This window comes from Protopterus annectens, chromosome 16.part0 (genome assembly GCF_019279795.1).
Source record: "Protopterus annectens isolate FY-2018-M chromosome 16.part0, PAN1.0, whole genome shotgun sequence".
NCBI lineage: Eukaryota > Metazoa > Chordata > Ceratodontiformes > Protopteridae > Protopterus > Protopterus annectens.
In genome coordinates this window covers 787,859,998-787,932,086 of record NC_056750.1, presented here as the reverse complement: position 1 = coordinate 787,932,086, position 72,089 = coordinate 787,859,998, and positions in this window count along the sequence as shown.

Sequence of the window (72,089 nt, the reverse complement as noted above, 5' to 3'; positions counted from 1 at the left end):
TGGGGCCTATACAAGCCCAGCCAAAAAGGTACCCTGGCTTTTGCCACCCAAGAAAATTATTTTCCTGTGCCACTGTCGAGCAGAGCCACAGAGGTGATCCCCAGGGTGAATTTCCCATTTCCCATCCAATCATCAAGATTTTTCTTGAAGAGTGCTAATGAGGAGCTTTGTTTGATATAGATAGGTAGTTTATTCCAGAGTATGGGAAGTTTCAGGGACAGGAATCTATCCCTCCGGCATGTTCTGTTTATTGTGGTGACAAGGTTTAGGTCTCTAGAGCGTGTCCCTGTCCAAGTAAAATCTAAGTTGTCTGTGCACATCTAAGGAGTGCAGTATTCATTCCCCCTTTGTTCTGTGGATTAGAAAAGAAGGCTGGCAAATGAATGGACTGATTAAGGACCACACTGGATACCACCTTGGGCATGAAGGAGGGATTGGTCCTGAGGGACACCCTGTCCACATGAAAGATAATGAAAGGCTCCACTGCCATGAGGGCCTATAATTTAGACACCCTTCTTGCTGAAGTGATGGCTAAAAGGAAGACTGTTTTCCAAGAAAGGAATTTCAACTCTGTATTTGCAGCTGGCTCAAAAGGAGGTAGAGGGAGTTTTTCCAATACAAAGTTAAGGTCCCATGCTGGAAAAGGTGCTCTCCTGGGTGGTCTTAAGTTTTTGGCCCCTCTGAGGAACCGCTTCAGTTGTGGATGAGAGAAGAGGGGTGGTTCTGTGTTGTAATGAGCTGAAATGGCTGAGGCATGAATTCTGATAGAGGAAAACGAAAGGCCCTTGTGAAGCATCTCAGTTAAGTATTGAAAAATCTGAAGTAAATTGGGCGCTGCTGTGCCCATCCCCTGAGTTTATTTCCAGGAAAAGAATCTTTTCTATTTTTCAGCATAGGATTTTCTAGTACTAGGCCTCCTTGCCTCCAGAATGACATCCAACTCTTGCTTACTAAGGGATGGTAACGGAGAGTTCAGGTAATTAGCCAGGCTGCCAGGTTCAGGGTTTGAAGCTGTGGATGCAGAATCTGGCCCTCCTGCTGGGACAGCAGGGCAGGGGTCTGAGGCAGGTGCCATGGTGCCAGCAGTGACACACTGCGCAAAAGGGGGTACCAGTGTTGATGTGGCCAGTCTGGTGCAATCAGTATCATCCTTGGTTTGCCCTGTTTGATCTAGTAAAGTACTACTAAAGTAATACCTTGGAGAGGAGAGGCAGAGAGGGAAAGGCATAAACTGATAGGTTTTTCACAGGTGAGGGACAAGGCATCCACTTTCCAAGCTTGTTTGTGGGGAGTCCTTGTGCAGAATTTGTCCAATTGGAAGTTATGTGGGAGGCAAACAGGTCAATCTCTGAGCTCCCCAATTTGTTTCTCAACATGTTGAATATCTTTGGTTCCAGTCTCCACTCATGTGGGTCCATGAGATTTCTGTTTAGTTCTTCTACCAGTGTATTTAGCTTTCCTGGCAGGAAATGAGTGTGTAGGTGCACTTGGTAGCTCAAGGCTGTGTTTCACAGAGCCATGGCTAGTCTGCAGAGAGGGTATGAGTGGGTTCCCCCCTGCTTGTTTATGTACCACATAACAGTGGTGTTGTCCGTCTTTACCATTAACTGTCCTGGAAGAATGTGGTCCTTGAAGGCTGTGAGAGCATTCTGTACAGCTAACATTTCTTTTTGATTGATATGCAGGTGCATTTGACTTGAGTTCCATTTGGCCTGAATGCACTTCCCTGCCAAGTGAGCCCCCCATGCATTGTCTGATGCGTCTGTTGTTAGGGTTTGGGTGGCAGGGGGTAGAGTGAATGGCAGTCCCTTGTTTTGGTGGCAGGCCTCTGCCCACCAAAGGAACTCTATCTGTAGACAAGGTATGATAGGAATCATTGCTTCTCGATCCTGAGAATGTTGACACCATAGGTTTTTTAGATACCATTGTAGTTTCCTCATATGCAGTCTTCTGCAAGATTCCCTTATTGGGATGTGCAGGTAGGCTTCCTTTAAATCCAGTGTTGCCAACCAGGCATCCTTGCCTAGTATAGGAAGCAGCTGGTGAAGAGTTAGCATCTTGAATTTTGGGATCACCAAAAATGTGTTTAGGATAGAGAGGTCCAGGATAGGACACCAGGAGTTGTCTTTTCTGGGCACCAGGAAAAGTCTTGAGTAGAAACCTTGTCCCCTTTCCTCTTCTGGGATAGGTTGAAGAGCCCTGATACTTAAGACAGAGAGAACTTGCTTTTGAGCCTCTGCTCACTGATTTGGGGGTAGATGTGGCCAACCGTTTGGGGTTGGTAAGGAGTGGAAGTGGAATCTGTATCCTTGGGAAACTATATTTAAAGCCCATCTGTCTTGGGTAATGAGTTCCCAATTTTTTGCCTGCAGGGAAATCTTTCCCCCCCCAAAGGAACAGTCAGTTGTGGAGGGCTTGAAATTTTTAAAGTTAAGTCATTGAGACAGTTTAAAATAGGTGGAGTCTTAGTACTTCCTGCTTTGGGAGTGGGAGCCCCCCACTGCTTAGTCCAGTGAGTGCCTTGGGACTGAAGCCTGGGTGTTCTGCTGGTTCTAGGTTTGGACTGAGAAGGCCTGGAAGAGGCAGGAAAGGACCAATTCTTAGAAGGCCAATGCCTACTAAATATGGGAGGCTGTACTTGCAGGAAATCTTTAACAGTTTGCATAGATTTAGCTTTTTCCTCCATCATTTGAAGTACTTCTTCTGCTTTGTTGCCAAACAGGCTGTCTTGGTTTAAGGGAGAATCCATCAATTTAGCTTAAACATGATCTGGCAAAGATTGCTCTTTAAGCCAGGCATGCCTTCTAAGTACATACCCAGTGACAGCAGCCCTGCAAGATGCCTCTAATGAATCAAAACTACATTGCAAAGTATGTTTTCCAACTTGTTCAGCAGAATGCATTAAATCCTGTAAACCTTTATTTTCGGCACGCTCAGGAATCAACATCATTTTCTGTTTAAGCAATCCAATAATATGCTGCTGATACTTTAACATATGAAACTTGCAGTTTAAGGCCTTATGGCCAAGGTTGCAGAAGTTTATATTTTCTTACACCATCTATCCAGCACCCTGAAATCTCTATCAGAGGGGGTAGGATTTTTGCCAGTAGTAGTCTTAATGCCCTTGGGTCCCTGTGAAATGGTCTCAGGACCCGCAGTTGGATTTTTAAAGAGGAACTTGTGAGAGTCAGGAATCCTGTAATACCTATCAGGTTTTCTGGGAGCAGGAAGTAAAGAGTCAGGGGCCAAGCTAGATTCCAAGAAGGCATCATCAACAATGTCCAGTACAGAGGGGATAGCTAAAGACCTGTGTTGGGGCAGGAGTAAGAAATCCCTAAGCCTCATTTAAAGTGTGAGTAATCTTGGTTTTCCCAGTGAAAATTATCCCTAAGAGTATGCAAGGTTTCACCAAAACAGAAATCATCTGGAGGGGAAGCAGAGGGAATGGAGTCCTCTGCATCATAATCCTAAGAGGTAGATAAGGGTAAATCCTGGTCATCAGAGGAAACAGAAATTTTAGAGTCCTGATCAGAAGAATCATAAGGAAACTCAGTCCTAGGTCTCTTAGAGGGGGTCTTCAGCCATTCTTATAATTTTTTTTTTGGCACAGAGGCCTCACAGGTCTTCTAGGCATGGATCGAGTTTTAGGCCTTGAAGAAGAAGATGGTGTCGGTTTAATATGCAAGTCAGTAGGCCTGAATACACCCTCAGAAGCCGGTGCCTACACAGCGGTTCCGGACCCATCCAAGGTAGAGACATCTGCAGGCTCCACAGTTGAAGAAGCATCTCGCGGCATACGGCATGGGTCTCAGTAGAGGCCTGTGAATCTGAGGCAACGGGTATCAGGGCCTGCAAAAGCACTTCACTGAGTACCGGCGAACTGGTAACTAGCTTAGGAGAAGCGTCGTCGGCAGGTTTGGACCTATGCAGTCTGTCTCTGTCTTTATCTTTGCATTTTTTCGGAATGTCAGGATAACTGAATCTAGTACCAAATTATTTAAAACGAAAATAAAATGACAACAAATAGTTTGTTGTTTAAATAAGGCACAAAACCGACAGCGAGGTACGTTGTGGTCTGGGCCTAAGCAAGGAATGCAGTACGAATGAAAATTTTATTAGGTATTTGCTTTCCACAAGAAATACATTTATTAACTTTTAGTGACATCGGTTTAGAGCAAGAAAAAGTTTCCCCAATGGGGTACTTAGCTTAGTTGAAGACTTCTCTTCTGAAACTCGAAAATGAAAATTTCAGGAGTCGGCCGACCAGCACTTGTGAACTGCTTCTGCTTCAGGCACCGCACGGCAAGAAAGACTAATGTAATGGCATCGGTTGCATGCTTTATACCCCTGACTACCAGATGTCATGGAAGATGAGACAGCAACTGACGCAGGACCCAAGACTTTGATAATCAGGCTGACTGAGGGCTACTGCAAGCAGATAACCCAAATGTGATGACTGCAACAGTGAAACATGAAGAACATCAAGGTCTTCCAAGACAGAAATTTCAAGGGAGATGAATGGGCTGGGTCAAGGGGTGGAGACATTAATTTGGACAGAACAAAATTCAAGTCCCATGAAGCAACCGCTTCCTGAAGGGGAGGTCTTAACAAAGTGGCACCTTTAAGGAAGGTCTTGCACAACCTATGTGACATCAGATTAGAATTTTGTTGACCTAGATGAAAGTTAGAAATCGCTGCCAACTGAACCCTGATTGTGGCAGCCGCAGATCCCTGTTGGAAAAGTTCAGACAAGAATTCCAATACTACTGGAATGGATGCAGTATAAGGGTCAACATTCCTTTCCTCAGCCCAGATAGAGAATCTCCTCAATTTACTGGTGTATAATTTCCTAGTGGAGGGTTTATGAGAAGATGTAAGGATATGGTTCATGGAGGGTGAGAAATCATGAAGCTGGACTAGGGATGGAACTGCAGTAGCCAAGCTGTCAAATTGAGGGTGTGTAGGCTGGGGTGAAGAGAGCCTGATATGTGCATCAAGAGATCTGGCACTGGGTCCAGAGTCCATGGATCGTCTAATAGATGAGGCCTGAGAAAGGGGAACCAAACTTGTCAAGGCCAGTAAGGAGTAATGAGGATCAGTTTGCTTCCCAGCAGTTTCGCTTTCTGAATCACCTTGGATATGAGAGGAAAGGGTGGAAAAGCATAAAGGAGACCCAGGGGCTAATCGTGAACAAGTGCGTCTCAGTGACTCCCCCAGAGGGGGGATGAGGGAGAAGTAGCTGCTGCATTTGGCATTGATCGGGCTGGCAAAGAGATCACAGCAAGGCTAATCCCATCTGCGGAAAATCTGCTCTGCTATTTCCTGCTTCAGAGACCACTCGTGAAGCATCAGAATTGCCCGGCTGAGTTTGTTGGCTATTACATTACTTGCCCCCAGGATGTGCATCGCCACCAGAAAGAGCTGGGAAGATATCGCCCATTTCCAAAACTGAATGGCCTCCTGACAGAGTGGATATGATCTGGTCCCGCCTTGTTTGTTGAGATACCATACTACCGACATGTTGTCTGATTGTATTGCAATTGTCCCAAGAGGACAAAGATCATGAAGTGCTTGCAACGCCAGGAGCACTGCCCTCATCTCTAGAACATTGATATGCAGATCAGCCTCATGATCTTGCCATGTGCCTTGGACAGTCCTACATAGATAATGCCCCCCACCCTGTCTGTGAGGCATCCGTGGTCACAGTGGCAACAGGTTGGCAAGGGAGGAATGGAGTGCCCATAGTTAACTGATTGGGATGAATCCACCAACTGAAGTCCTTCTTGCAAGAATCTGTTAACAGAATGTGGTGAGTTAAAGGCAGTTGTTGGAAGGCCCACTTGGATGACAGAAGCCACTGAAGAATCCGCATGTGTAGTCTGGCCAACGGCACTAGTAGTATGGTAGAAGCCATGGTCCCTAGAAGCTTCAGAACAGTCTTGGCCCTGACTTTTCTGAGAGGGAGAAGACAGTGAATTTGTAGTACAAGATTTTGTGCTCTTTCTACTGGAAGGCGAGCCAACATGGTTGCTGTGTCTATTTCTGCACCTATAAAAGTCACAAATTGAGAGGGCGATAAGGCAGATTTTTCCCAATTTACAGTAATCCCCAACTGGGCACAAGTTTGAATAGTAGCGTCCCTGGTCTGAAGAAGTAGATGTGTGGTGGGGGAGGTAAGAAGCCAGTCATCCAGATACAGAAACACCTGGAATCCTAGACATCTCCGATGAGCTGTCACTACTGCCATACTCTTGGTAAACACCCTGGGGGTTGTGGTGAGACCAAAGGGCAGAGCACGAAACTGGTTCTGGCTCCCAGCCGGAAGCATAGATGACTCCTCAATGCACTGTCCATTTTTATGTGGTAGTAAGCGTCTTGGAGGTCTATTGAGCACATCCAAGTGTCTTTCCCTAGTAATGGGAGTATAGACTGCAGTGTCACCATCCAGAACTTGTCCTTCGTTATGGATTCATTTAATTTGCTGAGGTCCAAGATGGGCCTCCAGTCCCCTGTATGTTTTGGCACTAAAAAGAATCTGGAGTAAGTTCTGAATCCTATTTGGTCAGCGGGGATGGTTTGGATGACTCTTTTTGCAAGCAACTTGTTGACTTCCACAGTCGCTTGATCCCTGTGATTGGGTGGAACATCCGGGATCCTCTTGGGGAAATGAGGTGGCAGAGAAAAGGGTATGGAATAATCTTTGGTGATAATTCTTTGTACCCATCTGTCTCGAGTGATACCTAGCCAGGCTTCCAGATACAAAGAAATGTGATCCCTGACTGGCTCCAGAGAAGCACAGTCGGGCCCCACATCAGGAGCGCTGGTAGGGCTGGCCCTGAAACAAATCACGGCCTCCCTGGTTTTGCGGTCCGCCCCTGCCTCTAGGGCGACATCTACCATTTCCTCCTCCTCATCTGCCTCTGAAGGAGGAGTCACCCTGTGCATCCCGGAAAAACTTCTGGGACTTCTTGAACCACATTTTACCACCTCTCTGACCCCTGGGATATGGTCTAGAGGGGACAGTAAAATGTACTCCCATGGCAGAGAGTGTTTTTCCATCTCGCTAGCACCGGGTGAGTGTGTCCTTTAACTTGGGTCCAAACAATGAAGAACCATCAAAGGAGGTGTTGGTAAAGGTAGACTTGAATGGCTCTGCAAAATTACACAAGTGCATCCAGGAGTGCCTCCTTAGGGAAACTCCTGAACCCTCTGCTCTGCTCACTCCATTGGCTGCATAAGAGATCAGCCTCATGGACGAGTTAACAAGAGATTTCAAGGCGGACAACTGAGCAGACACCTTCTTAGGGACTTCCTCAGTGGATGTACCTTGTAGAGTCTATCCTAACTCCTTAAGGAGATCTCTCTGAATCTTCGTAAAGTGCATTAGGTAGTTCAGCGATCTAAGAGTAAATGCCGCTGATGAAAAGATACGCTTCCTATATCTGTCCATCGTTCGAGACTCTTTATTCGGTGGATGGACAGAAGAAGAAGTCTCTGCTAGCTCCTTCTTAGTGGCCGCCGCCACCACCATGGCATCTACGGGAACACCCTTTGACAAAAATTCCTTCTCATTGGGAGCTGACAGAAATTTATTTGGTCTCCTGGGGACTGGGTGCACGGCATCAGGAGTATCCCACACCTTCCGACTAACAAGCTCTAACAGTTCGTCGAAGGGTGGAGACAACCAAGAGGCTGAAGGTTGAGACCCAACAGCCTTCAGGTACACTGACTCCTCATCAGAAGAGGTAACAGTGGGCCAGCCACATCTCTGCTTAAGGATCTCCAAGATGTCTACAAAGGAGACATCATCAGAGGACGACTCGGGGGACCCTTCTGACTCCTCGAGGTCGGTGTCGGCTGTAAGAGACTCATCCTGGGAGTCTACATGCTTCCTCTTGCATGTCCTCTTCCGTGGAGGCTACTCGAAAGGATATTCTGGGAAGGTCTCAGAAGAAAGGGGGCCACCAGCTGGGGGCTCCTGAGGTTGAGGGTCTCTGCTGTCCAGAGAGGGAGTAGATGCTGAGACTGAAGTAGGTGCCTGAGGGGGAAGAATGTCAATATCCCTAGCTGGAGCTGATGATTGGGACAGCACACTCCTCATTATCTCAAATGCCGACCTCTCTGGCTCCAAAGACCTCCCTGGCTCCTAGGAGACATAGGACGGCATTGGCTCCAGAGCCATCATCTCCAAGACAGATGTAGGGTCCAAGCTCACCCTAGCTGACGCACTGAGAGGAAGGCCCAGAACCGATGAGGTCCAGTTCCAGGTGTCCCTGTCGGGGCCCACGGGTGAGCTTCGGCTCCTAGACACCACGGACGGCACCGAAAGTGTCTGAGTGGAACTCGGCTCCGAAACAACCTCAGGGTGAGCTGGAACCGAGGGTTCCACCAGTGGTACCAAGCACTCCGGCTCCGAAAGTCCAGCACGGCTTGGAGGAGGAATCACAGAAGGGATACGGACTCAAGTGGCCCCGGAACTGACAGGGTTGGAGCCAACAACATTTTAGGCAAGGCAGATGACTTCAGGAGTCTCATCACTACTCTCCACATCTTCTTCTGATAAGTTCCTGGAAGATCTGGAAGACAGTGTGGGAGATCGAGATCACTGTAGTATAGGGGACCTTAATGTAGGTGAGACTGGTAAAGGTTCTGTAGACCGGCTCTGATGCATGCTATCAGTGGTTGGCTCCAAACTGCCTGGTGCCGACACTGTAGCTACAGTAGTAGTACCCTGGATCAGCTCTGAACTCAGTGGAGCTGAGGAGTCAGCAGACTTGTCAGTTTTAGAAATTTTGGGAGGCGGCTTTGATGCACCAGCCAGCACCAGGGAATGCCTCTTAGACGGTTTAGATTTTTCCTTTTTAAATCCATGTGACTTAGAAGAGCAGGAAGAGCTAGCCAGATCTTCCTCAAAGGAGGGCTTAAGGAGACCTTTTAATATAATTTATTATTTACTTTTATTTTATTTTACATTTGTTGACCAGGCTAGTCTAACTGGATATATGTCCATTTTCAGTAGAGACCCGGGGAGATAAGCTCCAAGACATACAGATAACACAAAAATTGCAAACAAATATAAGAGAGAAAAAAATAGTTTATTCTTTCTCTCCTGCAATACCCTGGCGCTAAATGAGTGACAAAATAGACATGTTTACTGTAAATGGATGGCCCCAAGACAGTAAACACAATTACTGTGGCCATCCGTTATAGATATCTTCTGTGAACATTTTACACACTTTTTAAAGCCAGAGGGCTTATGATCCTTGACCTCGTTAGACATCTCACAGAAGATTAGCCAATCAGACACACAGAGAGGAGAAAAGGAGAGTGGTAGGACTAAGTCCTCTAACTTAAATGGGCCTAGCCCTTAAAGTACTAGCAGATACACAACCACGAGGACTAGGTCCTCTAACTTAAATGGGCCTAGCCCTGGTTAAAACGGACCTAGAGGAAAGGATTAGAAAAGACAACTTTAAACAGTCACACAAACACAGAAATCTCTAAAAGGTCAGAGATAGAGAACGAAGGTTGGAAACCCCGTTCTAAATGCAAATACAACTATGCAGAGAACTCTGCAAGCAAAAGCTAGTTCTTTTTTAAACTAAGAACACAAAGAAGCTTATCTAAATTTTACAAAGCACTGCACACACAGTCTAAACTACGCACAAAAGCACCTACAACCTCTAATATCAACAGTATCTAACTACTAGGAATATAAATATAAGGCAAAGCCCAGAGATAAACTAGCTGGCACACAGGATACCAATGAGAATGAAAAGGCCAATGGCCAACTGTTCTCAGAAACTTAACACACAAGAAAATTCCCCCGTAAATGCTCAACTATCCAAATACAACAATGACAGTAGTAAAAGCTATATAAAGCTATCTAAATATGAAAAAAAACAGTACAAATTAGCCAAAAAATCAGCAAAATGTGTTAGACTTAGCCATGGCCAAGAGGAACACATCCGAACTCGTCGTCGCGGCAAACGAAATCTGGGGATTGTACTGGTGCACCATGCGATACCTACCTAGCCACGAGCCAACTAGAAGACTTTGAGCTTGTAAAAAGGCCAAGTCAGAGCTGAGGATCGCCCCCAAACCCATGTGTAAGAATGAAGGCGAGGTAGGACTACAGAACATAGTATGCTTCACAGAAAATGGATCTTCAATACAGGGTACATTTTTTATGAATTCCAGTTGCGGAACAACAATCCTTGGGGTTGATATTTTTGGCAAACTGGGAATAGTAATTGATTTCAATAATAACGTTTTATGGTCAGACACAACGGAAGACAGTTGGGATACAGCTCAGCAATTTCCTTGCTTTGTAACTGAAGTAAGTAACTATAAAAAAGACAATACCAAGAGACATTCACAACTGCAGGATAAATGGGAGCAAATCAAATCATGGGCTACATCAAAGATAGACTGTGGCAAATTAGCAGTACCAGTGAGTGTAGGCAATCCTTCTGATTACATTCCTCCTTTTCAGAAGCAATATCCAATTCCCAAAGAGGCGGGAGAGGATATAAAGAAGTGTATAGAACAATGGGAACATGTAAATCATGAATAGAAAAGAGCAAATATGCAAATAACCTGCAAACATCAGGGTACACAGAAAAAGGAGGTGAGCAATAAACAGAAGGAAGGACAAACCCCTTGCCTTACTGAAAAGGGTAATTACAAACAGTAACAGTATAATACAAATGGTAAATTATGACCAGCAGAATATGGGGATAATCCTCCCTATAACCCAAATCATGGCAGGCAACAGGCATTAAAGCAATAAATTAACAAAACACAGGTTATCAGTTGGCAGCAAAATACAAGGATCTTTTAAAGCAATGAAAGACAATGTTAGTACACAAAACTCAATGTTAATTAATTAAACAAAGGGGACAAAAAAAGACAAATAAATAAATATTACTTTACTGGTTTAATAAGCCAGGGCAGATTCAAAATAAACACAGAAATAAACAACAGACATACAGACACAGAGTAAAGTTAATACAGATACAGTGTGAAGTTAAAGTTAATACAGATACAGTGTAAAGTTCATACAGATACAGTAAATACATTTACAGTAATGCAAATGGTATATACAAAACTAAACAATGCAATTAAATGTTGGGTATGTAAGTCCACATCTACGTCTGAAAATGGAGCAACATTTAAGGCAGTACCTATGACAAATCCTAAATGACAAAAGGTTCTATGGTAACAAGAGAGGGTCAACCCCCCCCCCCCACATTAAAAGTACAGTATGTCTCCAAAGGCAGCAAACAGGATCAATACTGGTAAAAAACAGTGACTGTAATGTCATATTTTCAACAGCAAGAACATCACTAGTCAGACTAGTGTAACTGCCATCCTAGCAATAATACACAAAAATACATACAGGTAGTAAAGTACAGAGTCATTAAAAACTTAGGCAAATAGCATTTTTCACATAATAAAAATCCAAACAAAAGCAGCACACCATGTTGGTTCATAAAAATCACTGTAAATTAATAATAGACAAACTGTCAGTACAGTAACAGTCTGTTAACAGTCTTAGAAAAGTTTAAATTTGTTTCTGTAATAGCAATCTATGGAAAGGACAAGGCAATCTAAAAAATGTACATACAAGGGAATGCAAATAAAACAATTACAAATAAAAAATGGGGAGAGATACTCAGATATAATAGATAATGAGAACAGGGACATCATGATCGGATTTCAATATATTTTTGGACATGCAGAATTTGTTTGCAAAGGCACGTAACAAGACAAATTGTTGGGTTTTTAGCCACATTCCTTACAGACGGAAAATGCTATTACATGCAGTCCCTGTAGAGGTTACACATACAGGTTTAATGATTAAAGAATCTTATAAAAATAGAGTTGTAAAACAATCAGCCATAAAAAACATTTACAGTTGATGAAAACAGAAAAAGGGATACTCTGTTTTCAAAAGAAACGGACAGTCATGAATGCTACTGTACACCAACTCTAGTCATGTGAAAAAGCTTGAGTATAAATTAAAAACAGCATGGTAGTTAACACATAATACTTCTTTTAAGGAAGAGATGAAAGAAGAAAAATTCTGTTACATAGAGTATGCAGTTCCAATAATGAGAATCACTCACACATTATCAGAGAACAAGGTAAAAAATCCCCAGAAAAAGAGGGAGGTTCATGATAAAAAAATAGGGAAAGATTTTAAAACAGCTGGACATAGGAAATGGTGTTATTGCAGGAGCTGAATTTTTCACTGGTATGGTGCCACTAAGGCAATATGGAAAGTTACAATGTTGATAGCAAATGCAACGTATGGAGCTATCTCAGATATAACAGAGGAGATGTGTTAAAACTGTCAAACACTTGTTAACAATGAAGAAAGGCTATTAAGTACAGAGGATCACATTTTCAGTAAATTGTTTTTTTAAATATTCTTTTCCCAAAGCAGTAATGAAATTAAACGTATGCTGCAATGCAAAAGAAATATGCTTGTTTCTAATACAAGGTTTTGCCTTGTAAAGCAAGGGTCAACTTGATAAGATTTTGAAATAAATGCTTCTGTGTGACTGCAAGGCTGACAACTTGCTTAGGCAAGAATGAAAGCAGTTAAGAAAAGATAAGTAATAACGGCTATGTGTATGATACCTGCAAAAATAAAGCATGCTTAGTTAGTTTAACTACTGGCTAAGTGGATTATTCTCAGGATGGTGGGGTACTATAATTTCCACATTAATTGCTCTTATTGTCATTATTTGTTTAATTACAACAGTTTGCATGTGTGTTAAGATTTGTGTTAATAAAAGCATTAATCAAGTAACAGCCATTGGTAATGTAACATTGTATGAAGAGATAGCATTGAATGCCAGAGATTCGTATGTTGCAACAGACCAAGGGATTCAAAGTACTGAAGATTGTATCATGTTGCAAATTGTCTTACAATTTTCTTGGTTTTAATTAAAAAGGAGGAATTGATAGAGATTGTATAAATTAAAATGCTTTTCCCCCAAATTATACTGTGTGTGCAGTAAAGAAAAGCAGCAGTTTTCAAAATAATATGGCTTGCTTTGTAAGAACAGTTAAGTGATGACCTTTTATTATTTCTTGTAAATGTTCATCTTAGATATTAATAACATATAACTGTGGGCTTACTGTAAATGGCATCCTGTTATAGAAAAAAAGAAGCTGACTTTCTGTGAGCTTTCAGATGCAGAAATAAATTAAATAAAATACAGACACTTCAAGTGACGCAAAAATGACGTGGAGAGACCTTTTGTGAAGTCTTCAGATAAAATAATCAAAGAAGGACATAAGAAACTGTCCAGGCTAGAAATAACCATGGACTTTTTCACGACTCAAACAGAAACCAGAAGAACAAGTCACAAGGACATTAAAAATAACATTGACATTTAAAGAATATATAAACTGGACAGTAATTTTCACTCTTTAGTGACGTCTATGACTGAGTGTGCATTAGTCTGTCTAGCAATGTTATAATAGAATTGAAATAACTCTAACAGTATTAACTGTTTGGCAAGAATTTGTAATAATACAAATAAATATTAACGGATACAGTAGTACAGTGTCAGCCTAGCTCACTGCTAATAATACTGTACAACTGTGTACAGTAAGGCTGAAGTGCACAAGCCTAGGACAGTTGACTGCGTCTGGCACATCACTGACAAAAGTAACTGTGTATGGACAAAAGAAACTGTATACAGTCAGCCTGAAGTGCACAGCACTGGGAGGACTAACTGCGAATGGCACACCTCGGAGAAAACTAACTGTTAACAGTCAGGCTGAAGAGCACACACACCACTGCCTAAAGTAACAGTGTACAGTCAGGCTGAAGTGCACAGGACTTAGAAAGCAGACTGCATCTGCACAACACTGACTGTGGACAATCAGGCTGAAGTGTATCAGCCCGGGAAAACTACATCTGCCAAACCATTGACAAAAGTAACTCTGTACAGTCAGGATGAAGTGCACAGGCCTGGGAAGACAGACTGTATCTGGGACATGAGTGACAAAAGTAACTGTGTATAATAAGGCTGAACTGCAAAGAACAGAGAAGACTGACTGCAACGACACACCACTGACAAAACTATCTTTACAGTCAGGCTGAAGTACACAGGCCTGGGAAGGCTGACTGTGACTGGCACACCACTGACAAAAGTAACAGTATACATTCAGGCTGAAGTGCACACGATGTGGAAGGCTGACTGCATCTGGCACAACATGGACAAAAGCAAATGTGTACAGTCAGGCAGAATTGCACATGACTGGGAAGGCGGACTGCTTCTGGCACACCACTGAGACAAGTAACTGTACAGTCAGGATGAAGTGCACCGGACTGGGAAGGCTGCCTGTGTTTGGCACACCACTAACAAAAGTAACTGTGTACAGTCAGGCTAAAGCGCAGAGGACTGGGACGGCTGACAGCTTCGGAGACAACACTGACAAAAGTAACTGTGTATGGACAAAAGTAACTGTACAGTCAGGCTGAAGTGCACAGGACTGGGAAGACTGACTGCAACTGGCACACATCTGACAAAAGTAACACTGTACAGTCAGGCTGAAGTGGACAGGACTGGGAAGGCTGACTGTGTCTGGCACAACACTGACAAAAGTAACTGTGTACAGTCAGGCTGAAGTGCATCAGCCCAGGAAAACTGACTACGTTTTCTAAATCACTGACAAAAGTAACTCTGTACAGTCAGGATGAAGTGCACAGGCCTGGGAAGTCTGACTGCATCTGGCACATCACTGACAAAAGTAACTGTGTACGGACAAATGTAACTGTGTACAGTCAGCCTGAAGTGCATAGCACTGGGAAGGCTGATTGTGTCTGGCACACCACTTACAAAAGAAACTGTGTACAGTCAGGCCAAAGTGCACAGGTCTGGGAAGGCTGAATGCGTCTGGCACACCACTGACAAAAGTAACTCTCTACAGTCAGGCTGAAGATCAAAGGACTGGGAAGGCTGAATGCATCTGACACACCAGTGACAAAAGCAACTGTGTACAGTCAGGCTGAAGGGGATATGCCTGGGACGGCTGACTGCGTCTGGCACATCACTGAGAAAAGTAACTATGTACAGACAAAAGAAACTGTGTATGGTTAGCCTAAATTACAAAGCACTGGGAAGGCTGACAGTGACTGGCACACCATTAACAAGAGTAATTGTGTATGGTCAGGCTGAAGTGCATAGGACTGGGAAGGCTGACTGCATCTGGCATACCACTGACAAAAGAAACTGTGCACAGTCAGGCTGAAGTGCACGGGCTTGGGAAGGCTGACTGCGTCTGGTACATCACTGATGAAAGTAATTGTGTACGAACAAAAGTAACTGTGTACAGTCAGGCTGAAGTGCACAGGACTGGGAAGACTTACTGTGGTTGGCACAACATTGAGAAATCTAACTGTGTACAGTCAGGCTGAAGTAAACATGCCTGGGACGGCTGAGTGTATCTGGCATATCATTCACAAAAGTAACTGGGTACAGACAAAATAAACTGTGTACAGTCAGGCTAAACTGCACAGGCTTGGGAAGGCTGACTGCATCTAGCACATCAGTGACAAAAGTAACTGTGTACAGTCAGCCGGAACTGCACAGGCCTTTGAAGGCTGACTGTGTCTGGAACAACAGTGACAAAAATAATTTTGTACCATCAGGCTGAGGTGCATAGCACTGGGAAAGCCGACAATGTCTGGCACACTACTGCCAAAAGTAACTGTGTACACACAAAAGTAACTGTGTACATTCAGACTGAAGTGCAAAGGACTGGGAAAGCTGACTGCGTCCAGCACACCACTAAAAAATGTAACTGTGTACAATCATGCTGAAGTGAGGAGGACTGGGAAGACTGACTGCGTATGGCACACCACTGCCAAAAATAATTGGTACAGTCAGGCTGAAGTGCACAGGACTGGGAAGGCTGACTGTGTCTGGCATACCACTGCCAAAGCTAAGTGTGTATGGTCAAGCTGAAGTGCACAGGACTGGGAAGGCTGACTGCGTCTGCCACACCTCTGACAAAAGTAACTGTTTACAGTCAGGCTGAACAGAGGAGGACTGGGAAGCTGATTGTTCCTGGCACACCACTGACAAACGTAATTGTGTGCAGTCAGGGTGAAGTGCACAGGACTGGAAAAGATGACTGCATCTGGCAAACCACTGACAAAAGTAATTGTGTAGAGTCAGGCTAAAGTGCACAGGCCTGGGAAGGGTGACTCTGTCTGGCACATCACTGACAAAAGTAACTGTGTACAGACAAAAGTAACTGTGTATAGTCAGCCTGAAATGCACATCACTGGGAAGGCTGACTCGTCTGGCACACAACTGACAAAAGTAACTGTGTACAGTCAGGCTGAAGTTCAAAGCACTGGAAAGGCTGACTGCGTCTGGCACACCAGTGACAAAAGTAACTGTGTACAGTCAGGCTGAAGTGCACAAACCTGAAAAGGAGAATGCAACTGGCACACCACTGACAAAAGTAACTGCGTACACTCAGGCTGAAGTGAGGAGGATGGGAAAGGATGACTGTGTCTGGCACATCACTGACAAAAGTAACTGTGTACAGTCAGGCTGAAGTGCACAAGTCTGGGAAGGCTGACGTCATGCGGCACATCACTGACAGAAGTAACTGTGTACAGACAAAAGTAACTGTGTACAGTCAGCCTGAAATGCACAGCACTGGGGGAGACTGACTGCATCTGGCACACTACTGACAAAAGTAACTGTGTACTGTCAGGCTGAAGTGCACACACCTGGGAAGGAGACTGTGACTGGCAGACTACTAACAAAAGTAACTGTGTACAGTCACACTGAACTGCACAGGTCTGGGAAGGCTGACTGCATCTGGCACAACACTGACAAAAGTAACTGTGTACAGTCAGGCTGAAGTACAAAAGACCAGGAAGGCTGACTGCGTTTGGCTCTCCACTGACAAAAGTAATTCTGTACAGTGAGGCTGAAGTGCACAGGCCTGGGAAGGCTGGCTGCGTCTGACACATCATTGATAAAAGAAACTGTGTACAGTCAGGCTGAAGTACAAAAGACCAGGAAGGCGGACTGCATCTGTCTCTCCACTGACAAAAGTAATTCTGTACAGTGAGGCTGAAGTGCACAGGCTTGGGAAGGCTGACTGCGTCTGGTACATCACTGACAAAAGTAATTGTGTACGAACAAAAGTAACTGTGTACAGTCAGGCTGAAGTGCACAGGACTGGGAAGACTTACTGTGGTTGGCACAACATTGAGAAATCTAACTGTGTACAGTCAGGCTGAAGTAAACATGCCTGGGACGGCTGAGTGTATCTGGCATATCATTCACAAAAGTTACTGGGTACAGACAAAAGAAACTGTGTACAGTCAGGCTAAACTGCACAGGCTTGGGAAGGCTGACTGCGTCTAGCACATCAGTGAAAAAAGTAACTGTGTACAGTCAGCCTGAACTGCACAAGCCTTTGAAGGCTGACTGTGTCTGGAACAACAGTGACAAAAATAATTTTGTACCATCAGGCTGAGGTGCACAGCACTGGGAAAGCCGACTATGTCTGGCACACTACTGCCAAAATGCACTGTGTACAGTCAGGCTGAAGTGCACAGGACTGGGAAGGCTGACTGCATCTGGCACACCACTGACAAAAGTAACTGTGTACATACAAAAGTAACTGTGTACATTCAGACTGAAGTGCACAGGACTGGGAAAGCTGACTGCGTCCAGCACACCACTGAAAAATGTAACTGTGTACAATCATGCTGAAGTGAGGAGGACTGGGAAGACTGACTGCGTATGGCACACCACTGCCAAAAAAAATTGGTACAGTCAGGCTGAAGTGCACAGGATTGGGAAGGCTGACTGCGTCTGGCACACCACTGACAAAAGTAACTCTGTACAGCCAGGATGAAGTGTATAGGACTGGGAAGGCTGACTACATCTGGCACACCACCGTCAAAAGTAATTCTGTACAGTCATGCTGAAGTGCAGAGGACAGGGAAGGCTGAGTGCTTGGCACACCATTGACAAAAGTAACTGTGTACAGTCAGGCTGAAGTGCACATCACTGGGTAGGCTGACTGTGTCTGGCACACCACTAACAAAAGTAATGGTGTACAGTCAAGCTGAAGTGCACAGGACTGGGAAGGTTGATTGTATCTGGCACAGCACTGACAAAAGTAACTGTGTACAGTCAGGCTGAAGTGCACAGGACTTGGAAGGCTGACTGCATCCAGCAACCACTGCCATACCTACCTGTGCACAGTCAGGCTGAAGTGCACAGGCCTGGGAAGGCTGACTGCAACTGGCACACAACTGACAAAAGTAATTGTGTACAGTCAGGCTGAAGGGCACAGGCCTAGGAAGGCGAACTGAGTCAGACACAACACTGACAAAAGTAACTATGTACAGTCAGGCTGAAGAGCACAAGTCCAGGAAGGATGACTACATCTGCAAACCATTGACAAACATAATTCTGTACAGTCAGGCTGAAGTGCAGAGGCTTGGGAAGGCTGACTGCGTCTGGCACATAACTGAGAGAAGTAACCGTGTACAGTCAGGCTGAAGTGCACAGGACTGGGAAAGCTGACTGTGGTACACCACTGAAAAACTAACTGTGTACAGTCAGAGTGAAGTGCACAGGACTGGAAAGGCTGACTTCATCTAGCACACCACTGACAAAAGTAACTGCGCACAGCCAGGCTGAAATGCACATGCCTGGGAAGGCTGACTGCATCTGGCACACCACTGACAAAAGCAACTCTGTACAGTCAGGCTGAAGTGCACAGGCCTGGGAAGGCTGACCGTGTATGGCACATCACTGCCAAAAGTAATTGTGTATGAACAAAAGTAATTGTGTACAGTCAAGCTGAAGGGCACACCACTGCGAAGGCTGACTGCGTCTGGCACACCATTGACTAATGTAACTGTGTACGGTCAGGCTGAAGTGCACAGGCCTGGGATGGCTTATTGCAACTGGTACTCCACTGACAAAAGTAACTGCGCACACTCAGGATGAGGTGTACAGGACTGAGAAGGGTGACTGCGTCTGGCACACCACTGAAAAAAGTAACTGTGTACAGTCTGGCTGAACTGCAAAGGACTGGGACGGCTGACTACATCTGGCTCAGCAGTGACAAAAGTAACTGTATAAGGTCAGGCTGAAGTGCACAGGCCAAGAAAGGCTGACTCTGACAGGCACACCACTGACAAAAGTAACTGTGTATGGTCAGGCTGAAGTGCACAGGACTGGGTAAGCCAACTGTGTCTGGCACACCACTGACAAAAGTAACTGTGTACAATCAAGCTGAAGTCAACAGGACTTGGAAGACTGGCTGCGTCTGGCACACTACTGACAAAAGTAATTGTGTATGGTCTAGCTGAAGTGCACATGACTGGGAAGGCTGACTGCATCTGTCACACCACTGGCAAAAGTATCTGTGTACAGTCAAGCTGAAGTGCTCAGGCCTGGTAAGGCTGACTGTGTCTGGTACACCACTGAAAAAAGTAACTGTGTATAGTCAGACTGAATTGCACAGGCCTGGGAAGGATGATCACGACTGGCACACCACTGACAAAAGTAGATCTGTATAGTCAGACTGAAGAGAGGAGGACTGGGAAGGCTGACTGTGTCTGGCAGACCACTGACAAAAGTAACTGTGTACAGTGAGGCTGAAGTACACACGTCTGGGAAGGGTGACTGCATCTGGCACACCACTGGCAAAAGTAACTGTGTACAGTCAGGTTGAAGTGCACAGGACTGGGAAGGTTGACTGTGTCTGGCACACCACTGACAAAAGTAACAGTGTACAGTCAGGCTGAAGAGAGAAGTATTGGGAAGGCTGACTGAGACTGGCACACCAGTGACAAAAGAAACTGTGCACAGTCAGGCTGAAGTGCACGGGCTTGGGAAGGCTGACTGCGTCTGGTACATCACTGATGAAAGTAATTGTGTACGAACAAAAGTAACTGTGTACAGTCAGGCTGAAGTGCACAGGACTGGGAAGACTTACTGTGGTTGGCACAACATTGAGAAATCTAACTGTGTACAGTCAGGCTGAAGTAAACATGCCTGGGACGGCTGAGTGTATCTGGCATATCATTCACAAAAGTAACTGGGTACAGACAAAATAAACTGTGTACAGTCAGGCTAAACTGCACAGGCTTGGGAAGGCTGACTGCATCTAGCACATCAGTGACAAAAGTAACTGTGTACAGTCAGCCGGAACTGCACAGGCCTTTGAAGGCTGACTGTGTCTGGAACAACAGTGACAAAAATAATTTTGTACCATCAGGCTGAGGTGCATAGCACTGGGAAAGCCGACAATGTCTGGCACACTACTGCCAAAAGTAACTGTGTACACACAAAAGTAACTGTGTACATTCAGACTGAAGTGCAAAGGACTGGGAAAGCTGACTGCGTCCAGCACACCACTAAAAAATGTAACTGTGTACAATCATGCTGAAGTGAGGAGGACTGGGAAGACTGACTGCGTATGGCACACCACTGCCAAAAATAATTGGTACAGTCAGGCTGAAGTGCACAGGACTGGGAAGGCTGACGGTGTCTGGCATACCACTGCCAAAGCTAAGTGTGTATGGTCAAGCTGAAGTGCACAGGACTGGGAAGGCTGACTGCGTCTGCCACACCTCTAACAAAAGTAACTGTTTACAGTCAGGCTGAACAGAGGAGGACTGGGAAGCTGATTGTTCCTGGCACACCACTGACAAACGTAATTGTGTGCAGTCAGGGTGAAGTGCACAGGACTGGAAAAGATGACTGCATCTGGCACACCACTGACAAAAGTAATTGTGTAGAGTCAGGCTAAAGTGCACAGGCCTGGGAAGGGTGACTCTGTCTGGCACATCACTGACAAAAGTAACTGTGTACAGACAAAAGTAACTGTGTATAGTCAGCCTGAAATGCACATCACTGGGAAGGCTGACTGCGTCTGGCACACAACTGACAAAAGTAACTGTGTACAGTCAGGCTGAAGTTCAAAGCACTGGAAAGGCTGACTGCGTCTGGCACACCAGTGACAAAAGTAACTGTGTACAGTCAGGCTGAAGTGCACAAACCTGAAAAGGAGAATGCAACTGGCACACCACTGACAAAAGTAACTGCGTACACTCAGGCTGAAGTGAGGAGGATGGGAAAGGATGACTGTGTCTGGCACATCACTGACAAAAGTAACTGTGTACAGTCAGGCTGAAGTGCACAAGTCTGGGAAGGCTGACGTCATGCGGCACATCACTGACAGAAGTAACTGTGTACAGACAAAAGTAACTGTGTACAGTCAGCCTGAAATGCACAGCACTGGGGGAGACTGACTGCATCTGGCACACTACTGACAAAAGTAACTGTGTACTGTCAGGCTGAAGTGCACACACCTGGGAAGGAGACTGTGACTGGCAGACACCTAACAAAAGTAACTGTGTACAGTCACACTGAACTGCACAGGTCTGGGAAGGCTGACTGCATCTGGCACAACACTGACAAAAGTAACTGTGTACAGCCAGGCTGAAGTACAAAAGACCAGGAAGGCTGACTGCGTTTGGCTCTCCACTGACAAAAGTAATGCTCTACAGTGAGGCTGAAGTGCACAGGCCTGGGAAGGCTGGCTGCGTCTGACACATCATTGATAAAAGAAACTGTGTACAGTCAGGCTGAAGTACAAAAGACCAGGAAGGCGGACTGCATCTGTCTCTCCACTGACAAAAGTAATTCTGTACAGTGAGGCTGAAGTGCACAGGCTTGGGAAGGCTGACTGCGTCTGGTACATCACTGACAAAAGTAATTGTGTACGAACAAAAGTAACTGTGTACAGTCAGGCTGAAGTGCACAGGACTGGGAAGACTTACTGTGGTTGGCACAACATTGAGAAATCTAACTGTGTACAGTCAGGCTGAAGTAAACATGCCTGGGACGGCTGAGTGTATCTGGCATATCATTCACAAAAGTTACTGGGTACAGACAAAAGAAACTGTGTACAGTCAGGCTAAACTGCACAGGCTTGGGAAGGCTGACTGCGTCTAGCACATCAGTGAAAAAAGTAACTGTGTACAGTCAGCCTGAACTGCACAAGCCTTTGAAGGCTGACTGTGTCTGGAACAACAGTGACAAAAATAATTTTGTACCATCAGGCTGAGGTGCACAGCACTGGGAAAGCCGACTATGTCTGGCACACTACTGCCAAAATGCACTGTGTACAGTCAGGCTGAAGTGCACAGGACTGGGAAGGCTGACTGCATCTGGCACACCACTGACAAAAGTAACTGTGTACATACAAAAGTAACTGTGTACATTCAGACTGAAGTGCACAGGACTGGGAAAGCTGACTGCGTCCAGCACACCACTGAAAAATGTAACTGTGTACAATCATGCTGAAGTGAGGAGGACTGGGAAGACTGACTGCGTATGGCACACCACTGCCAAAAAAAATTGGTACAGTCAGGCTGAAGTGCACAGGATTGGGAAGGCTGACTGCGTCTGGCACACCACTGACAAAAGTAACTCTGTACAGCCAGGATGAAGTGTATAGGACTGGGAAGGCTGACTACATCTGGCACACCACCGTCAAAAGTAATTCTGTACAGTCATGCTGAAGTGCAGAGGACAGGGAAGGCTGAGTACGTTTGGCACACCATTGACAAAAGTAACTGTGTACAGTCAGGCTGAAGTGCACATCACTGGGTAGGCTGACTGTGTCTGGCACACCACTAACAAAAGTAATGGTGTACAGTCAAGCTGAAGTGCACAGGACTGGGAAGGTTGATTGTATCTGGCACAGCACTGACAAAAGTAACTGTGTACAGTCAGGCTGAAGTGCACAGGACTTGGAAGGCTGACTGCATCCAGCAACCACTGCCATACCTACCTGTGCACAGTCAGGCTGAAGTGCACAGGCCTGGGAAGGCTGACTGCAACTGGCACACCACTGACAAAAGTAATTGTGTACAGTCAGGCTGAAGGGCACAGGCCTAGGAAGGCGAACTGAGTCAGACACAACACTGACAAAAGTAACTATGTACAGTCAGGCTGAAGAGCACAAGTCCAGGAAGGATGACTACATCTGCAAACCATTGACAAACATAATTATGTACAGTCAGGCTGAAGTGCAGAGGCTTGGGAAGGCTGACTGCATCTGGCACATCACTGAGAGAAGTAACCGTGTACAGTCAGGCTGAAGTGCACAGGACTGGGAAAGCTGACTGTGGTACACCACTGAAAAACTAACTGTGTACAGTCAGAGTGAAGTGCACAGGACTGGAAAGGCTGACTTCATCTAGCACACCACTGACAAAAGTAACTGCGCACAGCCAGGCTGAAATGCACATGCCTGGGAAGGCTGACTGCATCTGGCACACCACTGACAAAAGCAACTCTGTACAGTCAGGCTGAAGTGCACAGGCCTGGGAAGGCTGACCGTGTATGGCACATCACTGCCAAAAGTAATTGTGTATGAACAAAAGTAATTGTGTACAGTCAAGCTGAAGGGCACACCACTGCGAAGGCTGACTGCGTCTGGCACACCATTGACTAATGTAACTGTGTACGGTCAGGCTGAAGTGCACAGGCCTGGGATGGCTTATTGCAACTGGTACTCCACTGACAAAGTAACTGTGCACACTCAGGATGAGGTGTACAGGACTGAGAAGGGTGACTGTGTCTGGCACACCACTGAAAAAAGTAACTGTGTACAGTCTGGCTGAACTGCAAAGGACTGGGATGGCTGACTACATCTGGCTCAGCAGTGACAAAAGTAACTGTATAAGGTCAGGCTGAAGTGCACAGGCCAAGAAAGGCTGACTCTGACAGGCACACCACTGACAAAAGTAACTGTGTATGGTCAGGCTGAAGTGCACAGGACTGGGTAAGCCAACTGTGTCTGGCACACCACTGACAAAAGTAACTGTGTACAATCAAGCTGAAGTCAACAGGACTTGGAAGACTGGCTGCGTCTGGCACACTACTGACAAAAGTAATTGTGTATGGTCTAGCTGAAGTGCACATGACTGGGAAGGCTGACTGCATCTGTCACACCACTGGCAAAAGTATCTGTGTACAGTCAAGCTGAAGTGCTCAGGCCTGGTAAGGCTGACTGTGTCTGGTACACCACTGAAAAAAGTAACTGTGTATAGTCAGACTGAATTGCACAGGCCTGGGAAGGATGATCACGACTGGCACACCACTGACAAAAGTAGATCTGTATAGTCAGACTGAAGAGAGGAGGACTGGGAAGGCTGACTGTGTCTGGCAGACCACTGACAAAAGTAACTGTGTACAGTGAGGCTGAAGTACACACGTCTGGGAAGGGTGACTGCATCTGGCACACCACTGGCAAAAGTAACTGTGTACAGTCAGGTTGAAGTGCACAGGACTGGGAAGGCTGACTGTGTCTGGCACACCACTGACAAAAGTAACAGTGTACAGTCAGGCTGAAGAGAGAAGTATTGGGAAGGCTGACTGAGACTGGCACACCAGTGACAAAAGTAACTGTGTACAGTCAGGCTGAAGTGCACAAACCTGAAAAGGAGAATGCACCTGGCACACCACTGACAAAAGTAACTGCGTACACTCAGGCTGAAGTTAGGAGGATGGGGAAGGATGACTGTGTCTGGCACATCACTGACAAAAGTAACTGTGTACAGTCAGGCTGAAGTGCACAAGTCTGGGAAGGCTGACGTCATGCGGCACATCACTGACAGAAGTAACTGTGTACAGACAAAAGTAACTGTGTACAGTCAGCCTGAAATGCACAGCACTGGGGGAGACTGACTGCATCTGGCACACTACTGACAAAAGTAACTGTGTACTGTCAGGCTGAAGTGCACACACCTGGGAAGGAGACTGCGACTGGCAGACTACTGACAAAAGTAACTGTGTACAGTCACGCTGAACTGCACAGGTCTGGGAAGGCTGACTGCATCTGGCACAACACTGACAAAAGTAACTTTGCACAGTCAGGCTGAAGTACAAAATACCAGGAAGGCTGACTGCGTCTGGCTCTCCACTGACAAAAGTAATTCTGTACAGTGAGGCTGAAGTGCACAGGCCTGGGAAGGCTGGCTGCGTCTGACACATCATTGATAAAAGAAACTGTGTACAGTCAGGCTGAACTGCACAGCACTAGGAAGGCTGACTGCGGCTGCCATGCCACTGACAATAGTAACTGTATACATTCAGGCTGAAGTGCACAGGACTGGGAAGGCTGGCTGCATCTGGCACACCACTGACAAAAGTAACTCTGTAGAGCCAGGATGAAGTGTATAGGACTGGGAAGGCTGACTACATCTGGCACACCACCGTCAAAAGTAATTCTGTACAGTCAGGCTGAAGTGCACAGGACAGGGAAGGCTGAGTACATTTGGAACACCATTGACAACAGTAACTGTGTACAGTCAGGCTGAAGTGCACATCACTGGGTAGGCTGACTGTGTCTGGCACACCACTAACAAAAGTAACAGTGTACAGTCAAGCTGAAGTGCACAGGACTGGGAAGGTTGATTGTATCTGGCACGGCATTGACAAAAGTAACTGTGTACAGTCAGGCTGAAGTGCACAGGACTGGGAAGGCTGACTGCATCAGTCAGGCTGAAGTGCACAGGCCTGGGAAGGCTGACTGCAACTGGCACACCACTGAAAAAAGTAATTGTGTACAGTCAGGCTGAAGGACACAGGCCTTGGAAGGCGAAATGGGTCAGACACAACACTGACAAAAGTAACTATGTACAGTCAGGCTGAAGAGCACAAGTCCAGGAAGGATGACTACATCTGCAAACCATTGACAAACATAATTCTGTACAGTCAGGCTGAAGTGCAGAGGCTTGGGAAGGCTGACTGCATCTGGCACACCACTGAGTGAAGTAACCGTGTACAGTAGGCTGAAGTGCACAGGACTGGGAAGGCTGACTGTGGTACACCACTGAAAAACTAACTGTGTACAGTCAGAGTGAAGTGCACAGGACTGGAAAGGCTGACTGCATCTAGCACACCACTGACAAAAGTAACTGCGCACAGCCAGGCTAAAATGCACATGCCTGGGAAGGCTGACTGCATCTGGCACACCACTGACAAAAGTAACTCTGTACAGTCAGGCTGAAGTGCACAGGCCTGGGAAGGCTGACTGCGTATGGCACATCACTGCCAAAAGTAATTGTGTATGAACAAAAGTAATTGTATACAGTCAAGCTGAAGGGCACACCACTGCGAAGGCTGACTGCATCTGGCACACCATTGACTAATGTAACTGTGTACAGTCAGGCTGAAGTGCACAGGCCTGGGATGGCTTATTGCAACTGGTACTCCACTGACAAAAGTAACTGCGCACAGTCAGGATGAGGTGTAGAGGAATGAGAAGGGTGACTGCATCTGGCACACCACTGAAAAAAGTAACTGTGTACAGTCTGGCTGAACTGCAAAGGACTGGGACGGCTGACTACGTCTGGCTCAGCAGTGACAAAAGTAACTGTATACGGTCAGGCTGAAGTGCACAGGCCTGGGAAGGCTGACTGCTTATGGCACATCACTGACAAAAGTAATTGTGTATGAACAAAAGTAATTGTGTACAGTCAAGCTGAAGGGCACACCACTGCGAAGGCTGACTGCATCTGGCCCACCATTGACTAATGTAACTGTGTACAGTCAGGCTGAAGTGCACAGGCCTGGGATGGCTTATTGCAACTGGTACTCCACTGACAAAAGTAACTGCGCACAGTCAGTATGAGGTGTACAGGACTGAGAAGGGTGACTGCGTCTGGCACACCACTGAAAAAAGTAACTGTGTACAGTCTGGCTGAACTGCAAAGGACTGGGACGGCTGACTACGTCTGGCTCAGCAGTGACAAAAGTAACTGTATACGGTCAGGTTGAAGTGCACAGGCCAAGAAAAGCTGACTGTGACAGGCACACCACTGACAAAAGTAACTGTGTATGGTCAGGCTGAAGTGCACATGACTGGGTAAGCCAACTGTGTCTGGCACACCACTGACAAAAGTAACTGTGTACAATCAAGCTGAAGTCAACAGGACTTGGTTCATAGGCTCATAGGTTCATACTAGGCCATCTGCCCTAGGGCATTTTTAAGCCTAGCCAGAATGTGTTTGGCTTTCGCCACCCATTTTAAATTTATTTTGCTATGCCCTTTTTCGAGGTTAGTATACTGTGCCTCTGTCTAACAGTGACACAGAAGTGATACCCAGGGTAAACCTACGATCTTCCATCCACTCATCAAGATTCCTCTTGAATAGAGTCAATGAGGGACTCTGCCTAACCTGGACTGGTATTTTATTCTGGAGTGAAGGGAGCCTCTGGGTTATGAATCTGTCCCTCCAGCATGTCCTATTTATTTCAGTGCTGAGGTTCAAGTCTCGAGCGTAGCTCGATGGGATTTGGATTTTCTGAGGTGCAGCATGTCCATTAATTCCGGGTTGGACATGGCTTTATACGTCAGGCACAGATCGCCTCTGAACAGGCGGTATGCCACTGAGTAGAGCTGGAGTTTCTTTAACCGGGCAGCATATGGCATCTGTTTGAGCCCTTTGATCCTCTTGGTGAGGTACTTTTGGGGTCTTTCCAGTTGCTGCAGGTGTCTGGTAAGGTACATCCCAAATGGGGCATTGTACTCAATTATGGGCCTGATGAGGGATGAGTAAAGAGGCACGATGACCTCCCTGATCTAGATGTAAATCCCTTCATGATTAGGTGGGCTATATAAAATGTTTTTCTAACCACTTTGGCCACGTGGTTGTCAAATGAGAGATTGCTATCAACTTGGGTCCCCAGGTCCCTAATTACTTCTTCTGTACTTAATGGATTACCACCTATGTGGTAATTTGTGGGCACTTTGTTTTTGCCAAAGGGGATGACTATACACTTTTTGGCATTTAGCTTGAGGCCATGACTCTGGCACCAGTTGTCTGTTTCTATGAGGCCCTTTTGGAGGATGCTTGTGTCGGCTGGAGAGTCGATTATGGCACCCAGTTTGCAGTCATCTGTGAACTTGGTCAACCACAGTCCTTCCGTGTTGGCCTGTACCTCCGAGAAATATATACCGAACAAGAGAGGTCCCAGGACTGAGCCTTGTGGGACACCACTTGTAACTGGTTTGGAGTCTGACATGGCTCCAGCAATTCTAACCATGTGGGTTCTGTCCTTGAGCCAGTTTGCAATCCATCTAGTGACATAGGGGTTTATATTTAAGCTGGTGAGCTTATCTATAATGCCCGAGTGGGGTATTGTATCGAAGGCTTTTGTGAGGTCCAGGTAGGCTGTGTGGACCACCTTCCCCTCGTCAATGGCCTTGGTGACTGTTTCAAAGAAATCAACCAGGTTTAAGAGGTAGGATCTGCCCTTAACAAAGCCGAACTGGGTAGGATCCAGTGTTTGTAGGTCCCCAATATCTTTATTTATGAGGTCCATGATGATCCTTTCCATAGCTTTGCAGACCAAGCTAGTCAGGCTTATGGGGCGATAGTTTCCAGGATCCGTTGAGGCACCACCTTTATGGAGAGGGACCACTGTTGCTGTACACCACTCTTTGGGCACATATCCTGTAGTAAGGCTGAGATTGAACAGTAGTTTTATGTTTGGGTTTAGCTCTTCTTGGAGTTTATGTAGGACACAGCCCGGGACACCATCTGGTCCCATTGATGCTGTGTTTTTGCTTTGGAGAGGGCGGCTCTTACCAGATCATCTGAGATGTCAGGGGGGCAGCACTCTGCTGGGATAGATATTTGCGCTTTTGGTGGGGAGGGGGGGAGAAGTTTGCGCTGAACCTGTCAGCTAGGATGTTGGCAATGTCTGTGGGTTCGGTGTATTTTTTGTCATTTTGGACTAATTCTGAGCATATCTGGGAATTACCACCCAGGTTCCTAATATAACTAAAGAAAGCCTTGTGATTATCCTTAGTGTCCTGTGCAATTTTTCTCTCGAAGCTGGCCTTAGACAATTTTATGTGTGCCCGTAGTTTTTTGCTAATACTGATCAGTGATGCCTTCCCTTTTTGGGATTTTGCTCTATCATTTAGTAGCTTCCTCCTTCTATTGACAGAAGACTGGCTGCATCTGGCACACTACTGACAAAAGTAATTGTGTATGGTCTAGCTGAAGTGCACATGACTGGGAAGGCTGACTGCATCTATCACACCACTGACCAGTCAAGCTGAAGTGCTCAGGCCTGGTAAGGCTGACTGTGTCTGGTAAGCCACTGAAAAAAGTAACTGTGTATAGTCAGACTGAAGTGCACAGGCCTGGGAAGGATGATCACGACTGGCACACCACTGACAAAAGTAGATGTGTACAGTCAGACTGAATAGAGGAGGACTGGGAAGGCTGACTGTGTCTGGCAGACCTCTGACAAAAGTAACTGTGTACAGTGAGGCTGAAGTACACATGTCTGGGAAGGGTGACTGCATCTGGCACACCACTGGCAAAAGTAACTGTGTACAGTCAGGTTGAAGTGCACAGGACTGGGAAGGTTGACTGTGTCTGGCACACCACTGACAAAAGTAACTGTGTACAGTCAGGCTGGACTGGCACACCACTGACAAAAGTAACTGTGTACAGTCTAGCTAAAGTGCCCAACACTGGGAAGACTGACTGTGATTGGCACAGCACTGACAAAACTAACTGTGTACAGTGAGGCTGAGTTGCACATGACTGGGAAGGCTGACTGCATCTGGCACAGCACTGAGAAAAGTAACTGTTCAGTCAGGCTGATGTGCACATGACTGGGAATGCTGATTGTGTCTGGCACACCACTGACAAAAGTAACTGTGTACAGTCAGGTGGAAGTGAGAAGGACTAGTATGGCTGACTGTGTCTGGCACACCACTGACAAAGGTAACTGTGTACAGTGAGGCAGAAGTCTAGAAGTGCACAGCACTAGGAAGGCTGACTACGTCTAGCACACCACTGACAAAAATAACTGTACAGTTAGGCTGAAGCGCACAGGCCTGGGAAAGCTGACTGCATCTGGCACATCACTGACAAAAGTAAATGTGTACGGACAAATGTAACTATGCACAGTCAGCCTGAAGTGCACAGCACAGGGAAGACTGACTGTGTCTGGCACATAACTGACAAAAGTAACTGTGTACAGTCAGACTGAAGTGCAAACAACTGGGACGGCTGACTGCGTCTGGCACACCAGTGACAAAGTAATTGTATACAGTCATGCTGATGTAAACAGCACTGGGAAGGCTGACTGAATCTAGCACACCACTGACAAAAGTTAACTGTGCATAGTCAGGCTGAAGTCAGCAGGACTGGGAAGGCTGACTGCGTCTGACACACCACTGACAAAAGTAACTGTACAGTCAGGCTGAAGTCAACAGGACTTGGAAGGCTGGCTGCGTCTAGCACACCACTGACAAAAGTAATTGTGTACAGTCTAGCTGAAGTGCACATGACTGGGAAGGTTGACTGCATCTGGCACACCACTGACGAAAGTATCTGTGTACAGACAGACTAAAGTGCTCAGGCTGGGGAAGGATGATTGCGACTGGCACACCACTGACAAAAGTAACTGTGTACAGTCAGGCTGAAGAGAGGAGGACTGGGAAGGTTGACTGTGTCTGGCACACTACTGACAGAAGTAACTGTGTACAGTCAGGCTGAAGTACACACGTCTGGGAAGGGTGACTGCATCTAATACACCACTGGCAAAAGTAAGTGTGTACAGCCAGGCTGAAATGCACATGCCTGGGAAGGCTGACTGCATCTGGCACACCACTGACAAAAGTAACTCTGTACAGTCAGGCTGAAGTGCACAGGACTGGGAAGGCTGACTGCATCTGGCACACCACTGACAAAAGTATCTGTGTACAGTCAGGCTGAAGTGCACATGACTGGAAAGGTTGACTGCATCTGGCACACCACTGACAAAAGTAACTGTGTATACTCTGGCTAAAGTCCACAGGACTGGAAAGGCTGACTGCATCTGGCACAACACTGAGAAAAGTAACTGTATACAGTCAGGCTGAAGAGAGAAGTATTGGGAAGGCTGACTCAGACTGGCACACCACTGGCAAAAGTAACTGTGTACGGTCAAGCGAAAGTGCCCAGGACTGTGAAGACTGACTCTGATTCACACAGCAGTAACAAAAGTAACTGTGTACAGTAAGGCTGAGGTGCACACGACTGGGAAGGCTAACTGCATCTGGCACACAACTGACAAAAGTAACTGTACAGTCAGGCTGAAGTGCACAGGATTGAGAAGGCTGACTGTGTCTGGCACAACACTGAAAAAAGTAACTGTTCAGTCAGGCTAAAGTGCACATGACTGGGAATGCTGATTGTGTCTGGCACACCACGGACACAACTGTGTCCAGTCAGCCTAAAGTGCATAAAACTTTGAAGGCTGACTGCATCTGGCCAACCACTGATAAAAGTAACTGTGTACAGTTAGGCTGAAGTGCAGAGGCCTGGAAAGGCTGACTGCATCTAGTCCACCACGGACAAAAGTAACTGTGTGCAGTCAGGCTGAAGTGCACAGGTCTGGGAAGACTGAATGCATCTAGCACACCACTGACAAAAGTAACTGTGTGCAGTCAGGCAGAAGTGCACAGGTCTTGGAAGGCTGACTGCATCTAGCACACCACTGACAAAAGTAACTGTGTACAGTGATGTTGAAGTGCACAGGACTGGGAAGGCTGACTGTGATTGGCGCACCAGTGACAAAAGTAACTCTGTACAGTCAGGCTGAACTGCACAGGACTGGGAAGGCTGACTGTGTCTGGAACACCACTGCCACAAGTAACTGTGTACAGTCAGACTGAAGTGCACAGGGCTGGGAAGGCTGACTGCATCTGGCACACCACAGACAAAAATAGCTGTGCACAGTCAGGATGAAGTGCAAAGGACTGAGAAGACTGACTGCATCTGGCACACCACTGACAAAAGTAACTGTGTACAGTCAGGCTGAAGTGCACAGCCCTGGGAAAGCTGACTGTGTCTAGCACACCATTGACAAAAGTAACTGTGTACAGTCAGGCAGAAGTGAGGAGGAGTGGGAAGGCTGACTGTACCTGGCACACCACTTACAAAAGTAACTGGGCACAGCCAGGCTGAAGTGCCCAGCCCTGGGAAGGCTGCCTGCATCTGGCACACCTCTGACAAAAGTAACTGTGTACAGTCAGGCTGAATTAAGGAGGACTGGGAAGGCTGACTGTGCCTGGCACACCACTGACAAAAGTAACTGTGTACAGTCAGGTTGAAGTGTACTACTGTCCTGGGAAGGCTGACTGCATCTGGCACACCATTGACAAAAGTAACATTGTACAGTCAGGCTGAAGGTAGGAGGACTGGGAAGGTTGACTATGCCTGGCACACCACTGACAAAAGTAACTGGGCACAGCCAGCTGAAGTGTACAAGCCTGGGAAGGCTGATTGCATCTGGCACACCACTGAGACAAGTAATTGTGTACAGTCAGGCTGAAGTGCAAAGGACTGGGAATGCTGACTCCGTCTGGCACACCACTGACAAAAGTAACTGTGTACAGTCAGGTTGAAGTGCTCAGGCCTGATAAGGCTGACTGCGTGTGGTATGCCATTGAAAAAAGTAACTGTGTACAGTCAGACTGAAGTGCACAGGCTGGGGAAGGATGATTGCAACTGGCACACCACTGACAAAAGTAACTCTGTACAGTCAGGCTGAAGTACACACGTCTGGGAAGGGTGACTGCATCTAATACACCACTGGCAAAAGTAACTGTGTACAGTCAGGCTGAAGTGCACAGGACTGGAAAGGTTGACTGCATCTGGCACACCACTGACTAAAGTAACTGTGTATACTCTGGCTGAAGTCCAGAGGACTGGGAAAGCTGACTGCGTCTGGCACAACACTAAGAAAAGTAACTGTGTACAATCAGGCTGAAGAGAAGTATTGGGAAGGCTGACTGAGACTGGCACACCACTGACAAAAGTAACTGTGTACAGTCAAGCGAAAGTGCCCTGTGTGATTCAAACAGCAGTAACAAAAGTAACTGCGTACAGTAAGGCTGAGGTGCACACGACTGGGAAGGCTAACTGCATCTGGCACACTACTGACAAAAGTAACTGTACAGTCAGGCTGAAGTGCACAGGATTGAGAAGGCTGACTGCATCTGGCACAACAGTGAGAAAAGTAACTGTTCAGTCAGGCTGAAGTGCACATGACTGGGAATGCTGATTGCGCCTGGCACACCATGGACACAACTGTGTCCAGTCAGCCTAAAGTGCATAAAACTGGGAAGGCTGACTGCATCTGGCAAATCACTGATAAAAGTAACTGTGTACAGTTAGGCTGAAGTGCAGAGGCCTGGAAAGGCTGACTGCGTCAGGTCCACCACAGACAAAAGTAACTGTGTGTAGTCAGGCTGAAGTGCACAGGTCTGGGAAGGCTGAATGCATCTAGCACACCACTGACAAAAGTAATTGTGTGCAGTCAGGCTGAAGTGCACAGTACTGGGAAGGCTGACTACGTCAAGCACACCATTGACAAAAGTAACTGTGTACAATGATGCTGAAGTGCATAGGACTGGGAAGGCTGACTGCGATTGGCACACCAGTGACAAAAGTAACTCTGTACAGTCAGGTTGAACTGCACAGGACTGGGAAGGCTGACTGCATCTGGCACACCACTGACAAAAGTAACTGTGTACAGTCAGGCTGAAGTGAGGAGGACTGGGAAGGCTGACTGTGTCTGGCACACCACTGACAAAAGTAACTGTGTACAGTCAGGCTGAAGTGCACAGCCCTGGGAAAGCTAACTGTGTCTAGCACACCATTGACAAAAGTAACTGTGTACAGTCAGGCTAAAGTGAGGAGGACTGGGAAGGCTGACTGTACCTGGCACACCACTGACAAAAGTAACTGTGTACAGTCAGGCTGAAGTGTACAGCCGTTGGAAGGCTGACTGCATCTGGAACACCATTGACAAAAGTAACTTTGTGCAGTCAGGCTGAAGTAAGGAGGACTGGGAAGGCTGACTGTGCCTGGCACATCACTGACAAAAGTAACTGGGCACAGCCAGCTGAAGTGCACAAGCCTGGGAAGGCTAACTGCGTCTGGCACACCACTGAAACAAGTAATTGTGTACAGTCAGGCGGAAGTGCAAAGGACTGAGAATGCTTACTCCATCTGGCACACCACTGACAAAAGTAACTGTGTACAGTCAAACTGAAGTGCACAGGACTGGGAAGGGTGACTGCATCTGGCACACCACTGACAAGTGTAACTGTGTACAGTCAGGCTGAACTGCAGAGGCTTGGGAAGGCTGACAGCATCTGGCACACCACTGATAAAAGTAAGTATGTACAGTCAGGCTGAAGTGCACAGGACTGGGAAGGCTGACAAGCTATTTTGTGAGCAGACAATTTCAAGCAGTCAGTGTTCATTATTCTGAATGTCCTTAAATTGTACAAAGAAAAAAAGACTAAAATAGAAACCGCATTGGGTTCCTTTCTAAATTAAGCATTTTAAAGAGCATTATGCCTGCAGTTTATTTTACAGATAAGATGAGGAATAGATAACTGATGTGTCAGTCTGGTAGCCATATCATGTCTACCATTGTCTTCCAATGCAGGAAACAATACTTTAAAGCAGTGGTGGCCAACATACTGAAAGAAAGCTGTGATAGCTACTCCGGTGGCACAGAGGGATAAAGTCCTGGATACAGCCCAGTCAACATGGGTTCGATTAGTGGATCAGGCAACTGATGAATGGACAGAGGAAGGATGGGGGGGTTACCAGCATACTGAAAGAAATCTGTGATAGCTACTCCAGTGGCACTGAGGGATAAAGCCCTGCATACAGCCCAGACAACATGGGTTTGATTAGTGGCTCAGGCAACTGACGAAGGTGCAGAGGATGGACTGGGGACGGTACCAACATACCGAAGGAAAGATGTGACAGCTACTCCAGTGGCAGAGAGGGATAAAGCTCTGAATACAGCCCAGTCATTATGGGTTCAATTAGTGGCTGATGAAGGGGCAGAGGAAGGACTGTGGGGGGTACCATCATACTGAAAGAAAGCTGTGATAGCTACTCCTGTGGCACAGAGAGATAAAGCCCTGAATACAGCCCAGTCAACAAGGGTTCGATTACCGACTCAGGCAACTGATGATGGGGCAGAAGAAGGACTGGGGGGGGGTTACCAGTATACAGAAAAAAAGCTGTGATAGCTACTTTGGTGTTACAGAGAGATATAACCTTGAAAACAGCCCATTCATCATGGGTTCAATTAGCGGCTTAGGTGACTAATAAAGGGGAAGAGGAAGGACTGGGGAGAGGTTACCAGGATATTGAAAGAAAACTGTGATAGCTACTCCGGTGGCACAGAGAGATAAAAGCCTGAATACAGCCCAGTCAACATGGGTTTGGCAGCTCAGGCGACTGATGAAAGGGCAGAGGAAGGACTGGACAGGCCCATCTCAGTGGAGGGTGGGCTGTTACATGGGCATCCCCAGCTATGACCCCAGGCAGAGGATGGGAATGTTGTGAAAGGGGTGCAACTCATGGAAGGAAGTATTGTGGGAATTATGGAGCTGCCATGGAGGACAGACAAAAAGCAGCATGCCCCCATCACATACCTGTCTCTTAAGCACTACCTTGGACCTGCAAAGGGAGGGGGGAAAATACTGGGTGGGGAATTAATAAAACCCCCCCAATGGAGTGTAAAACAGCTGAAACCACAAAGATGCCCTTATGTTCCATGCGCCCCACAGCAGTAAGGGGGGCTACAGAGTTGCTGACAGACCCAGCGTGGATTCGGGGCAGCAGGCGGCAGTGCTTTGAGAATGATGTGCAGGATCCCATAGCTCGTACCTAGAAATACTGGAGACACTAATCATTGAAGCAAACTCCTGTGCATAAAAGACTTTAACACTCAATAGACTGGGGAATATACCCTTCCTCATACCAGATACTGCGCACAACCATGAGAGGTTCAAATGCACTGGACCTGGTACTCACCAATATGGGAGTGTGCTGCCCCCCCCCCAACAATGTTACATCCATACTGGTAAGGTTGGAGTACAAAATTGTCTCCTTCAAAACAAAAATCAATGTAATGACCCCAGCAAACCTTGTAAAAAAAATAGGGACTATTCCAAAGCAAATTACATCCTATTACGTGATAATTTGTCAAAATTCAATCCCCTCCCAACCTATGTGAAACTGTTCACAGAGACTCTGTACAACAATGTAAATGGTTGTAGAGAGACTGCTGTACTTATCAAAAGTAAGCCCAAAACAAACTCTAAATAAAAATAGACTACACTGGTGGAATCTTAACCTTAACAGGGTAGATAACAAAAGGAAAACATTGTGGCTGGTATTAGGAAGAGCAACTCCCATAATGACAGGAGTTCCCTAATTAAACTAAACAGGAAATTAAGGACTAATTAAGTCCAACAAGGCCAGTTACGAGGTCAAGATACCCTCACAGGCTAAAGGCAACCACAAGGCCTCTTACAACTATATCCAAAATCTTAAAGTCAAAAATATCAGTTTGCCGAGCTGGTGGTCAGTCGTGCCATCTTCACAGAGCAGAGTGATACAGCAAATTTGCTGGCTGACAAACTCAGCTCAAACTTCAACCCCCACTTCCCCTGCCCCCCATGAATAACCTCCAACTATTAGTAGGGAGCAGGTCCTGGCAGCACTCATTACGGCCCAAAATACAGCCTCAATGGGCCCTGACAATATCCCAGGATGATACTTTTTTTTTTTTTTTTTTTAATTTCTCGAAATCTTTTGGGTTTCTAATACCTTGATGGTAATGGACCCCATTCCCAAGTCAAAGTACAATTAAAGTTCATGAAATTAGTCATCATCTTCTTTCGGCTGTACCCATTAGGGGTTGCCACAGCGAATCATCTGTTTCCATTTCTTCCTGTCCTCTGCATCTTGCTCTGTCACACCAACCACCTGCATGTCCCCTGTCACCACATCCATAAACCTTATCTTAGACCTTCCTCTTTTCCTGTTACCTGGTAGCTTCATCCTTAGCATCTTTTTTCCCAATATACTCAGCATCCCTCCTCAGCACATGTCCAAACCAATGTAATTTTGCCTCTCTGGCTTTGTCTCCAAAACTTCCAACCTGGGCTGACCCTCTAATATACTTATTCCTAATCCTGTTCACCCTCATCACACCCAGTGCAAATCTTAACATCTTTAACTCTGCCACATCCAGCTCTAACTCCTGCCTTTTTGTCAATGCCACTGTCTCCAACCCATATAACATAGCTGGTCTCACTGCCCACTTGTAGACCTTTCCTTTCACTCTTACCGGTACTCTGTCACAAATCACTCGTGACACTCTTCTCCACCCACTCCATCCTGCCTGTACTCTCTTCTTCACCTCTCTTCCACACTTACCATTACTCTGAACTATTGATCCCAAGTATTTAAACTCATCCACCTTCAACACCTCTCCTCCTTGCATCCTCGCCATTCCTCTATCCTCCCTCTCATTCACACACATATATTATGTCTTAGTCCTGCTGACCTTCATTCCTCTTCTCTCTAGAGCATATCTCTATCTCTCCAGGGTCTCCTCCACATGTTCCCTACTCTCACTAGAGATCACAATGTCATCTGTAAACATCATAGTCCACGGGGACTCCTGTCTGATCTCATCTGTCAACCTGTCCATCACCATTGCAAATAAGAAAGGGCTCAGAGCTGATCCTTGATGTAATCCCACCTCCACCTTAAATGCATCCGCCACTCTCACCGCAGCCATCACCGCTGTCACACTACCCTCGTACATATCCTGTACCACTCTTGCATACTTCTCTGACACTCCCAACTTCCTCATACAATACCACAACTCCTCTCTAGGCACCCTGTCATATGCTTTCTCTAAGTCTACAAAAAGCACAATGCAACTCCTTCTGACCTTCTCTGTACTTCTCCATCAACAATCTCAGTGCAAACTTCACATCTATAGTGCTCTTTCCAGGCATGAAACCATACTACTGATCACTAATCATCACGTCCCTTCTTAACCTAGCTTCCACTACTCTTTCTCATAACTTCATGCTGTGACTGATCAATTTAATCCCTCTGTAGTTACTATTAATATTGTTTCAATATTTGATGTCAGCCAAAAGTGCCCTTTGCAGCACCCACAATGTGCCCATTAATGACTCCTTCTGCAGTTCGTATGGAGTTACATGTACTGATAACATATGTAAATATGATTGTAGATTCTTTTTTATAAGACCAATTGCTCCTACTACTATTGGAACTGTTTGGGTATTTTTCTTCCACAATGCTCTCGTTTCTGCCTGCAAACCTTGATATTTTATGACTTTGTGTCTCTATGTATGCAAGACACTGTAGTCACTGGGTGTGGCGATTTCAATGATCAATGCTACTTTTATCTTCTTTTCATGGACCACTACATCTGGTTTTCTAGCATCTATCTTTCGAACTGTTGTAATGGATGATCCCATGTGATGTAGAATTCATCATTTTCTATGATGCTTTCTGGCTCATGCTTCCAGTGTTTTTCAGCCACTTCATCCCATAATGTTTGCACAATCCCCAGTGCAACAGTCTTGCCACATTATTATGCCTTTCAGTATACAGTCCTTCTGACATTAGAATGACACAACCAACAATAAAGTGTGCAACTGTTTCCAATTCTGTTTTTCAAAACCTACATTTGTCTCTTTCTCCCACATGTTCAATGGACCTTGTAAACTCACTATCTTGGGCTGCCAATATTAACCATTCATCTTTTGGTTTGAATTTGCCACTTTTTAACCATTTCTGCATTCAATCCTGATCAACATGAAGTTCTTCCAGAAGTTTCCTATACTTGCAACTATATTTATGCATTTTCCACATTTCTTGCCTTCTCATCTGATCCTTCACCTTATATTGTTTCTTTTGTTTTTGACACATTCAGTTGCTGCCTGATTTTTATCTACTTCTGGTTTGATTTTCATTCCTGCTTGACGCTGATATACTTCTGCTATATTACGCAGAGAAGTCATCTTAGATTTACTCTTCTCATGTTTCAAAACTTTCACTACATTTGGGTCTTGTGAGGTCAGTAGATATGTGCTTCCTAAACAGCTTGAAACATGACAGATCAGGACCAGAAAAACAATAAACCAAAATGACCAACCTTCTCACAGAATGGTAACTGTATTTAATAAATTACAACATTGAAAAGTTTTCACGTACAAGACACTTTCTCAATACAATAGTCTTGTACTCGAGAGCTTTGCACTGTTGCAGTTTATTGAATAAATTTATCATTCTGTGACAAGGTTGGTCTTTTTGGTTTATTGTTTTCTCTTTTAATTCTACTATATAGTCCATTCAGCTGGTTATCTTATTTTTTTTGGAAATTCACTTATCAGTACCACTTGAGTCACTTTCCAACTACAGTATCAAAACAGATTTTGTACCACGAGAATGGAGGACTGCAATCCCACTTCACAAGTGTGGATCATTAATAGAACGTGGGTCTGCAGTTATCTCTGTTTTGTACCTCACTCCTTCTACTGATATCTTCTTCTGAATTTGCTGAACTCGACTCGGTTATAAATCTCCTTTCCTTCTAGTTGCTCTACTGCTAGGCCTTTCTTTTTACCTTATTCTAGGCCTTTCTTTTTACCTTGTTCTCTCTCTCATTGCTTTTATTTTTCTCTAAGGACTGTAAAATCCAGCTGCAGTGTATCTGTCATTCACTCTCCCTTTTGGTGAATATTACCCCGCCCCTCCTGCAGAAACTCCAATTACAAGCTAGCACAACATTTCAAAAACACCTCACTCAGACCACCCGGCGCCATTTTTAAACTATTCTTGCCTGTTCTGCCTGCTGTTTTGGCATCTTCCAGCAGTGTGACCTCCATGTAAATTCTGTTAAATGTATTTTTTTCTGTAGAAATCGAAGGAGTCAGAATATGTGCTAATTATTTGTTATAAGCAGTTAGATATGCCACCATTTACAAGTGTATATATTTAAAGGGTTATGCTCAACCCATGGTCTTGGTATCAAACAGAACTTTGCTTATGCATTACCATTTTAAAATGGATTATTATTCTTTTTTGTTTTTATTGTGACTTTATTGACCATTTAACTCATATTATTGAAACTATTCTGTAATTATCACTGTTTTAAAGGAAGATAATGTGCTTTATCAGCTGTATTCCTACTGCTGTACTTTAAAAGTAAATATCAAGCAATTAACAGCGAACTAATTTAACTGCTCACTATACGTAATGTAATTCCTTACAGTTTGCAGCCATTCAGCTGCTATAGTGTAGTAATGCCTTGTACTATATATTCTGTTGTAGTTATAATGTCATATGTTACATTGATGGTTCACCCAGGCCAAGCTGGATATTGTACATTAATCTTGGCTGAGCACTGTATGTATGCCTATATGCTTGTTGTATTTGTTTAAACATATTTTTAGTGTCAAATTACTGCATACAGTTTTTAATTTAACTCAGTAACTGCAGTGTTATTAGGCTGTTTTACCCATTTCTCTTCCACTCCTTTCTTATATTGCACCAATTATACAGTCCTACCTCCTCTAGCACTCCCCTTGTCAGCTTTTCCTAATCTTCTATTTTTTATTTCCATTTACAGTTGTCAGCTAATACAAAGATTCACACGTATCTACCAATCACCACCTATACAATTTTGAGTTATAAAGTAGCTCATATTTCCACACTAATCCTAATCAACACCCATCCTTTAGCACACATATATTAACCTTTTACCAATCTCTACCCTTTTTACCATTACAAAATGCTATGAATACAAACAATCCTCTTGTTTCATTCACATCTAACAGTTATCATGCCCTATAATAAAAACAGGCCAATCTCCACTATACCCCCCTCCCTCACCTTTACAATACAACACATATCCACCTACACATTCAGCTGCTCTAAGACCTCCCACATATTCACCCTCTTATCTGATTTAACCCCTGCTTTACCACATACCCACAAGCTCACAACTATCACCCCCTCCAACATCTCACACTCTAACGACACACACTGTTAGTCCCACTCTAACAACCTCAACACATTAATAAAACACACAATGCTACATTCATTAAAACACACATCATTACATCCACTAAAACAAACACTATTTAATATTTTTATCTCTCCACACAGCCACCCTATTCACACTAGCCCTTCTTTATCATTTAATTAACTTCCACAGCCCCATCTACTATGACCACCCCACCAACTCCATCACAAACACTCCACTGCCCATAACCCACCACTACAACTCCCAAATTTCACCCAACCTCTACAACAGCACATAAATAGACTACTTCCCACTTAAATACCACCAAACCAGACACAAAAATGAACCACTATTTAGAAACCACAAACAACTAAGCAAACTTATAAAAACTTTATTTCATACATTATCAAAACTAAAACTCAGTGGTGACATCCACCCCAACCCTGGCCCCAAGACTACCAATAAACAAACTACCACTTACACCTCAATCAACTCCACCATACCCCCTCACCCCAAACAACACTCCCTGCTGTTCCTTAATATAAATCTGAGAAGTATACTAAACAAAATCCATGACCTCCATGCACTAACTGACTTGCATTTCCCCTGATATAACGATTTTGACTGAAACTTGGCTTAAGCCACGTCAAAAACAATTAAATACATCCCCCAGGATTCAACATATATAGATTCGAACGTCAAAATAAATGTGGAGGAGGTGTAGCAATAATGTTTAAACAAAATGTAGCCCTAGAAGTTATCAGCACCACACTTCCTACATCTAACAATGCAGAATTACTCATCAGCAAACTGAATATCAACAAGAACAAAACACTAATCATAGTGGCTATCTATATCCCTCCAGGAGATAACACTAGCATAGTTGAAGACATACTTCACTGGCTATCCACAACCTTCCACCAAGAAACCATCATTATGGTTGACCTCAACACTGACTGGTCCACCTATAATTCCAATAATCCATCCAATTTCATAAACCTATATGGTTTCTCCCAGTTCATAGAAAACCCCAATAGAATAGAATAGACAAAACCTCCAACAGACAATCCATCTTGGACTAGACTCTCACAAATAAAAATAACACACCCCTTCTAGTAGGATGCCTCCCCAGTACCATAAGTGACCACCTATCCACATACCTAACCAGAAACAATCTTAGTCTACCCAGACAAGTAGTCTATAGGCTAATCCGCAACAAGAAAAAAATTAATACTCACACTTTCAACTCCCTCCTCCAACAAATTAACTGGTCCCCCCTCAAAACACTACCACTAGATGACGCTGTTCAACACTTTAACACCACCTTCCTCAACATCCTAAACAGCTTGGACCCCTGCAGAATAGCTACAATAAAACATCACCACACACCCTGGCTTACAAACAACACCAAAGACCTACTAAAAGAAAGGGACAATACATGGGAAGACTGGCTAACTAACAAAAGCAATGACAACTTTCTACTTTTCAAACAACTTTGGAATAAAGCCAAATCCCAGATAAAAGCCAACTAAAAAGCCTACTACATCACTGCACAGCAAAGAAACAAAAACAACCCCCAAAAATTCTGGGCCACTATAAACAAATTCCTGCAACATGGTAGTACGTCCATCCCCAATCCTATCACACCCCCATCAAATGATAACATCGCTACACAATTCAATTCCTTTTTCATAAATACAATTCACTCACTTATTGACTATGACCAAAACATCATTACTGCAATCCCCATAGCCAGCAATAAGGGTGTAAACTCCTTCTCCTTTAACCCCATACCATAAAAAAACTACTCAGTAAGCTCAAGACCACCAGCCTAGCTGCTGACAACCTCCCATCAGAATTCCTCAAAGCTGCCTCTAAAGTCATAGCCCACCTCATTTCTATCCTCATCAACCACTCTATCTCCGAGAAATTTGTCCCACTAATCTGGAAAGTCTCCTATATCACCTCACTGCATAAAGGTGGCAACTCTACCGAGCTTACTAATTACAGGCCCATTGCCATTCTTTCACCCTCTCCAAAATACCAGAAAAATGTATTCACTCCCAGCTTCTACATTACCTTCTCTCCAATAACCTCCTATCAAACACACAACATGGCTTTCGCCCCCACCACAGCACCACAACCGCCCTCCGCAGTTTTACTAACACAATAAATAAACACAGAAATCAGAATAAATATCTCTCATCCATCTTTCTAGATCTCTCAAAGACATTCAACACAGTTTCACACCAAAAACTGCTGTGAGAACTGGCCACATTACATCTCAGTCATTCTTCCATAGCTTGATTCCACAGCTATCTAACCAAATGCCAGCAGGCTGTTAGATGGCAACAGGAACTATCATCTCTGCTTCCCATCAACATAGGAGTTCCACAACCCTACTTTTTACCATCTTCAGAAATCAACTCCATAAATCCACATCTCTCACCTCTGTCATCCATATGCAGATGACTCTACCCTGATATGCTCTGTTCCCTCTCCAACACAACTACAGGCTATAACACAACAATCCTTCCTAGAAGCAGAATTCTGGCTAACTAAAACTGACCTCATACTAAACCCAAACAAGACCAAACTCATACTCTTTCTCCCCACCAAAACACCTAATCCCTCAGCCACGTTTTAAATCCACTCCTCCAACAACACAATCATAAACACCAGCTCACATACCAAATTACTAGGTGTCACAATTGATAGCAAATTAAAATTCGACCTACACCTCTCTTAAACCATTAAAAAAACACACATCAAACTAGGCTCTTTTTACCAAATTAATCCTTTCCTAACTAGCCAATCTAGACAAAGCATCAGCAGGACTCATCTCTTATCTTCTGTTCTCTATGCTTCTCCCATCTTTACAAACCTTAACAAAACTGACCTTACCAAACTTGAATCAGCCTACAATAAAATAGCCAAGTTCGCCACTAGCTCCCAATATAGGTCCCACCACTGCTCTGCCCTACAACAAATAAATTGGCTAGAATTCCCACAACTAACCTATACCCAACTTGTCTTTAATTACCAACTAATATACCAGACAAGCAGAACCCCAGCCCTACAACAATTACTCCAACCATATGCCAACACTTGGCAACTCTGATCCTCACACAAAATACTCCTCCAAGTATCCAAAAGCAACAACAAAGCTGGGGACGCCCTCTACTCCCACCACATTTCTAAACTTTGGAACTCAATCCCCCAATACATCCTAAATGCTACCAACCTACACCAATTCAAAACTCTGCTCAAAGACCACCTCACTAACAACTAGTTCTGCTCCTGCACCAAGCCAGGCTAGTACCACATAAACCCACATAAAATTTCATCCTCTAAATTTTATAGTCTCCAGGTATACCCCACTCCCACTTGTTAACAACACCTATCAGCTACCTATAAGAGTATAATTTGATAATTTCTTTTCTTTTGTAAGGGTATACATATGTACACGTATTAAAGTATACTCAAATGATCAACTAAAGATGGACCCCTGCCTAAAAAAAAATAGATATATACGACTTTAATATATTGTAATAACTTTCTCCTTTTCACTAAAGTGCCTATTGTGTATTGTACTTTCTTTGTTGTCTCTAAATATTTCTGTTAAATTCTATGTAAAACTGACATTGTACCTGTCAAAAATAGATATATACAACTTTAATATATTGTAATAACTTTCTCCTTTTCACTAAAGTGCCTATTGTATATTGTACTTTCTTTGTTGTCTCTAAATATTTCTGTTAAATTCTATGTAAAGCCGACATTGTACCTGTCAATGTTGTTCTTGTTTTATTGGAGCTTTTTTCCCCAGGCCTCCGCTGAAAAGGGGCTCACACTCAGACTGACTATCCCGGTCAACAAATATAAAATAAATACAATGTTGTAGTTGTATCTTTCGGCTTTTCCCAGTTAGGGGTCACCACAGCAAAACTCCGGTCTGCTAATGATTGGCAGTAGATTTTCACGTACCGAGTTGCCAGCCCTGACTCACAATCTTCAACAAAGGTACGCCCATTCACGCATGTCTCCACACAGAAGAAACTTTAGCTGAGAATCGAACAGGACAACGTCTTACTGTGAGGTGACAACGCGACCGCAGCACCATCACCGCAGTAAAATAAATAAAATAAATTAATTAAAATAAATTAATGGCCTCAGAAACTACAGACCTATTACTCTGCCTAGTCTAATATGCAAAGCCATGGAACAAAATATCATGGAAATGATCAACAGCCACAGGCAACCTTCAGACAACAGACCCAATTCAATTTGGATTTGTCAGCATAAGGTCATACCTACCAAACCTGGTAGACTTCTTTGAGAAGGACACCAAGGCAATGGATGAGGTAGAAAAAAAGTGAATATCATCTACATGGACCTTTCTAAGATGTTTGATACAACAGCCCACTCAGGTATAGTTGACAAACTCACTGAATTGGGGGATAAACCCCTACACAGCCTGTTGGATTGCCAACTGGCTCATAGACAGGACCCAGGAAGTAAGGATTAGTGAAACCACCACCACTAAGAGACCTCAGGGTTCTGTGCTGAGGATGCTCCTATTTGGCATCTACTTATCGGAGGTAAAGGCTAATTTCAAGGTCCTCTGGCTAACCAATTTACAGATGAGTGAAAAATTGGGAGCAATCATAGATTCCCCCATGACACAAACATTTTACAGTGGGGTCTAACACAGACAAATAACTAGTGCCAAAATTACTGATTAAAACTCAATGCTAAGACATGCATTATAGTGCCTTTTGGGAAAACTGCCACCCAGACTGATTACTCTCTCTATTATTACTCTGAGGTAGGAAAACTGCCATCCAGGCTAATTACGCTATTATTACTCTGAGGTGGGTTACCAGCCACAACTCTGAGCTGAGACACCAGATGACTTGAGGCTTCTGAGCTTCCAAAAAAACATAAGTTGCCTGGCTTTTTGCTTAATTATACTAGTTACTGCACTTTATTGCCCACCACCTACTTTTTTACTTTTTTACATACTGTGCACTAAACTACACTGTTATTCTGCAATTGCCTGCTACACTCTACCTGTAAAATCAAATTGTATTACTCTTTTCACTGCTTAGCAAACTTTTTTTCTTTTTCCACTGTTTTAAGTATTTACTGGTATGTTTCCACTGTTTTAAAGCTACCTTGTTCGGCCTGCTCTGGTTTTCCTACCAAGCAATACTTAATTAACTGATCTGTTAACTGTTAAAAATCATTCTTTAAAGCCTCCTGGCTGATTTTCTACTGTCTTAAACATTTTTTCAGTGTCTCACTGCTATTTTCCACTGTGTTAAATATTCTCTAGTGTTTCCCGCTGAAACCAGGATCACTAGTAGCTGTAACACAGTCCAGATCAAGTCCTGCTCCTTCCAGAACTGTTTGTCGTGGTTTGTTTGTTCTGAGCACATTTTCCTGGCCATCATGGATTGGAAGGGGCCTACCTGCACTTTTGTGAGAGAACTGTATTTGATTAGCACCTGACTGGTAAATGGGAGCCAGTCCAGGGCATGGAATAAGCATCCTTATTGGTCCTTTTGAATTGTGTTAGAGGTTTTTTTCAAGTTTTAGCTTCTAGTATTTAGGCCCTGCTTCTGAGCAGGTTTATGCTTGTTTGTGCGCCATACAGCACCTCGCACTACAGCACAACTGTGTGCCAAAGCCGGACAGTTAAATTCAACAAATTTTCCCGTAAAACCCAGGCAGAAATATCAATTCACCGAGCTTCTACATGATCGTTCCTGAAAAGCCACCACCTAGTGACAACAGTCTTCAACCTACCACTATGGACAGTTGGACCACCCTTGTTTCTCCTGCCAGCCTTGTTGACTTGGGTCTACTGAGGCAGTGTAGCAACTGCCTTATGTACACAGACAACCCTCTACTAATAACACAGTCTAGTACACAGTGCGAGGGATGTATTTACACCAAGAATCTAGAATCCATGCTCTCTCTCACTCAAAACAGTAACACAGAGAAGGTTGTCAATTCATCCACCACTACATATTCACACAGTACCAATACTCATACATACTCCACTACTCATACACATAGTACGCATCAAGCATGTAAATCCACATAAGTGGAGGTTCTCTCGAAAAACTTACCAAAACACCAGAGACCTCCAAAACACAAGTCTGCTACAGCTAACACATTCTCCACAGCATCCATGACATATAGCAACGCTAGTGTTTCACCCACCAAGCCCGTAAGGCATCACACTAAAAAAAAAAGTTTTCTTGTCATTGTAGACTAAATAGTGAGATAGACAGATGTCCCACTCACCAGTCTGGACAAGGAGAAAGTCACGGTCAGCTGCCTGTCTCATGCCAGGATTCACCAAATGACACATGCACTCAGGTCTCTCAGCAACAAGTACCATTATGACTCTGTCATAGTTCATGTTGGTGAGAATGACCTGAGACGTACCTCTGGACTATATGAAAAGAGACATGGTCAAGCTCTCAGAGTATGTGTCCCAGACAGCTATGTCCCTAGCCTTAAGCAGCATACTACCCTCACCTAGAATGATGCCATAGTATAAACAAAAAAATGATTGATTTCAATAACTGTCTTAGTTTCTGGTGTCATTCCAAGGGGATCCAGTTCTTGTCTGCCTGGGAAGCCATGGTGGGCAAACCTCTCTGCATTGCTAGAGACGGCTTGCACCTGGCACCCCCAGGCTTTTGGCTGCTGGCAAAGGCTCTTCCCTCTCCCAAAGTGCTTTTTTTAGGATTTAAGACAATACCGACATGATATTAACTCATTACATCCGACGCCTCCAGGTGCATTTGCAGTTACCTCCTACTAACACCTCTAGGCGTCAAATATTGCTTGTTCATATTTGCATCAGTAATTCCAAAACCATGCTATGTACAAGGTTTTAAAATATTTCATCTTCAAGCATCCACAACAGCAAACTCAAATGCATTAATATTTGATCTCTGTCTAGTGCAGGTAAATACATATTAACTGTTTTTATGATATTAATTTGTATAGATATAATTTTCACATTTTTCTAAATATCGTAACATCCAAGTAACACAAACAGAACTCCTTAGCCTCATATAAAATCTATCAGTTAGATGGATAAAATGTTGCTGACAATATGTGTATAACTTGAGTAGTTGTTGAGATATTGTAAGTTGTTTACAAAATATTACAAATATAATAGTTAATTGTGTTTACTGTGACTTATAACATTTGGTTTAAGACCTAGAATCTAAAGAATACTACCAGTGTAAAAACAGTTTGACCTGAAGAGTTTGCCATTTCTACTTCTTTCATAACCCCTATGGTTCAAGAGATATGAACACTTGTTTGAAGTGTAAGGACATAATTTGGTTCTGTCAAAAGGCTTAGGCTCCGCCCATTGCAATTTACAGTGCAAACTTCCTGAGCTCCACTGGAGTGAATGCATTAACCAAGCAGAACAAAATAAGGGTCATGCTGCTAAATGCTAGGAGCTTAAACCAAAAACTGTACTCCCTGGAAGCACTTCTATCACTCGAAGATGTAGATGCCTGTTTAGTCACAGAAACCTGGTTGTAAGGCCTCAGAGAGCACCCCGGACCTGAAAGGCTACAATGCTTTCAACACCTTTAGAATGCAAAATGACCATGTGAAAACCAAAGGAGGCAGTGTTTCAAACTTTCAGTCTATATTAGGGATAAATTCACCTCACATCTAGTTAGACTGGACAACTCCGTGGAGTTATTCCAGGTCCAGGTTACGGTGGTTAAGACCCCCCCCTTTCAAGTCCTAGCCAGTTATAGATCCTTCTCCATGGGTCATGACACCCACAAAGCCTACTTAACCAAACTGAGGACAATCCAAATTTTACCAAACACACTGGTTATGGGAGATTTCAATTATCCCATCATCAAATGGGAAACCTACTCTAGCCCAAACTTGCTAGCACAAAAGTTCCTTGACTTTGTGAATTCAAATACCCTGGAGCAAATTGTCCATACCATGACAAGACAAAAAAAATTCTACATCTGCTCCTCACCAACATGTCAAACAGGTGCACTGCTGTAACTGTTGGACCCTCATTAGTTAAAACTGACCACAAATCAGTCACCTTTGAACTGACACTAACACCAGGACTCACAAAGGGTGAAATCAGATTACAAAACTTCACCAAGGCAAACTATACCCTCCTAGGTGAAGGTATAAATGCATTCCAATCCCCACCCTGACCTGAAAGTGGTAACTACGCTGAAGCTTACACTAAACCCTGTACAACCACTTGCATAAGTGTATAAACTTGGGTGTACCAGACAGAATCAAAGCCGGAGCCCCCAGTAAAATCAAGCTGCCATGTTGAACTTCCAGCATCAACAAACTCTACAATAAATGCAGAAAGTTGCTGTCCAAGGAAACAGAGACAAGGACTGAACAATGGAAAAGCACCCACCTCAGCCTTAACAAGCAAATAAGACAACTTGTCAAATTCTCCAAGAGCTCCTTTGAGAGAAACCTAGCAAGTACAGCCAAGGATACCCATAAGGCCTTTTACAGCTATGTACGTAACCTAAAACCCTCAAAGAATGTAACTGTCATCCTCTAAAGTACCTCAGTCTTGATGACGCAGTTGAAGTTTTTAATACTACTTTCCTGAGCATCCTTAATTACCATGCCCCCATAAGACTTTCCAGAACCAAAGCACAACCCTCCCCATGGCTACAGAAAACCACTAAGTCAAAAATGAAAAACAGGGATAAAGCCTGGGAGCACTGGCGCAAAACCAAAACCCCCTCAACTAGACAGAAATTCCTAGAACTACGCAATAGAGTCAAAAAGCTAATAAAACAGGACAAATTCCAATACTACCAGTCTGCCCTAGACTCCTCACAACACAGCCCCAAACAATTCTGGTCCTCCATAAACTCCATCCTCCACCCAGGTAAAGTCAGTACCCCTCCTCCTAACATCCCTCACTCCTCAGAAAATATTGTTACCTCATTCAACACACACTTCACGCAAACCATACTATCACTAGCTAAACAACACAACCCCCCTCCCCTCCAACCCACACCTTCAACTAGTAATCTCCCCACTGCCTTCTCTTTTTCTCCTGTACCTACCTCCAACATAAAAAAACTCTTAACTAAACTTAAGCCCACCAAATTATCAGCAGACAACCTCCCAAGTGAATACCTACAAATCGCAGCTGATGCTCTGGCCTACCCATTATCCATCTTGATTAACCAATCTCTGTCAGAAAGTTACGTTCCCACACTGTGGAAAGTATGACCTATAATTCCCCTCCACAAAGGCAGACCCTCCACAGAACTAACCATTTACCGCCCCATAGCTATTCTCTCTCCACTCTCCAAAATACTAGCGAGATGCATACACTCTCAGGTCTCAGACTACCTCCTTACTAGCAACCTCCTTTCCAATACTCAGCATGGTTTCGGACCAAACCATAGCACCACCACTGCCTTACTCTCCTTTACTAACATTATCCTTCAGCATAAAAACAATGGCTATCTCTCCTCTGCTACTTTCCTAGACCTATCTAAAGCATTTGACATGGTCCCACACAAACAACTTATCTCTGTCCTCAATAACCTATCCTTCTCTCAATCAGTCACCAACTGGTTTCAGAGTTACATGTCTGACTGCCAACAATCCGTTGTATGGCAGAATGACATATCTCCCCAACTACCTGTCCCCATAGGGGTTCCCCAAGGATCCATCCTTGGACCCCTACTCTTCTCTGTTTTCACCAATAATCTAGCCTCTGCCACCAAACATGGCATACTCATACAATACGCAGATGACTCAACCATCATCTGCTCAGCCCAGTCCCTACCCAAGCTGCAAAAAGTCACACAGGAAGCCTTTTCCTCTGTTGAAACTTGGCTATCTGATGCCCAATTAATATTCAACCCAAACAAAACTAAACTACTCATCTTCCAACTCACCAAACATACTCAAAACAACTCTCACTTTAACATCACAGCAAAAGACAACACCACTATATACCCAACTGAACACACCAAATTGCTAGGAGTGGAAATAGACAATAAACTAAAATTTGACATCCACATATCCATGACCATAAAATAGTCCACAAAAAACTAGGAGCATTATACAGAAATAAGCAACTTCTCACCAAAGCAGCAAAGATTTCAATAGTAAATTCCCACCTTATCTCCACCCTACTTTATGCCTCTCCAATATATACCAACCTAAGGCAATGCAATCTAAACAAGCCAGAGACCTGCTACAACAAAATCGCCAAATTTGCCACAGGGGCATCCTACTGTAGTCACCACTGTCTCTCACTTGCTGAACTGGGCTGGCTTGAACTCCCTCACCTCCTTCAGTGGTATCAACTCTTACTCACCCACAAACTAGTAAACCATCCACTAAATGTCCCATCCCTCCAGAATCTACTCCAACCCTATCGCACCACCAGACCACTAAGATCCGGCAACAAAAATCACTTGCAGATCACTAAAGCCAATAACTCTGCTGGTGAAGCACTATTCTCTTGCACCATAGCCAAATTATGGAACTCCCTCCCACCCACAATTACCTCCATACCATCATGCACCCACTTTAAAACTTTACTAAAAGCACAACTAAAAACATGCTGGCTATGCCCTGGCAACTCCCACTCTAATATCACCCACCCCATCCAACCACTGCCTTTCTTTCCACTCTACTAACTACCTTGATTATAGCAAGCGCAGATGCTCATAAGCCTAGTACTTATTATACAGCAGGAACTTCTTATTGTAACATTTGTTAATGTTTATGTACTTCACAGATAAAGATTCTAGTTGTCTACTGATGTACTATGTTCTTCACCTGTAAATATGTTGTAAGTAATTGCTATGTTAAATTGTTAATCGCTATGTAATCCAATGTAACTACGGTCTGTTTATTTTAACTCTGGAGCTTTTCTCCCTGGGCCTCTGCTGAAAATGGACCTACATCCAGTCAGACACTCCCGGTCAACAAATGTAAATAAATAAATCAATGGTAGTTTACGTACATAGCTGTGCAGAAATGGTGGCCAAAAGTATCTCTCACACACTGACCCCACAGAGACAGCAAACCTGCTGGCAGACAGGTTTGGCGAAAATTTCACTGCCTTATCCCCTCCTAACTTACAGCAAACCGTCCCCAAATCCCTTCCCACCTTACATATCTGAAAAGCAGTGCCGCAAAGCCCTGTCCAAGGCAAAGAACATGGCATCTACAGAACCAGAAGGCATCCCAGGCTGTCTTCTAAATAGGCTAAAACATGAACTAGCATCACCACTAATTGCCCTTTTCAATCACAGCCTAACCACAGGCTTTGTTCCTGCAGAATGGAGAACAGCTACAGTTATTCCCTTCCACAAAGGTGGTCTACCAACAGACCCAGGGAATTACAGACCCATAAGCCTGAGCAGCTTCATCTGTAAAGCCATGGAATGTATCATCATGGATCTCATAAATAACGACATAGGTGACCTCCAAACACTGGATCCTACACAATTCAGCTTTGTGAAGGGCAGATCCTGTTGTTTATTTATTTCCAGTTTCATGACCGGGGAGGTCCACTGGGCTCAGGGAGCCCATTTTCAATGGAGGCCCGGGGAGAAAAGCTCCGCATTACATAGTTTAGTTACATATACAATCATAGTAAAGAAGACACAATTACAATTTCATTTCATGCTAGAGAACAGGAATACATTTTTTGGTTACATAGTATCTAAATATTTAGGATGGCAGTGGTAACTTAATTGAGAGGGAGAATAAAGACTTAGAAGGAAAAGAGAGAAAAAAGGTGGGATGGGATATTTATAATACGTACAATTATGTTATTTACAATATGTACATTTATGCTAGGTTAGCTTGTACTCAGAGTTAGTCAGGAGTTTAAGGGGTGGATTGATTATTAGGTTAGGTGGGGCGAGTGCAGCTGCATTTCCTGTTAAAGGAAAGGTAGGAATGTAGTTGAGTTTTAAAGTTTTCAAAGTTTTCACAAGTCCTTAGAGAGGAAGGAAGACAACTTCATTTTTTTAACTAAGGAAAAGGATAGAAGAAGCTGTCTGTTAAATCTGATGGATTTCTTTGAAAGTGTGATTAAGGCCAATGACAAGAGCAAATATGTGCACACAGCATACCTTGACTTGGCCAAGGCTTTCAACACAATCCCACAGTCAGGCATTACCGATAAACTTAGCAAACTGAATGTAAACACCTTTGTTGTAAGATGGGTTGCCAACTGGCTCACAAAATGGACTCACACTATCAAAGTGGGTGACTCCACATCAACCAGCAGACCTATTACCAGTGGGGTACCATGGGGGGGGGGGTCAGTGTTGGGCCCCCTACCGTTTGGTATATATTTCTCAGAAGTTTAGGTCAAAACTAAAGGGTTGCGGCTGACCAAGTTTGCAGATTACAGCAAACTAGGTGCAATCACTGAATCCCCAAATGATGTATGGCCTGCACTGGCTATCATGTCACTACCCCCAAGAAACCCTACTACTCGGAGACTTTAACATGGATTGGGGCTCCTGTTCCTCAGAATCCCCAACCACCCATATTAACCTGCATGCATTTACACAAATTATATCCACCCCTACCAGGATAAGTAAACCCAACCAAAAAGAAAGCATACTTGACTGGGTACTCATAAAGAGTCACCCCCAACTGTACACCTCTGGTACTCTTCTTGATGGCCTGAGCAATCACCTTCTCACATATGTAATTAAGCACAAAACCATTAATTCCCAACAACCCTTACTCGGAAAGGTTAGAAACAATAAAAACGTTGACCCTGCCAAATTCCAACAAGAACTAAACTCATGTAATTGGTCTATTCTAAAACACCTCCCCTTAGAGGAAGTAGTAGCATACTTTAACAACAAATTCCTTGAGATCCTTGATTTGCATGCACCTGTTTGTTCAAAGAGAACCAAGGCAAAAACTGTGCCATGGCTTTCTAAAGAGTCTAAACTCAAAATTACCCTTAGAAACAAAGCATGGGCTTTATGGCGTTCTTCTAAAGACCCTCAAGATCACATTAAATACAGGCAATCCAGGAATGAAACCAAAAAATCAATTTTACAAGACAAAAAACAATACTACTGTAATTTACAGACAGTAAATCAAAATAACCCTCAGAAGTTTTGGGCAGGTTTAAATAATCTACTACATCCTGGACAAACTTCAACCCCAATCCCTGCTGCTACTATTGATAAAACTCCTGAAGATGTTTCTGACAGTTTTAACTGATTCTTTACTGAGACAATTCAAGCCCTAGCTAGCCAACTACCTCCTAGCTCCCCTGGTCCTGAAAGTAGCACCCCTAGAAACCTACTCGCGTTCAGATTCCAATCAGTCGCCACTTCACTTATCTGTACCTTGATCAAAAAATTAAAACCCACTACACTTTCTGCTGATCAACTCCCTGCCGAGTACCTACAAAAATCAGCTGATGCTATTGCTTACCCCGTCTCAATACTAATCAATCGAACCATAGTAGAAGCTAAAATTTCCACCATCTGGAAAATATCCTGTGTAATCCCACTTCACAAAGGAGGCAGCTCTACTGAATTCTCCAATTATAGGCCAATAGCTATACTCTCTCCACATGCAAAGATTATGGAAAAATGTATTCATAGGGATCTACCTGACATGGTCGACAGTTTATTTGGTCGACAGTTCATTTGATCGACAAGCATTTTAGGTGGGGGGCTTCACCCCCCACACCCCCCAATGTGGGGGGCACCCCACACCCCCCCCTAACTATATATATCAACTCCAGGGTTGCACAACATTGGGGAAGGGGGCAAATCTGCTTGTCAACCAAATGAACTGTCGACCAAATGAGTGTCGATTATATGAACTGTCGACCATGTCAGGTAGATCCATTCATAGACAACTCATGCACCACCTAATCCAGAATCACCTTATGGCAGACACTCAGCATGGCTTCCGTCCTCATCACAGCACTACTTCAGCCCTCCTAGCCTTTACCAACACCATAAACCATAATTGCAACAATAATTATATATCCTCAGCCCTCTTCTTGGATCTTTCCAAGGCATTCGATATGGTTGATCACCAACTTTTAATCCACACCCTGCAAACATTCTGTCTAGATACTAGAGCCCTTCAGTGGTTTCAATCCTACCTGAATGGTTGACAGCAGGCTGTCCTCTGGCAGAACAAACTCTCTAACCTTCTACCTAACAGACTTGGAGTACCACAAGGCTCTATACTAGGGCCCTTGCTGTTCTCCATCTTCATTAACGACCATTATACTGTCATCCCAAAAGTCAGCTGGATCCAATATGCTGATGACTCTACTCTGATTTGCTCAGCCACATCTCCAGTAGAGTTATGGTCAGCTACCCAGACCACCTTTAATACGATAGAAAACTGGCTTTCTGAACATTGTCTGATCCTAAATCCCAAAAAAACTAAAATGCTGTTATTTTCACCAACACATAGGTCTACCGCTTTCACCTTTACCATAAAATCAAATGATGGCACAATAATCTCCCCTGACTCCTCTGCAAAACTATTAGGTGTCATCATAGACAATAATCTAAAATTTGACCTACATGTTAACCAAACTATCGAAACCATCAATAAAAAACTAGTGTCACTTTACAGAATAAAAGCCTTCCTAACCCCTCCAGCTAAAATTGCCATAGCTCGCTCTCACCTTCTTTCAACCCTTCTGTATGCATCCCCTCTACTCTCGAATTTAAACAAGACTGTCCTTAACAAATTCTCAATTTGCTACAACCACATTGCCAGGTTTGCCACTGGGCTGCCTTTTAGGACACATCATTGCATCAATCTAAATCAGCTTGGGTGGCTTGAACTACCCAGCCTAATCCAGTATAACCAACTGATTATGGCCTATAAAATCCTCTATAATCCAGACAATACTCCTGCATTTAAAAATATTATCACCCCCTATAACAATCCTAGACCACTTCGATCCTCTAACAAACTACTAATTTAGACTAGCAAAATTAATAACACAGCTGGTGATTCTCTCTTTGCAAACTCTGTAAGTAGATCCTGGCACTCTCTTCCAGCTGATATTACCTTACTTTCCACTTTATGCCAATTTAAAACTAGACTCAAACAACATTTGTCACTTAACTGGCTATGTCAATGTGTCAAGCCTGGCTAACTCTCTCTAGAATGTGTAAAAATCTTCTAACCAGTTTACTGTGTAATTTAATTTAATCCTGACTTGCGCTCAGGATTAACTATAACCTGTGGAACTTGTTTAACTTGCTTACTTACGTAATCTCTGTAAATAGTCTGTTTGTAATATGTAATGCTGGTATTATGTAATGCTGTATCTGCTTACCCTTGGAGCTTTTCTCCCCGGGCCTCCGATGAAAATGGACATGCATCCAGTCGGACTATCCCGGTCAACAAATGTAAACTAAAATAAATAAATAAAATGTCAGTATACTCCACAATGGTCTCACATGGACCAATGACTGGTGTATTAGTCACAGTCTCTAACTGAATGCAAAGAAATGCATCATCATTCCCTTTGGCACAAATAATGTCCCTTCACACTATCAAATCAGTAACAGTACCCTAAGTACCTATAAAGCGGTAAGGGACCTGGGATTACAGGCTGACCCCGACCTTAACTTCGACCACCATGTGTCTACCATTGTAAGGAAAGCTTTCCATATAGCTCACATGATTAGTAAAAGCATCACCTTGAGAGCAAACAGAAGTTATAACCCCCCCCCTACACTCGCCACTTATCCGGTCCATAATTGAGTATAATGCCCCATTTGGTAAGTACCGTACTAAGCACCTACAGCAATTAGAGAGACCTCAGAGGTTTCTAACAAAGAAGATCAAGGGCCTCCAGCATGTGCCTTACATGGACTGACTAAAATCCGTCACTAAACTCTTTATCACATAAACTTCTTAGGAGAGACTTACACCAGGCCTACAGAGCAACCCAAGACCCAAACCTAATGAACTTACTGCATACCTGTAAATCAAATGGGTCTAGGGCTACCCATTTCATGGACTTAAACATGGCTTGCGACTTAAATAGGACATGCTGGAGGAACAGATTTATTTCCCAGCGACTGCCACATCTTTGGAACAGGCTACCAATTCATGTGAAACAGAGCACCTCTATGACACTGTTCAAGAAAAACCTGGATGAGTGGATGGGGCACCATAAATTCTTGCCAGAGATAGTGCCCAAAACCCTCCTGGACATGGGCAGTCATCACTAAATGTAATCTTGGGTATTGACTAGTACCTCTATGGTATTACATTGGGTTGAAATGGCTAGGCTTAAAATGACCTCCAAGTCGACAGCCTAGTAATCTCCTATGATCAATAAGATACCCCTAACAGCCGACCCAGTAGTCAGGGGTATGGGATCATATGTAGACAGTAATCTGGCCTTTGACCAACATGTGGCCAAGATATTAAGGAAATCATTCTATGTCATCCAACATATAAGTAAGGGGGTCTACCTGACAACGTCGACAGCTTAGAATGCCGACACTGAGAACACCGACGCCAGAAGATCGACAACTGAGAAGACCGATGGATGAAAACACCGACGCTGAGAACACCGACATGGGAAAAGGCTGTGTAAGTATGCGGTAGTGACGGACGTTAGGGTGCGAGTAAGGTAAGTGTGCGATATTGACGGTCTGTAGGGATAGGGGCGGGTTAAGTGAGTTAGGGTTAGAGCGGGTTAGGTAAGTGTGCGGTAGTGATAGTCTTTGGGTTAGGGGGTTAAGTGAGTTAGGGTTAGGGCTGGTTAGGTGAGTGTGCGATAGTGACAGTCTTTGGGTTAGGGTGGGTTAAGTGAGTTAGGGTTAGGGCGGGGGTTAGGTAAGTGTGCGGTAGTGATAGTCTTTGGGTTAGGGGCGGGTTAAGTGAGTTAGGGTTAGGGCGCAGGTTAGGTGAGTGTGCGATAGTGACGGACCTTAGGGTTAGGGTTTGGGTTAAGGTTGTAGATAGTTGTGTATGTGAGGTTTAGTGTGGGTTTGTAAGGATTTTGGTGTGCTTGTGTTGTGTGTGTGCTTTTTGGACAGGGGATTTGTTTTGTTTGTTGATTGTCGGTATTATGATGTGTCGGGCATGTGAGGTTTCGTGTTTGTGAACTGTCGGTTATGTGGTGTCGGTGATTTCATTGTCGGTGTTGTGATGTGTCTGTGTTGTCAGGTAGACCCAAGTAAGGGCATGCCATCCAGGTCCAAGGAAGTTGCAGTGTCACTTTATTCAGTCCTTATCAGACCAATTATTGAGTATAATGCCCCCTTCGGCATGTACCTGACCAGTCATATGCAAGAATACCCACAAAAGTTCCTTGCCAGGAGAATCCAGGGTATACACACATATTGTCCTATACAGCTCACCTTAAAATCCTATCTCTGTACCCTGTTTTCTACAGGTTACTGATAGGAAATCTATGCCAGGCATACAAGGTATCCTTTCATCCAGCTCGACAGACATCTTGCACATCTGCAAAATGAACAGCATCAGAACCACTAGATCCAAGGATTTAACTTTTGCTTGTGACATAAATAAGGCATGTTGGTGAGACAGGTATGTGTCTCAGAGGATACCCATGCTCTGGAAAAGGATCTCTATCCATGTGAAGCAGAGTCCATCTCTAACCCTATTCAAGCATAACCTTGAACAATGAATGGGAAATCAGAAATTCACCTCGAATCTAGCCCCCATGTCTCTGATAGAGGCAGACAGTAATTCCCAATAAACAGGTCTATTTTGATTCACTGAAAACTCATTTCACTGAATGTAAGTCCTTTTGGGCAAATAAAACATATATGCCCTTTTCCCCACTGTAGTGCGATCCTGGAATTAGTATATGTAGTTGGAGGGGACAGCACGCCACATAGTGGAGTGTGGGGGGCATAGCTCCTCACTTAATTAGCTTTTATATTAATGAATCTTATTTCACTGAAAGCTAACAATATAAAACCAAAAGTAGGTGGGGGGGGCTATGCCGCTCACAAACCTCATTGTGGGGTGCTGTGCCCCCCTCCCAACTATATATACTAACTCCAGGATCGCACTACAGTTGGGAAAAGGAAATACAAGTTTTATTTGCCCAACAGTACTTAGATTCAGTGAAATGAGTTTTCAGTGATTTGAACTTTCAGCGATTTGGTGTAAGTGCTTTGAAATTCAGTGAAATGAATTTTCAGTGAATCAAAGTAGACTCAAACAAACATATCCCCCCACACACATAATCTAGAGAAACTTCCTAACATACCCCCTCCTAACAAATGCCCATGATATGTAGGGACACAACTGGACTGGACTGTACGTCTAGGCTTATAAAACCTCTGGTGGTCCTTAGCCTAGTATATACCTATGAACCTATAAAACTGTGGTGGCTGTACTATCCAAAGAGGGTGATGAATTTTGAGACCTAGCTTCATATAGGGCCATTCCAAATTTAAGCTATGATTATAACACATTTATTTGTATACTAGCTAAGAGAACGGCAATGGTGTTACCAATGTTGATAGATGTGGATCAATGTGGTTTTGTGGAGGGCAGGCATGCGTATGACAACATTAATAGAATAATGATGATCCAGAGAGAAGCACAGTTTAGGAAATCACCTCCACTGTTGGTGGGTCTTGAGGAAGAGAAAGCATTTGATTCAGTTAGATGGAATTTTCTGAGTAGGGCAATGGCAGAATTTTATTTTCACCAATAGAATAATAGGGTTAATAAGGAAGATATAAGAAGGGTTGAGAAAAATAATTAAGGTGAGAGGGTTTCTCTCTCACAACCTATGTTAGAACAGAGAAACCAGGCAGGGTTTTCTTCTTTCTCCAGTTGCTTTATGTCTACAGCCATTAGGAAAGAAAATAAGAGGCTAGTACATTCAAGGATACTGCTGGTACAGTAATTAGGAAAAGAGCCTTCTTTGCAGATGATATTGTTTTATAATTGATAAATCCAGGAAACAACATTTCAGTGTTGTGGAACATTTTGAGGCAGTTTCAAGTCTGTTCAGGAAATAACATAAATGAAGATAAAACAAAGTCTGTATCAGTAAACTATGTATCCCCACATTAACTGCTTCATTTAATAACCACATTTACAGAGATATGATAAGATAAAGTGATATGAACTACAGAGTGAACTGGCACCTCACCTGTGTGCCCTGTTCAATCACAACCTCATCTCAGGCTTTGTCCCTACCAAATGGCGCACTGCTACAGACATCCCTCTCCACAAAGGAGGAGTGACTACAGACCCTGGGAACAATCGCCCCATTAGCCTGACAAGTCTGATATACAAAGCTATGGAACACATCATCATGGACCTAATAAACAATGATATAGGGAATCTCCAAACTCTGGATCCTACACAGTTTGGTTCTGTGAAGGGTAGAGCATGCCTGCTCAACTTGGTCAACTTCTCTGAGTCAGTCACCAGAGCTGCGGATGAAGGCAAGGTGGTTCATACAGCCTACCTTGATCTGGCCAAGGCCTTTGATACCATTCCCCACTCAGGAATCATAGAAAAATTGACTAAGTTAGGCATCAACCTCTATATCATTAGGTGGGTTGCAAATTGGCTCACAGATAGAACCCACAGTGTGAAAGTAGCTGACTCCAAGTCAGACTGCAGACCAATCACGATTGGAGTCCCACAGGGTTCGGTCCTGGGTCCTCTCCTGTTTGGTATCTACTTCTCTGAAGTCCAGGCCAACATGAAGGGACTATGGCTGACAAAGTTCGCAGACGATTGCAAGTTGGGAGCTATTATTAATTCCCCAAGTGATGTTGACATCCTACAGAAAGGCCTCTGGCGTCACAACCATAGCTTTAAGCTTAATGCCAAAAAATGTGTCTTCATCCCCCTTGGGAAAAACCCAGTTCCCTTGAATTACCACATTGATGGTAGTCCAATGAACACAGAAGGCATTATAAGAGATCTGGGAACACAGGTTGACAGCAACCTCTCTTTTGACCACCACATTGCCACTGTGGTCAGAAAGTCCTTCTATGTGGCACATCTCATTACTAAGGGTTTTGCATCCAGGAAGAAAGAGGTCATTATCTCCCTCTACTCTTCCCTCATTAGGCCAATCATTGAGTACAATGCCCCATTTGGCATGTATCTCACTAGACACCTGCAACAACTGGAGAGGCCACAAAGTACCTCACAAAGAGGATCCTAGACCTTAAACACTTGGCCTATATGGACAGACTCAAAAAACTCTTAAGTATTCTCTGTCTCATATCGCCTACTTAGAGGCGATCTCTACTTGACTTACAAAGCCATGTCTGACCCAGCTCTGTTAGAAATGTTATATCTAAAGAAATCCCAATCCCTCTGCACCACACACTCTAGTGACGTCAACCTCATTACCACAATCTGGTATAATGCTGGAGGGACAGGTTCATAACCCAGAGACTGCCCATGCTATGGAGGAGACTTCCCATACAGGCCCTCTTCAACAGAAATCTTGATGAGTGGATGGGAAATAGAAAATTCACACCAGGGATCACTCCAGTGGCTCTACTCGACAGAAGCACTGGGAACTTAGGTTGGGTGGCACGATGCCATGGTAATCCTATGGGCTAGGCTTGTAAAGGCACCAGGGCCATTAGCCTAGTACCTATGAACCTAAGTGAATGGATTAAAAATTATTCTATTGTGTCAGCTAAAGATATGTGAGAAGAGAATAAACAAAAGATAATACAAAACTAAAAAGTTGGAAGCTCCTGACTATGGAGATAGACACTAAGATAAAAGCAGTGAAAATGCCTTTAGTCCCTTTAGTTTTATATTAAGGTCAGGCAGTTGTATCAACTGAAGGAGAACTTGTGAAAGATTAATAAAGAGCTGAAGGAGTTTATTTTGGAGGGGAGAATGGGGAAGAGTTAAGTGGGATAAGCAGATTATCCCCATAGAACAAAGTATTTTAAGATTACTTAATCTGAAGGGATACTTTAGAGCTATGCAGTCAGGCCTCATGTACATATCTCAAGCAGGAGGTTATAAATCAAGTTGAAGGGGATGTTGATGAAATGTGAGTGAGTGAGATCCAGAAATAAGGGGAGAAGAACATTTTGGATGCAGGTCCTTAAGAAGACTGCTAGCCATAAAATAATATGCTCATGAAGTAAGAAAGTATTTTACAAACATGGTAAACATAGAAATGAAGATTTTACCAGTAGGGATAACTACAAGTAAGGAAACAAAAAAACAGTCAAGCAGGGGCTGGAATTCACTGGAGGAAATTAGCAAAGGAACCAACATATTGCGAGCAAATAACTTGGGAGGGAAAGGTAATAGAGTGGGACGAGGCTAATCAGACGTTTGGACTATAGGTTTGAAAGCGCCTTTCCCAGCAGTGACTGAAAACAGAATACAGCTGAAGAGAAAGGGACAGTGGTGTGCTTTGGTCAAGTTTTCAGTTAAGTTTGGAACAGAAGTTGCTAAAGGAGATAAGTAGTAGAGCATATAAATATTGCATGATAACTATAAGAATCAAACAGAGGATGTTAGGAAAGATTGGGAAAAGTCAACAGAAAGGAAATATACAAAGGAACAAAAGCAGGACATCTGCATGGCTTTTTATACTGAAACAAAGTCTAGCAGGTTTAAAATTTTTGCATGAAAGTGTTTGCATATTTTTATACCCAAAGAATACTTTGGAGACATTATCATCAGGCAGACAGTAAATATTGAAGATGTGATAGGAAAGAGAAAGGTAATTCGGAACATGTTTTCTGGAAATGTAACAAGTTAGCAAATTTAAAAAAATCCCTGCAGAGTACTTTGTCAAAAATGTTGGTGTAACAGATGGTTGCAATGAATGAAATTATTCTTTGAATTGGGACTCAGGATCTTAACACAGCAAGTCCTTACTAAGTTTAATGTTAGTGTCTTGCCAAAAAAGCAATTACTAGAAAATGGAAATCAAACTGCAACTGACATACTGAATATTGTAAAGAAAATAAATGAAACAGAAATGGGATCTTTAGAAAAAAATTAAGAAATACATTACAAAGAAATGAAAGGAATTTATGGGGGAAATGCATGCGGAATAATGTTCTGGAGGAGGAGTGAGGTTTAAGGGAAGTCAAAAACCTGAACAATTTATACAACGTTGGAGTGAATGAAAACTGTTATAAAGAAAACATGTATACCACATCAAAACAACAAATGGTATTATGATTCATTTTCCTTTCTATTAGTGTATTCATACTCATCATTTTTAAATATAATTTTAATACAGCTGCTTAGGAAAACATATCCAGTTATTACATAGATGGCATACATCTGGGACATATGACATTGGAAGAGGATGGCCAGAGGGAGAGTCTAGAGCATTGGAACTGTGGCAAGAAGACTGCAGATGATACGCGTATGAGGTAGAGATGTAAAGTGGTCCCTAAAAATGATAAAAAATTGAATAAATATTAAGTAAACTGTGCAACAGTTGCGCATTTCGACTGGGTGAAAGCAGGAGAAATGGGAAAAAGAAAAAAGGTAGAAATGTTAGTAATGACGAAATGATTAAAAAGGAAATTTCAAGAAGTTGAAAAGTGCGAGGTATCAAAAATTTCAAGGAAGAAAAGATAGGGCTGTGGATAACACAGATAACATGTAATGAAGGTTTGATGACAGAGGTAATGTCAGGCTAAAGGAAACAGAGTTAAAAATGTAATGCATTTTCCCCTTTCTCTTCTCTTATTCATCTGCAATCAGTGTTTTTTTTTCTCTTGACTAAGGAATATCTGACTTTTGTCTTTTTTAATATAAAACAACAGGGAATGACTTCTGAAGTGTGTTGGATCTCCAGCCTAAAATGTCTTTCGAAATGTATTTGCTGATGGACTTAATGATTTGCACATCTCCAAGCCACACCAGGGTGGAGTCAAGGGAAGGATTAAAACTTGATTATGTACTGGCAATTCTGGTTGCTGCAGGACAGATATAATTAAGTGTTTGTTCCTGAAAAATGTTGCAATGACAATCAAACCAGTCTAAACTACTTGTTTTCCACCAGGCCAGCAATAGGAAGATGATTCCATGTTATGAACATAAGGGCTGGGGAAAAACATTGTATACATCTGCATGCTATGGTATGATATAGAATTCTGATGCTGACCAGTTTTTGGTGGACTCAGTTGTGAATGACGGCTATTAATTTATGCAAATTAGGATATTTAGGGACAGTATTTTTGTACTAAAATATAGCCAGAGAATGTGGAGCTTAGATTTTTCTGTATATTTTCATTACCTTTTATTTGTGTGGGTGTGCCAACCTACATGCATTTTACTCTCTGTTTGCACTATTTTCTTTACTAAAGCACTTTTTTTTTGTTGTTTATTGAGAAGAAGGTCATCATTATTTACACTGTTGGTTAATAAGCTGTGTGACACACCTCTCTCATTAGACTGCTTGGGCATACTACCAGTGAAAGAAATATTAATTGCCATGATTACACTTCACTTGATTACGAGCAACCAGGTTACTGAGTGTCTCTGGCACAGAAGTGGCAGGACTGCCATGTGAAGAAGAAAACTCTGGAAACTGTAGAATTCTGCCACCATTCAGTGGGAATTGAGTGTGTGTGAAAATATTTTGTTTGGGTGAATAGCAATTATCATGTAAAAAGGGGTTCTGGAAGACAATGATTCACTGAAAAAACAGTAAAGACGAGGCATTGGGTGCTTGGCCAATGACTTAGCTCTATAAAGGTGTCCTGGAAGACATTGTTTCACTGAGAAAACAGTAAAGGTGAGGCCTTGGCTGCTTGGGCAACTTAGCTCTATAAAGGGATCCTGGAAGACAGTGGTTCACTGGGAAAACAGTAAAGGTGAGGCCTTGGATGCTTGGCCAATGACTTAGCTCTCTAAGTGGCTTGTGTGCAGTCTAGTCTGAATATAACCAGAACAGCAGTGCATGTTTCCTTTATGCTCTTAGTGCTCAGGTGTATTTTGTAAATTAATTATTCAAACAGACTTGTGTGCACTTTCTTGACATTAATTGCCCCTTGTTTGTCAGTAGTGGAATTCATATCTCATCACTGCCAGCTCTCTTTACATCACAGTGAGTAGCACTGTGTTATCTGGAATCCACACTGACAGCACTGGCATCCTCACCCCCATAATACTGGTGGTAGTGGTACCATCACCTGTCATACCACACTGACAGCAGTGGCATCCTCACCCCATAATACTGGTGGAAGTGGTACCATCCCCTGTCACACCACACTCACAGCAGTGGCATCCTCACCCCCACAACAATGGTGGAAGTGGTACCATCCCTTGTCACACCACATTGACAGCAGTGGCATCCTCACCCCCATAACACTGGTGGAAGCGGTACCATCCCCTGTCACACCACACTGACAGCAGTGGCATCCTCACCCCCATAACATTGGTGGAAGTGGTGCCATCCCATCACACCACACTGACAGCAGTGGCATCCTCACCCCCATAACACTGGTGGAAGTGGTACCATCCTCTGTCACACCACACTGACAGCAGTGGGATCCTCACCCCATAACACTGGTAGAATTGGTACAATACCCTGTCACACCACACTGACAGCAGTGGCATCCTCATCCCCATAACACTGGTGGAAGTGATACCATCTCCTGTCACACCACACTGACAGCAGTGGCATCCTCACCCCTATAACACTGGTGGAAGTGGTACCATCCCCTGTCACACTGCACTGACAGCAGTGCCATCCTCACCCCCATAACACTGGTGGAAGTGGTACCATCCCCTGTCACACTTCACTGACAGCAGTGGCATCCTCAGCACCATTACACTGGTGGAAGTGGTACCATTCCATCACACCACAATGACAACAGTGGCATCCTCATCCCCATAACACTGGCGGAAGTGGTACCATCCCCTGTCACACCACACTGACAGCAGTGACATCCTCACCCTCATAATACTGGACTTAGTACCATCCCCTGTCATAGAAGACAATAGAAGTAGGTAAAAAGAACAACAGAGAAATGAGATATAGTATGGGTAGATAGAATAGATCACAGTGGGATGGTAGAAGGAGAGAGACAACTGGGTAAGTGCTATTACATAGGCAATTTTTTAGTAGGAAAAAAAGAATACGGGCATATAGAAACAAAACTGGCATGTTTATTCCAGGCATGTTATTGTCATATGAGGATGTGTTTGTATTAACAAAACACAAAATATTAATTGTATCAGATTATACTTAAATCTAAATATACATTTAATAGTGATCAAAGTAATGGATTGGGGTGCCTTTAGATGTGTTAAAAAATGCACTTCATTCTTCATGAATGCCTAGAGAAAATAGGATTGTAATAGCAGGTGGTATACTTTGGTAGAAAGTTGAAGATTGCAGAAATGTATTGCAGGATTTCATTTTTATTAATTTAAAAATATACTGCAAAATGACAATGTTTTCTATTTAATATGTATGTGAAAATGTACTTACTTTGAATATTTAAGGAGTACAATTGTGCAAGTAACCTTTCCATTATGGCAGATATTCAAATGACTATTGTTGCACTAGCCTACACTGTATGGGTTATATCCTGCTAAGGATATAACAGTTGGTCAGCTTTCAAAGCTTCTGGCCACCTGCAATGCACATGAACGATTAGACAGAGCAAGCTAAGCTGACTAAAAATGGGTTTGACTGCCAAGCCCTTCAGAGCTTTCATGCCAACTGATAGAGGGAGGATGAGCCCTGACAGGACGTTGCTACGAAAAGCGAAAAACACATGCCCACACCCTGGCATAAAAAACACACCAAAAAAACAAGGGGAGTGCAGAGAGAAATGGCTACTGCAGCAGTGATCATTCAAACATCTACTGTTACAGCAAGTTTACTTACTCAACTGTACCATGTTCATCATACTGATCACAACTGCAGTAGCCTAAGCTATATGGGTAAATTACCATACTTTAGAACACCTGGGAGGTGGAAGCAGAAAGCTCCAGGAGCCCCTGGAGAATGGCTCGAGCAAAGCCTGACCTAGACCTAGAAGAGGAATGTAGTTTGTAGTGCTTTGTAAAAGTATGTACGTACAGAAGACCAAGCTACTGCGAGTCCTACCCTTCCAAAAAGCCACATATAAAGCCAAAGCCCTGACAGAGCATGCTTTAACCTTGCATGGACTAGTTTTGTTGTGTGGGAGTAATAAATGTATTAGCCCGAGACAACCATTTGGAAATCGTCTGCTTTGCCACTTGCCTTCAAAATAAATTAATTGGTCAGATTCTGAAAGACTTTGTTCTGTCAAGATAGTGCCTGACTTGTCCTTGAGCATACAAGCTAGGAAGTATCCTTTCTCCCTCATTTTTTGGTTTAGGAAGAACACAGGGAGAGGGATAGTTTGGCTTAAAGTACACTCAGATACCACTTCAGACACAAAGGATTAGTTCTTAAAAAAACCCCTGTCTCTGTCAAAAATGAGATAATGTTAATCCACCATATGAGAGTGCAACTCCGATACTCTTCTTGCAGAGGTCACTGCAACCACTAAACCTGTTTTTCATGTTACGTACCTCAAGTCGGCCAGATGAGCTGTTCAAATGGAGCAATGGTTAGTTTCTCTAACATAAAATTAAGATCCCAAGACGGACCCACCAGTTTTCTTGGAAGTCTGTTATGTAGCGCCCCTTTCAAAAATATTTTGAAATGAGAATGCACTGAAAGCAGGGGGGGGGGGGGTCCTGGGCAGATATGCTGAAATGGCGAACAAATGAACCTTTACAAAGGAGTAAGGCTGGCCATAAGAAGGTAATTCACACAAATATTTCAAAGCCAGAGAAACACTAGCCTTATTATTATGTTGACAGCAGCCAGAAACCTTTTCCATTTGTTAATATATGACTTTGTGGTACCAGGACTTCCTGCCCCCATTAGTACCAGCTGCATGTCCTCAGTAAACGGTGCTAAAGATATAAGGACCCTCATTATCCAGGCAGTATGCTGAAGCTGACTGGGGTCAGAGTATATCAAACATCCCTGTTCTTATATGAGCAACCCCAGTCTGTGACGTAGCCTGTGATAATTGCCCCGACCTAGGCCAGAAGTGAGTCACCACAACAATCTTGAGGGAATCCTTCTGAATTTTCAGAATTACCATGGACATCATTGGAAAGGGTGGAAAAGCATACAAGAATATTTCTGTCCAAAGAACAGAAAAGGCATCTGTCTTCTAGGCCTTCTTGCTTGGAGTCCTGGAGCAGTATTTTTTTACAATTAATTGTTCAGAGAGGAGGCAAAAAGGTCTACTTGAGGATCTCCCCACAGATGGATCAAATCCTGGAAGACCCCCAATCTAGTTTCAATCTGAGAGGGTCCACCTTGGTCGTGTTCAGCTCATCTGCCACACAGTTTTGCTCTGATAGTATGTATGAAGCCTGTAGACTGAGATTGTGCTGGAAAGCTGTATCCCAAGTTAACACAGCTAGTATGCATATGTGGTAAGATCTGGTTCCCATTTGCCTGTCTATGCACCACATCGCTATAGTACCATCTGTCACAACCTGAAGATGTCCTGGGACTACAGATGATTCAGAGAATTGAGTGCCTTTCATGTTTATGTGCTTTGTTTAGTCTTTGTTGTCCCAGAGACATTGCACTTTTATTCACCTTAACACTGCTCCCCAAGCAAAGTCTGAGGCATCTGTGGTGACTGCTTTGAAGCAAGAGGAGAGAGAAGGGGAGACCTGGATTCAGGGATATTTGTCTCCACCAAATGATTTCCCCTTTCACAAATCTCAGAACTGAAATTTGAAAAGATAACTGATGTTGGTGCTGGGAATAAAGAGATGTCTTATACCACTTCATCATTCGCATGTGGTGTCTTTGAAGAGGTATCATGAGAATCATGAATGCCATGAGATCCAGAATCCTAAGGTATTCTCTGGCAGTGACCAAAGTCTGAGAAGAAAACCCAAAGAACACATCTAAATAAACAACTATTTTCTCCTGTGGAAGAAAAGTTTTTTGTACTTAAATGTCTAGCAAACACACCAGGAACACAATCTTGCGTGATGGAAGTCAAAAAAGATTTCTGAATGCTCACATGGAAGCCCAGCCTGTATAAGAGATCTCTCACTGAAGTGAGAGATTCATGACACTTTGAAAATCACTCTGCAAAGATAAGCAAGTCATCTGAATATGGAAAAATGCAGACACCCTGTAGTTTGCCACTGCATGGGCTATGACAGCAGCTAAACGCTGTAAATACTTTCGGGCAGAGGATAGCCCAAATAGTAAGGCACAGAACTGATAATATGATCTAGATCCACAAAACCTTTAGAAATGCCTAAAAATTGGACAAATAGGGATGTGATAATAAGCATCCTTTAAATATAAGGTTACTAAAAAAACTCAAAAAAGGAAGAAGGGGTAGCATTTTGCAAAATTAAAGCATTTTGAACTTGTACACTGTCATAAACTGATTTAGGAAAGAAAGACCTAGTACTGGTCTTCAAGCTCTTTCTTTGACACCAAAAACAATTCTTGAATAATATACTTCTCCCAGCTGGGAAGAAGGAACTGCTTCGATTACTTCCTGAGGCAGTGTGTGCTGCAGGACAGGAGGAAAAAGAAGGGCTTGCTCTGGAGGATGTGGAGGAATTCCCTGGAAATGAGGACTTTCTTCCCACTGTCATCTGTAAACTTGCTGAATCAACCACAGAATCCATTTGTATGAAACAATCTGTTATCAAGAGAAAAATGGAGATTCTGACTTTCTGGAAGGGATAAAAGACTGCCAAGGTGGGAGGTGGGGACAAAATCCCTTATATATTCATTCTGCCTTATTTGACTGTCCTTTGTTCTAGGGTGCTTCTGCTTTCTTTATGGAACTTCCCTGACATTGCTTTTTGATTGTCTGCTTATCAGCACTTTGCCAAGACTGGACAAGGATGTGGAAAACTCCTTGGAAAATTTGGAGAAGGAGGGCTAAAAAGAGATCTCCTGAATCAGCTTGTCTCTGTCATACACCATTTTTTGATAACCTCTGCAGCACAGGGTTAATAAACAGAGAGCCTATGACCCAAAGAAGAACTTGAAATAAGAAATGTCTGTATTCACCGTAACAACAGATTTGTGCTCTCTCTGTCTGGTTCAACCTGTGGGACTTTGTATATGACACCAGCTGATTCTACAGTCTTTCAGTTTGACTTTGCTCCACCACCCTTACCCATAACTTCCTGCTCCTCCATCAACTCCCCAGATCAAGTTTGCCCTTCCCACAGAGTATAGGTAGAATGATAAAATATATTCAACTAAATCCCATTTCCTACTTAATTACAAGGAAACCTTCAGGGACTAAGAGAGGTGCCAGGTGAGCAGAAAGAAGGGCCCCTGTTGTCTGGCCACCAGCAAAGGAAGCTTTGCCAAATCAACAAGAAGGTCTGGGGCAGAAGGGCAGGAAGGCTGAACCAGATGGAGACAGACAACAAGGATCTATTGTTATGGTGAGTACATGACTTTCATATTCAATGCTGTCGACTCCATCTGATTCTACCTGTGGGACATAGTCCCCAGCCATGACAATTCCTAGGGAGAAACTGAGGACAAACATTCCACAACACAGCAGAACCAAAAGAAGCCCTGAACCTAGACTGAATGTCCAGCTTATAATGTGACACAAAGGTATCCGGGCACAGCCAAGTAGTAGCAGCACAGACATCATCCATAGGTACTCTTGAAAAAAAGCTGTAGAAGTAGCTACAGCTCTAAATGAATGGCCTCTAGGCTTTTGTCAAAAAGACACTCTTCTACGAGAGTATGCAAACAAAATATATGACAACCACTTGGATAAAGTTAATTTAGACACAGGTGAGCCCAGCCTAGATTTTGAGAAGGAAACAAACAAATGGTTAAATTTTCTGAGGGATTCCGTACGGTTAAGATAAAACCGTAGTTGCCTATGCAAATCCAAACAATGCAGAAGGTATTCACCTTTGTTAAAAAAAACTGGGAAAGAGCTCAGGAAGATGACATGAACTGTGAAGGTTATTCTCTGAAGCTACTTTACGTAAGAAATTTTATACAAAAAGACACTCTTTTCCTTATGAAAAAACAAATAAGGTGGAGAGGAATCAATCAAGTGCTTGCAGTTCTGAAAGCCTTTTGGACTAGGTAATTGCCAACAAAAACAAAGTTTTTCAGGACAAAAGTTTCATATCTGAGGAGACTGAAGGTTCAAAAGGGGGGAAGGGGACTAGTCAAGACCTGAAGAACAAAAAGCAGATCCCAGGGAGGCACCAGATTCTGTACGGGAGGATGAAGATGAAAATTACCTTTTAAAAAGGCCTTGAAGAACTTGACAGAAGCCAAGGACATATTATCTCTGCCAATATTAAAGCTTGAAATGGCCACAAACTTAACCTTGATAGTAACAGCTCAGCTAGAATGTCCAACACTGACTCTAAGGGGGCCTAGAAGTGATCAAGTCTCCTAGCCTCTGCCCATAAAGCAAATCTCCTCCATTTACTGGTATACACTTTCCTAGTGGATGCTTTCTGAGAGGATGACAATATATGAACCACCGCCTTTAAAAGTCTGGGATTCCTGGCAATCAAGGGAACTGGAGGAACCATGCGGTCAACCTGAGGGACTGCAGATGCCTGGCTGGATGAGAGATAAGACCCGGAAATGGGATCCAATATCCAAGAGGGATGTTTCAGAAGAGGCCTCGGGAAGGGAAACTACACCTGGTGAGGCTAAAAGGGGCCAATGAGGATCATCAAAGCTCTGCAACAGGCTACTTTCCGAAGAAACTTCATTGTGAGGGGATAAGCGTAGATGAGACCAGGAGGTCAAGCAAACAGAGCATCCCTGGGTGCCTGTCCCAGAGGGGGAACAAGGGCATAACAGCCAACGCATTAGGTGTTGGACGGGGACGCAAACAAGTCACAACACACAGTGCCAAGTACAAAAAAATCCTAGCTGCTACCCCCCCCCCCAATTCAGGGACCACTCATGGAGCAATAGGATGCTCCTGCTGAGAGTCAGACAGAATGTTGGACTTCCCCAGGATATGC